The sequence below is a fragment of the Heloderma suspectum genome, chromosome 5, assembly GCF_057233095.1.
Source record: "Heloderma suspectum isolate Gila_16-S chromosome 5, 16-S_ref, whole genome shotgun sequence".
Classification (NCBI taxonomy): domain Eukaryota; kingdom Metazoa; phylum Chordata; class Lepidosauria; order Squamata; family Helodermatidae; genus Heloderma; species Heloderma suspectum.
Window position 1 is genome coordinate 191,120,860 of NC_139462.1, and position 72,089 is coordinate 191,192,948.

A 72,089-nucleotide genomic window follows, 5' to 3' on the forward strand; every position below is an offset into this window, starting at 1 on the left:
TGAGAGCAGGTTTCCTAGCTGCCTCAAGGAGAGACTGAAGCGAAGCAGGTAAGTTTAATGGATCTGCTGCCGGATCCTCCATGCCGTGAGATGTAAGGTAAATAGGTCTGGATTCCTCACTTTGCCCCTGTCCCTGGACAACAGCTGGTGTTGACAAGAGCTGAAAATATTCCCCTCTGGATCACCACAGGAGCTTGGTAAACCAAGTCTGCCTGGGCCACCATAGTGCAATCAGGATGCCCTCCGTTTCATCCTTCTACACCTTCGCTACCACCTGGTTGAGGAGAGGCCCAATCTCTCTGCAGCAAGGCTAGGATCGAAGCCAATGTGGTCATACTGAACTTTTTGGATGGAATGAACATATTGACCCCTCTAAGATCCAGAATTAGGTGAAGCCCATCATCCTTTTTGGGCACCGCAAAGTAGTGGGAATAGAAGCCCTTGTGCAACTCCATCGGAGGGACCGGTTTGATTGCACCCTTCGAAAGAAGCTTGTCTACCTCCTCCAGGAGTAGTTGAGATGAAGGTGCAGTTGTGATGCCCAAGAAGCAGGGGAGAGCATCAAACTCGATTCTGTAACCTCAACGAATAATAGCAAGGACCCAAGAGTTTGTAGTTATTCTCTGCTAAGCTGAGAAGGCTTAGCAAGATGGGAGCCAAAGAGAGGAGAGTGATCCGTGAGAAGAAGCGGCAGGAGGCAACAGTCAAAGACGTTGTTTCTTTCTATAATCTGGTCTCCTATGGGAAGACTGGAAGCATGATGTTGATGCCAATTGGTGATTTGTAGGGAGCCCTGTTGCTGTTGCACTGGCTGATCTGAATGAGATCAAGACTGGTACAAAGTCGACTGATGGTACCAATGGCATTGTCTAAAAGGTGGTTGAGTTGGCGAGAGGCCCATCTTCCTTGTTGTGGTCTTAGCCTTCTGAATAGTGTCCATAGCCTTGGTATTAAATAAACCCTCACTGTCAAATGGGAGGTCTTCAATTCGAGCATGCACTTCCTGTGCAAGACCCGCCGACCTCAACCAGGTATGTCTTCGAAGCGCAATGGCTCCCACCATGGCTTTGACATCACAATCAGCTTGATGCCTGGCAGTGTTAATTTGCTGCCTCGCTACCTTCATGGCCTCCGATTGAAAAACCCGTGCCAATTCACACTGATCATCTGGAAGGTAGTCACACAGGGAACCAATCTTCTCCCACAAAAAAAAGTTGGTAATGAGCCATAGTTGCCTGATACTTTGTAACCCATAGTCCAAGGAAGCAGAGGAGTAGATATGCCTGCCCATCAAATCCAGTATCCTGCCCCCCTTGTCTACCAGAGAGGAATGCACTCGATGGGATCTGCCCTGTGACGACTCCACAATTACTGAGTTGGGCAGAGGATGAGTGAATAAAAATCTCATATCCTTCTCCTGGATCCTATATATGGCCCCCAGCCTTTTGGAGGCTGGAGTCATGGAAGATGGTGCCTTCCAAGACAGTCTGCAATACCATCTGCAATGAAGTCGGAAGAAATGGAATGGCGACTGGAGTACTTGAATCAGTATGGAGAACGTCGAATACTGGATCCCTAACTCTCTCCACAGGTTGTTGAGTCTCAAGGCCAAGTGACTGGGCCATCCTAGAAACCTGTTCAGCAAAATGACCCATATCCTCCAAAGGTGAGGATAGGTCCTGAGAGCCCACAGCGACATAAGGTGACAAAAGCAACAATGCAACGACAAAACCAAAGCTGAGTCAGATTGGTAATCCTCCCTTGCGGAGCAGGAAGAACCCCACTGAGCATCTCGTTATCAGGATTAGAGGACTCGGCTTGTGGAAGCGGAGAGGGAGCTTTGCAGCCATCTAGTCTCTGCTTATCTGAAGACTCTGGAGCCAACTGCTGAAGAGGAAGTAAAGAACACCACAGAGCAGGCATCAGCAACACTGGAGGAGGTGCCCTCACAACTGGTGGAGGTGGTGGTGGTGGCATAAAGATCTCCACAACCAGTGGGCGAAAAAGGGAGACCGATGGGGAAACTTCTCAGTGGCGTCAGTAAGCACCTGGATAATGTCCACAAGGATACAGGTGAGGTCAATAGTAATTCCAGTCGTCCCAATCACAGCAACAACCTGGAGTGCAGGACCAGTCTGACCCTCTCTCCCAATCAGAGTGGGGAGATTGGGACCTCTCCCTGTACCATGACTGTGTAAAAACCAGTGCTCCTTCACCCCGTGAGAATAGGCAGAGTCTCCTGATTGTGGGGAGATTTCACCACGGTGGGTGTGCATGCAGTCCAACCCGGCATTCTCTTGATCCTGAGTCAGTGTCGAGTCTCTAACTTTCCCCTCCAACATAGATACTATCGGTGGCGATACCAAGGTCGATATGAAGGTATGGAAACCATTGGATCGACGAATGTAACATCGGAGGCAGCGTTGGCAGCCAGGCAGGTGTTCCTGCCAGAGAGGCAACCTTTTTTGACTTCTTCCTCTTATTTTTTTTTCTTCCATGCTTCAGAGGAATGAGAAGACCTTGCCTTTTTCAAAATTTCTTAGCAAGAGAAACTGCCAAGGAACAGCCTGGGGTTGGAGGATCAGAATGGCCCATGGCTAGAGCTAGAGCTGACTGGGAAGGCGAAATCACCGGCTTCTTCAAACCCTCTTTTCAAGGGAGCTTATCTGCACCCTTAGACCAACTTGCAGGCTGATCTGACCCCAGTGCCATAGACTTTTGGGGGGAGTCCCCCACCTTCAGAACCTTCTCCCAAAGAATCGCCTTAAACCTATCAGAGCGTTTTTTTTCTCATCTGCTTACTAAACAACATGCAGTGGTGGCAGGCCTCCACAATATGACCGTCATCCAGACAGAGAAGGCACAAGGAGTGACCATCCTTGGGAGGTAACTTCCCCCTGCAATGAATACACTTCCGAAAAGGGGCCTTAATGGCTATACGCCCAAAGGCACCACACGATCAAAGGATTGCAAAGACTGAACAAAAACTTAACCAAAAATGAAAAACTGTTAGAGAGAGAAGAACTAGAGAACAAGAAAGAGAAAGCCAGAAAAAAACAGGATACATTTCTCCTCAGCAAAAGCCTACGAGAAGTCTCTTCAATCAAGTGCTACGACAATGGCAGTTGACGAAGAACTGAGGGACTGAGTAGGAACCCACTGGAGTATGCACAGTGGATAGTGAGGGAAGGTTTCCCGCCAATTTTTCCTCAGCTATAGAAGTTTCCCGAATCAAGGCTCTGAGCAGGTGCAGGGCCCATATGTGTGATGCACAGAGACCACGAAGAAGTACCACAGTTTCAGGTAAGCAACATGTCGTCTTTCTTCATGGTCTCTATGACTCACAGATACAGGTGACTGAAAAGCAACGGACTTACCAAAGGAGGGAGATGTCACATAACAGTCCCAGAAATTGAAGGTAAGACACAGGAGGGGAAGAGACCTTGTCCCACCCTGCCTGTTCATATGGAAAATTACTGTGGTATTGTCCATTGCGGTTTACATGGATCAACCCATGACATGTGATTCATGTGCTCTTAGGGCTTTGGAAACAGCTCGAGCAAGGCGCTCAAGCTGATTGATGTGCAGGGTTCTCTGCTGCTGGGACCACCATCTCCTGATTGTGAGCAAGCCACAGTGGGCTCCCCAGCCAAGAAGAGATGCATCCATAGTAACTGTCAAGAGATGGACAGGGAGCCTGGAATCTGAGCCCCCATAGGAGGTGCTTCAGGACCATCTACCAGTCCAGACAGCATTGAACTGAACTGGGAAGAGGCGAGTCTGGGGGACCACTTCCAGGTTGAAGACCCAGAGGAACCATGCCTGGAGTGGACTCATTTGGGGGGGGGTGCTAACAGAGGTAATGCAGTGACAGAGTATAGGCTAATAAAGCAAGTCTGTGGATTAATGGTATCTCCCTGCTACAGTGGTACAATTTTTGAAGAAGGCCTTGGAGGCCATGTACCTCAAAGGGGGCAATAAAGGAAAGAGGAAAAAACTCAGAGAAAATAGTTAAGAAAGAGAGGAAAGGAGAACTCTTTTCAGTGTCTCAGGAGGGAACAATATAATTTTTTTGAGTTTTTTGCCATGAGATGAGAGAATATTCCAAATGCTGCTAGTTCTTGCAGCAGACAAAAAGGGACTGAAAGGCATGTGGGAACCATGTGGGGTGGGAAGGGCTCCTGCCTAGAACTCTGTTTAGCTCTAGAATTCCCAAGTGACTATTCTACACAGGCACATAACCCATATGTGTGAGTCATAGAGACCACAAAGAAGAACATGCAGTGTAGACTTAAGTGAGACATTATCCCAGTAATTTGCATTTCAAGGGCACAGAACATGGAGCTTTCTTGTACTGGATGAATAAGCTGAGGAAAAGATGTTTGTATCCCATCTACCCACCTGGTAAAGGCACTGAAATCCTTCCACAAATAACAATCTGGAAATGCTTTACTTAGGAAAGGCTATTATTAAGTTAACATACAAAGTTAAAATTAAATTCAAAATGGAATGAATTATCTTGACTAATTTTCAGAAACCTTGCACTTTTTGACATCTTAATGGAAATTAATTTTAAACCCAACTACTTTAGTCAGTGTCACTTATATATTAGTGCCTTAATGAAGTTATTTCCATACCAAATCACTTTTTAACTATGACTGCAATGTGAAAATATATCTTTTGAACAAGGTTGAGATAATATATTCAGGGCAGAGTGAGAAGAAAGAGACAAAGAATACTTTAAGGATGACTGGTTTCATTGAAAGCTCCAGTATCTTAGGCGGAAAATATGTATTCCTCATATACAAATGTTGAAAAGATTCAAACAGAAATTGGATGGCACGTAGGCTCAACTCAAATCGGGCATATGATATCTCATTTCTGTTTTTCCATGGTCTGTATCATGTCTCCTGAGAACATGCAGCAGCAGAACTGAATACCAAGCCAGATTCCAAGACAACAAGCACCAGCGGAAAGGTATTGTCTCCACATGACTCCCACCAATTCCTCCCACCAACAGAAACCAAACATTTCCTGGAACACCTGTGGGGAGATTTCAGGCTTGTAGGAGTAAAGGTAGATGCAAAATGGCGGCACATAGGGCACAGATAATTTATCTGCTGCACCCCATGAGCCATACATAAGGATGAGCTGCACATACAAGCACAAATCCACAGCTGAAGGCCAAACTACACATTACATTTATTGCATAGCACATAGCTATATTCTTTTTTTAAAAAATAACTTAATTACAGGCATGTGGGGGGATGGACTATCTTACTTTGAACACAGTGTGGGGAAGCTTATCTCACTCCCCAGTCATGTTCCAACCCCTATGGCAGGGGTTGTTGTTCAGTCGTTCAGTCGTGTCCGACTCTTCGTGACCCCATGGACCATAGCACGCCAGGCCTTCCTGTCCTCCGCTCTCTCCCGGAGTGTGCTCAAGTTCATATTCATTGCATCGGTGATGCTATCTAGCCATCTCATCCTCTGCCGTCCCCTTCTCCTTTTGCCTTCAGTCTTTCCCAGCATCAGGGTCTTTTCCAGAGAGTTTTCTCTTCGCATTAGGTGGCCAAAATATTTCAGCTTCAACTTCAGTATCTGTCCTTCCAATGAGCACTCAGGCTTGATTTCCTTTAGGATGGACTGATTTGACCTCCTTGCAGTCCAGGGGACTCGTAAGAGTCTTCTCCAGCACCACAGTTCAAAAGCATCAATTCTTCGGCGCTCAGCCTTCCTTATAGTCCAGCTCTCACAGCCATACATTACTACTGGGAAAACCATAGCTTTGATTAGACGGACCTTTGTTGGCAAGGTGATGTCTCTGCTTCTTACTATGCTGTCTAGGTTTGCCATAGCTTTCCTTCCAAGGAGCAAGCGTCTTTTAATTTCATGGCTACAATCACCATCTGTGGTGATCTTGGAGCCCAAGAAAGTAAAAGCTGTCACTGCTTCCATTTCTTCCCCTTCTATATGCCAGGAAGTGATAGGGCCAGATGCCACGATCTTAGTTTTTTTAATGTTGAGTTTCATGGCAGGGGTAGGGCAGCATTTTCCAGCCTGAGGGCCAAATTCTATTTCAGATACGTGCTTGAGGGCCACATTCCAGTACTTGGTGGGGCCGAAAGCAAATGGGGTGTGGCCAAAATACAAACGAACTTACAAAGAATACTAGGGTATTTTAGCTAAAAGTTCTTACTTCTAGTAACTAAGCCTTAGGAGAGTCCTACCTCAGCAACCTTATAAAATTATTTGAGAATGTCAACCAACGTGTATAGAGGGGTGATCTAACAGAACACTGGCTGCATTCAGATATAACACTAAGGCTGCAATCCTGTGCCCACTTAACTTGGATTAAATCCCACTGAACCCAATTGACAGGGGTGTTTCTGAGCGCAGGGAGTGGGATAGCAGTTCAGATTTTGAAGAGCTATCAGACATGGGGGAGGTGTTTTTCTAGGCTAGTCTAGATATGAGTAGGCTTGCTTCTCAGGTTACAAACATCTAGATGGCTGAGCATGAGGGTCTCTTTTCACCTTCTCCTGTGAGAGGTAGCAAACAGGAGGAGAAGGGGTTTGGGGATGATTAACTAATAGTTGCCAAATGCAGGTGCAGAGCAAAGAGAGAGAAGGCAGGGGCGAAACTTAGATTGTCTACCCGATTGGCTTTGCATGAAAAGCTGCACTTAGAGGCTTCATGACAAGAGAGGGACCTTTCTTCTTTAAGTTAGGCTAGCCAGACTGCTTCTCTCTTCAAATGGTGGGCAACTCTCATAAATTCTATTTGAATCCATTGAAGGCATTATTTTGTAGATGGACAGTCTCTGAGAATTTGCATCTGTATGACCCTGTGAAGTAATGGATTAAAAGCTGTAGACTGAAGCTTTTCGTCTGTGTATGTTTGGGCGTTGAAGTAAAGTGGGGCTAAGGGAATCCTGACAACAATGGGATTTACTTCTAAGTAAACATGTATAGCATTGCACTGTGAATCACACAAAGTTTAGCACTTTGGAAATTAACTTGGGTGAGGCTTAGCCTCACACGGTCTCCTCTGCTCTCTTTTCCTCTGGTACAGCTGTGACGAGATTGGAAGCTTCTACTTCCATTTTCAACTATGCACAGTTCTTAATTTCACCTGAAACAAGAGTGGTGGCTAGTGTTAACTATGGTTTAGGGAAACATGCTAGGATAATAAACCACAGTTTGAGGCTGGCTTGATTCCATAAACTATAGTTAACACTAACTGCAGTTCATTCACGCTTGGGCATGACAACTGTGGTTATTGTGGAATTCTATTTTCTATTGTGGAAAATAGAAGTGGGAGCAGAGGGGAAGGGGAGAGCACATGAACTAGAATATAGTGGTACATGTAAATCAGGCCATGGTGAACTTGGTCTTCCAAAGCACTTTTTGCATAGTCCATCATTCAAAACCAATGGCTTCTGAGTAAACTTAGCACATTTATTCTTTAGTGGATAGTTCCTCTTATAGAATGATAAATATTTAAATAAGAACCAGATGGTAGGAATTATATGGACAGTTTTCCATTAAAGAAGCAAGGAAGTAGTGGGCTCTCCCATAGGACCTGTATTGGGCCCAGTACTATTGAAAGACCTCCATAAATGGTATTGAGTTAGGAGTGGGCAGTGAATTAGCCAAATTTGCCACTGACACCAAAGTATTCAGGATGGTGAATACTCAAGCAGTCTGTGAAGAGATCCCAAATTGGGTAAATGGAAAACAGCATGGCAAATCAGATTCCCTGTAAGTACAAAGGGATGCACACTAGAGTAGAAAACCCTAGCTTCACATTTACAGTACTGGGATCTGAATTTGCTGTGACTATCCAGAAAAAAATCCAATCTTACCACAAAGAATTCCATTTTAATCCCTGCCACCTGCATGTGACAAATTGAACACAGGCAAAACTTTCAGAAATACCAAGTATTCCGTTATTCTAAGCACGAGCGTAGGCCATAATTAATATAAATGGGACTATATCTATTTCTAAATATTCATCATGCATATCCCTGGAGGTTGAAATAAAACAGAAAGAATGTACATCAGCTTAATTTATTCTTCAGAGTGAGTCTGTCTTCAAAAGTAAAGCAGGAAGAAGTACCATAAAATTACTTAAAGTGTACTCAAAGTAATACGTTAGTGTTTGTTTTCTGCATCATCCAAAACATTAAACTGTCTCTTGGGTTTGGTAGCTTCACACATTAGTTCCTGTAGCTGTCCAAGTTGCTCGTCTGCTAGGGCATTAAGTTTCTCCTCTGAGAGGTGGGCTCCAAAGCGAGGCTGACTAGTTGAGCTCTGTACGTTTTGGTTAGCTTGCTGCCACAGCACTGCTGCATAGTTCTAAGGAGGAGGAGGAGAGGAAAGAAAGACTTCAGTGAGTAATGTTTACGATTTGAAGCTATCCTGTTTTCCTGTGAGCCGCCCTAAACCTTCCACTGAACCAACATGCCCAGGCGTTTCCGGTATAATACTGAACACAGCCATTTGGGTGGCGACTAGTACCAGGAAAACAGAGCTTGTATGACAGAGATGCAGGCTTTGGCTGACACCACTGTCTGCGGCCTGATCCTCCAAGTCAAATTTAGCTTTTAGATTTGGCACTGGAAATTCGAGTCCATGTATCACTCTAATTTTTAATGACTGTGCATTGAACCGCCCTCAATTTAATACACACTCCACCAATAGCCCGCTAAGAAAATCCTTTACTGCATTTAGATGGTAACTATGCTAAAACCAGTTACGAATCTATTTATCTACTTTTAGGTCAGGGTAGTGGAAAATCTTTTGCATTATATGCTTACTTCTCTCCTTTTTATCTTAAAGCCAAAAACGATTTATCTGTTAGGCATTGGGATGTATGGATTTTGTTATATCTGTGTTTCACGGATTGTCAGGCATCTTTCCTTCTGTTGTCGACTCATTGACAGATTGGGATTTTTTTTTTAGGGACATACAAGAATTTTGTTCCTGTTTGTAAATGCTCATAGCACTAATAGGCACTTGCGCAAATGCACATTTCCACCCCACCCCACCCCAAGTAAACTCTGGTCTGAAAGTCTACGGAATAACGCAACATGGAAAAAGCCGGCCCACTGCAGAATCTGCAGAATATTAAAGCGAATATATAATGGTTGCATTGAATGGACATGATATTGTTGTCCATTCAGTGCAATTGTAGCATGACCAAGTTTTGTATTTATTCCTGTTCGTTGCTGTGGTAGCTAAGAAGCAATTAAGATAATGACTAAATGACTGTGATTAAAAATGCAGGATCTGCTGTTTTTTTTACAGCTAATTTGACCAAAGCTTATAGGGTTTCTGCTGTTGATGTTTCACATACTGAAAACGACTTGAGATTTCAGTAAATTAAATAGTCTGTCTGGCTGATCAGTATCAGTATTTGTGGATCCCTGCAGCAATCAGTTTGCCATCTGCTTCCAAATGCACTTCAGTATGTTCAGTTAATCTTGGAGGTATTCATGCCCAACTCCTTCTGGATCAGTGTTAAATTTTTAACCATGATCCTGTAACATGTACTTACTGATAACTTCCACTGATGGATAAATCCAATTGATAAATCCTACTTGCTTCAATGCAGCTGTACACACTTAAGTTCTATTGGTGTAAGACTTAATTTGTTTCCATAGTATGTAAGCATGCATAATTATGTCCTCAATTTTGGCTAATGAAACTAAGTGTGCTGTATGGAAAAAGAACAGATCCTTTCTAAAATGGGCTTTTCTAGACGAGGCTTTTAATCTGCCACTTTACCATGGTTTTTGCTTCTGGATTCTTTGTGGGATTAAGATAGGATCCTCTACACATGGGATTATTTGGGGGCTGCGGTGTCTTTTTCTGCCTTTCTATATGTTCTGCTAGATAACCTCTAGGTGATGCTGTGGTAGAAGAACATAAGAAGAGCCATGCTGGATCATACCAAGGGTCCATCTAGTCCAGCATTCTATTCACACAGTGGCCAACTCATGGTGTCTTGTGGTAGCAAATTCCATAGTTTGTCTATGCACTGTGTGAAGAAGTACTCCCTTTTATTTGTCCTGAAACCAGATGCCAATTAGCTTCATGGGATGATCCCAGGTTCTAGTATTATGAGAGAGAAGGAAAAATGTCTTCTTATCCATGTTCTCGACACGAGGCATAATTTCATACTCCTCTATCATGTCTCCCCTTACTCACCTTTTTCCCAAGCCAAACAATCCCAGCTGTTGTACTCTTCCCTCATAAGAGAGTTGCTCCAGCCCCTTGATCATTTTAGTTGCCCTTTTCTGCACGAAATTACGCAACTACACTAGCTTTTGATTCCACCATTCCCCCAAACTGCGGACTTTCCCCAATCAAAAAACCCCTTGCAAAAATGCTTGGAAAGCATGGGAGAGGCACTGGAGAATGCCAGTGTCATCTAAACCACATGTAAACTACCGTGAGTGAGGAATGGCATGCACACAATAAAAGCCTCATCTAGAAAAGCTGAGTAGTTTAATGGAACTAATTCCAAGTACTACAGTCAAAGGGCCAGCAATTTTAAGTATAAGTCCATTATGCCTTACATAAGCTCAGCCAGTGCCTTCTTTAAAATATATATCTGTTTAAGAAATTAGGGATTGATAATGTTATGAACTTCTTCATTTCATACAATGTTGTCTTTCTTCTTTAAACCTAATCATATAATCTGTAACAGTGATTTTTGAAACAGTTACTTTAAACAAAGTTATTACTCAGTAATCTTGAGAAGCATCATTGCTCTTCATTTTACCATTGCATTCTGAAAATCTAACAGTAAATAGCAGAAACATTAGCTACCCCACAATTTCACTTGCTGTCCTAAGGTTTGTTTTCACTTTGGCAACGGTTACAACTCCACAGCAACCTACATTCTGCAACCAAATTAAAAGAATGTATAAAAAGATCACATGAAACACTTAAGTAGATCAAATGACAGAATAAATTAAGAAAGGTAATTTGAATTGACAAGTTATTTTGCATTTTAATCTGAACTCATGTACCAAGTCATCAGCAATGATTTATCAGGTTATTTCAAGCTGCCTTTGTTAGTGCAATGAATCTGCTTAAACGTCATATCATTGGGGTGAGGTGTGGGATTTCTTTTACACAGGATGTCATGCTTTTTGGCGATGTTATTTTCCTTGATTTTCAGTGAATTCATTTCCCCTGGTATTGAATAAACAAACACTGCACTCCAAGCATTTATTGTTCTAGTGTTGAAATTTGCTGACCACTTTGTCTCATTGCATTTAGACAGAGTTATCAAACTGTCACAATAATGGTCATTATTGATCCGCTGGTCCTTTGCACCATCAGTCAATGCCATGTGGGAACTATGTAGAATGGCAGAGATACATTTTATATAGTTACTCACAGGGATGGATGATGAGGCACGATGGGAAGGGGGAAACTGCTGCATGCCATTTTCTGGTTCAGTCATGCTGTACTAAAAAAAATGGCATGAAAGTAATCAGACAAGAACCCATGTCTCCCCTTACCAATTGCTCATGTGCTTTTGGAGACACCTAATTCACACTTTGAGAAACATGGACTTAATAAGAACCAGTGAAAATGATAAGTGAGTTGCCCATCAGAAGAGACAACATGTGCTGCGGTATCACAAATTGCTGTTTGGTGCAGGAACCAAGAATATCACACCCAAGTAATAGTGCAGGGGTTATGACATGCAATAGTTCAGGGATGGGAGTGCAGAGGGGCGCACCCCGCATCTGACGTGTGCACGTATACAACACATGAACACTTGGTGTGGGGCAGAGGAAGGAAAAAGGATCTCCTTCTTCTCCATTTCGCTACCTTTGCCCTTCTCTTCCTGCCATGCCACACTGGTCATTCCTGCTACCACCCCCTTTGTAGGTCTGGCAAGCAGCAGAATTTCTTGGTTGTCCTTGCCAGGGGCAGCTCCAGGTTTGAGGGGCCCTGGGCAAAGTGCCCTCTGGTGGACCCACTCTTCAGTTGATAGGCCCCATTCAGGTTTACCTGGCACTAGCAACAGCACTTCAATGGTGGCTGGGATCTGCCATTTTAATTCTCCACAACTGCCACAGTGCCCAATGAAGTGTTACTCCACGGCACTGGGGAAATTACAATGGAGGTTCACAGACCCAGCTGCCTGATGTAGAGGGTTTGAGGCAGAGGTCAGTATCAGCGGGCCCTGCTGGAGCACTGGGGACTCAGCAGCTACCCAGAGATGCCAGGTGCGGGTGCTGGATGGGATCCTTCCTGCTGCTGCTAGGAGCTGTCCTGGCTGAGTCACAAAGATATCTACAATTAACCGTAGCAGTAAGACAACAGGCTTTCACTCTTTATGCCACTGTTGCAGCCTATTCCAGAAATCAATGTGGATATTTTCCTCTGTCCCAACACCTATGAGAGATTTGCAAACTGGACACTAAGAGCAAGAGAGCTGGAGGGGACAAAGCAGAGAGAAGCTGTGCAAAATTCATAAACGGTTTAGACACCCAGATCTACTAGTTAACTAACACATCAGGATGCATTAAACATTCTTGAGTCCTATTGGATCATTTCACATAAGGTAGATTCCCCCCAAATCTATCGTCGTTGTCATCATTAATTTTCAGAATAAACATTCCCTTCTGTAGCCACAAGTTGGTAAAAATGGAGCTATGACTTCACTTAGTGGTACCTAAGTATTCCATCACCTATTGAACTTTTTCAAACAACCTAACTTCACTTGATTCCTGCCCATAGGAAACTGCAAACTTCAGTACATACTGGGTAGGGGGAAAAGGTTGCCTGAATCCAACAGAGCCTCCAAAGAGAGTCAGGTAGAGAAACTGGTTGTCTAATCCACCCAGAGATCGAAGTGTCAAAACAACTTCTCATGCTCAGACAATTCCAGCTCCTTTCCAAACACCCAGTGATTATTTAAGGATTACTGGTGCCTAGAAAGGTTTTCCAACAGGCTTCTTGTTTTCCATTGTTGTGCCACTGAAGTCAATAACAAAAATCTTACATGTCTTCAAGGAAATTTAGTTCTTAGTTTTCTGCAGTCTTAAAGTAAACTAGGCATGTATGAAACTCCTAGCTTAAGGAGATAGAAGGGCATGCATGTTGAGTAGGATTTCCAAAGAAACCAAAGGGGAATCAGGGGCTCCAAGTCCATTGAAAAAAACATGAACCTAGTACCACACTAATTTGGAGATCCTTTTAAAAATGCCATTGATAGAAAGACCTGTGCAGTTCAAAGACATTTGGGTCTTTGAAAAACATCACCTTCCGCACTCCAGATATTTCAAAGTATTCCACATGCTAATGCTACCCTCCCCCCACCACACACACACATACACAGTAGCCAAGTTGATCTTGCAAGGTGCTAAACAAGTCAGACAGTAAACCCAGTCTGAGTGTCTGCCCAAAGAAATAAGCATATGTTCAAGTACTTTCCCAAATCAGGTTACAAATATTTGCACTGCACAAATCCACAACCATCACTAGGAAATAGAATGAGGGATCTTCCTCAAAAAATTTAACTCTGGACCTCTTGAAACTTATAATTTTACCTGTAGCTCATCCTTCTCCAACCTGGTGACCTCCAAATATTTTGGACTATATGTCCCATATGTCCCAGCCATGGTCAAAGCCTTAAATGGTTTGGGACCAAGTTACTTGAAGGACTGCCTTCACCCATATCAGCCTGCCCGCACATGACTGCTCTCTCGGGTGGGCAAATGAGAAGGGCCTCTCTTTCTGATCTTAAAGAGAGGCCCTTCTCATTTGCCCACCGAGAAAGCAGTCAGGTGTGTGACCACATGTGAGGCCTTCTCTGCAGTGGCCCCACACCTCTGGAACAAGCTGTCATCGGAGGTCTGCCATGCTCCATCATTGCAGACTTTTAAAAAGGCCTTGAAAACATATTATTTCACCTTGGCCTTCTCTTGATATGACTGCTACTGTCGCTGTTACTGCTGTTATCATTGTTGCTGGTTTTACTGTTGGCTTTTATTGTTGTTTTTATCACTTAATATTTTAACTGTTTTTATGAATTTTATTACCGTAAGCCACCTTGACAGTACTTCTGACCTGAAAGGTGGCCAAGAAATATTTTAAATAAATAATAAAATAATAAAATACTCACCAGGAATCCTGGAAGCAGTGAAGGCTGGTGGTTCCGATGTCAGTGGGGTGGTAAATCTGCTTCAGGATTCAGTCAGAACCAGCCAGGACTCTAAAGGAACTATTCAACGTGCAAATGTTCTGACTGAAACCTGAAGCGGGATTCACTGCCCCACTGACATCGGAGCCACCAGCCTTCACTGCCTGGAAGCTATAGTCTAAAAAACCCGGAGAATACCTGGTTGAGGAAGGCTGCTGCAGCCTCTCATCTTTCATGCAAACATGAGTCTTAGAGCCTTGACACAGGATCGTTGTTGTTTTAGGCAGCTTGATGAAGGGGGAATTTAGTACATTCCTCCACTCAAAGTGGCAGCTTCCTGTGGCCACTTTGCAATGCTTTTAAAACAAGTCAGGAGACTAATCTTGCATCTCCTATGCAATGTAACTTCTAGTTTGGTCCTATGTGAACAGGGCAGTTCTTACTCATTGGCCTGGTTCACACGTAATGCTAAGCGGGTTGTTGAATTCTGGGTTGTTGTGATGTGTGAACCTGACCATGCTAACAAACCACGGTTTGTTAACCATGAACAACCCAGAAAGAGAACCCATGGTTTGTTGTTGGATTATGAATTCTGGTTTGTTTAAAACATGGGTTGTCATTACATCTGAATCCAGAACAGCGTGCTGTTCATGGGTTGTTTCACCAGGCTACAGAGGCAGCAGGCAAGCATGGTAAGGAAAAAAACAGCCCCAGCCACTCTAGATGCCAGTACTACAGTGCCACAAAAGCATTTCGGATACAGGGAGGAAGCAGGTGAAGGAGGAAGGAAACAACCAACCAAGGGATTGAGAAAACAAACTACAGTTTTGTTTGATCATATGCCACACAAAGCCTGAGTAGGGCAACAAACCATAGGTTAAATAAATCATGGGTTAGCATTATGTGAGAACTAGGCCATTCAGAACCCAACATTATTTATTTATTTATTACATTTATATCCCACCTTTCCTCGAGGGAGCTCATGGCAGCCTAGAAGATTCTCTCCCCACACCCATTTTATCTTCACAACCACCTTGTGATGTAGGTTAGGCTGAGAGTTCGTGACTGGCCCAAGGCCACCCAGTGAGAAGTTCATGCCTGAAGGGGGGTAGGATTTGAACCTGGATCTCCCTAGGCCTAGCCTAATACTCTTAACAACTACAGTCCCACACCAATATCAACAGATTTCCACACAAGCACCAGAACTGTCTTTACTTACTGCTGAAAGGCCAATAAAATTGGCACATTGTGTGTGTGGGGGGGTTCTTGTAAAGGTGTTTTTAAATGGGGCACCACCACAGAAAAGGTCCTCTATCTCCAGTCACCACTGTCATGGCCCCAGATCAGGAGTCCTCGGAGACTGAAGCCTCCAATGACAGTGACTCTGAGGAGGCACCAGAACCAGTCACTCATTTATTACATTTCTACACCACCCAATAGCCGAAGAAGCTCCCTGAGTGGTTTACAAAGATTAAAACCTTAAAAATACATTACACATAGTATAAAAACTATTTACATACAAACATATAAACAGGTATCAGGAACATATCCATTCCAAAATGTTTTTTAAAGGTACGCAGAAAATACCAAGCCAACATCAGCAGCTTCCCAGCTGTGAGAGCCAAAAGATAAATATTATTAATTCCAGGCAACACTTTCAAGTCACATATTTCATGCATTTCTCTGACTCTGTATTCAGGGTCTCTCTTCGGGAACAAATCTTTATTTCCATGGAGGATTCAGTTCTGCTTTTACTGTCATAAAGATTCATTGCAGAGAGAGACCAAATACATGAGAAACCGTCACAGCAAAGGGTATCTAATCAAATTGCAACACTGACATCTTATTTTTAAAAGAAAAGATGAAAAAATAGAACTCGCTGCTAATGAAACTTGGCGTGTCTCATTTATTATCACATTACAGACAATCAGAAAATTGATCCTAAGCATTTTTTTTTCATTCTGGGTTAGTGAAAATGATAACTAATATTTTTAATGAAAAAATCAGATGCCTAATGATCTCATTCATACACACACACACACACACACACACATACTAATAGTGGTCTCAGTTCTCTAATTACAGATTGTCATGTAGCCCAAATGGCACTGCCCACATACAAGAGGGCAGTATTAGCGCGGCAGGCCTGGGGCAACCCCAAGGATTGTAGAAATACAAAAAAAAACTTTTAAAAAAACCCCTTAGGGTCCCCCACCCCCGATAGTCTAATAAAGAGCGAGTATGACCACTGGCCATGGCATGCTGGCTGACTACTGAGGGAGGGGGTAGAATAGAGTATTCTAGAAGAGGACTGGGTTCCAGCCAGCCAGCCATAAGTAGAAGCACTCCATGCTGCAACATTTTGTTGCAGATCCTACTTGTTTAACCTATGGGTTGCTATCTAGATAGCTTTAAGTCCCCTGATGCTGGAGAACATGAGGCTGCTGTAGCTCTTCCTAAATACTCCCTGTCCTGTTATTCACCCCTCTACCTAACCTAGGGGTGCACAACCCTTTTGGCCCCAACAGCCACATCAGGTGGGGCCAGGGGGTTACACAAACACACACACAAACACACACACAAACACACACACAAACACACACACAAGACTGAGATATTCCTTGCTTATTTCCAATCTCTCATCAGCTATTGGAGATAAGGGAAGGGATTTCCTTGCTAGTGCGTGCAAGGGAATCCCCCAGGCTTGGCTGTGTGCTTGTGGGTGTGTGCTGCCTTTGGGGGTGCACAGCGAATGAGGGCAATGGAGTGGCGAAAGGCCTGTCCCCTCTCGGCTGCAATGCCCTTATTAGCTGTGTGTCCCCAAAGCAGTGTCTGGTTCAGCTTGCAGCCACAGTCACACTTGGGAAAATGTTGTGATTTAAAATGGTGTGTGACTACAGCCTCGACTAGGGATGTATGGACTGTGTAAAATCCGTTCCGTCTGTGTTTCACGGTTTGTCAGGTGCCTTTTGTTCCGCCGTCCGCCCATTGATGGAATCGGGGGGGGGGGTGTTTCCGATTTTGTGCAAATTCACATTTATGCAAATGTGCAATCGCCCAATTTTACGCATGCAAAAAAGCACAAATTTGCTGAAATGCACATTTTCACACTTTAGCCTATGGGGGAAATGGACATTTTTGACCGTTTTTTTATTTTGCATATTTTTCTACAATGAAATTTGCGAAAAATTCGGGAAAGTTAGAAAATCGGTCTGCAAGCTCACAGAATCACCCAACAAGGGGAGAGCTGGTTCGCTGTGGAATCTGCGGGTCAGATTCATTCAAATCCAAACTCATTTGATTCTGTTGCAGATTTCTCTGACATCCCTATCCTGGGATGGCCAAGCAGGGCATGCATGCATGCATTTATTGCATTTATACCCCACCTTTTTTCCTCTTGCAAGGAACCCAAGGCGGCTTACATTATCCTCCTCCTCTCCATTTTATCCTCACAACAACAACCCTGTGAGGTGGGTTGGGCTGAGAGTCTGTGACTGGCCCAAAGTCACCCAGTGAGCTTCCATGGCCGAGTGGGGACTAGAACCCGGATCTCCCAGCTCCCAGTCCAACACTCTTGCCACTACACCACACTGCACACCAGCCTTGCCCTACTAGTACACCTGCCTGTCTGGAGGTCATTTGTGTCCCCCATCCCACCACTGCCCCGTGGAGGCTGGTAGCTCCAGTTTCAGGGGGCCGGGGTTTCCATTCTGGGTTTTAGTTAGAACTAGCCAGGACTCTAAATGTGCCATGCAAGGTGGTGAGCCTTATCCCCAAAATTGGTTCAGCACCTTGGATAGCACCTTTAGAGTTATGAATGGTTCTAACTAAAACCTGGAATGGAATCATCACCCCCCTCCCCAAAACTGGAGCCACCAGCCTCCACTGCCACTGTCATCACCAACTGTTCCTGCCACTGATAAGGAGGCAGAAGAGAAGTGATAGGGAGGGAGAAGACTGGGGATGAAGGGAACAAATGGGGTAGTATCTTACTGGACCTGTGCACTCACGGGAATGACCACTTGTGCAATTCAGCTTTCACACTTCTAAAACTAACCTGAAATGCGCAGAAAGAGTTATTTCTGGAACAGGTCAGGTCAGCAGAGCTCTCAGAAGGGAGCTCCGCTGACCTGCCCTGATCCAGAAACAAGCGTTTCTGCTCATTTCAGTGGTTGTTTTTAGACGTGGATGCTCCCGCAAGCCCAACAGATCCAGCGGAGGAGGAGCAGCCCTGCTGGATTCTGCCCACTGTTCCCTTTTCCTATCTTTCCCCAAAAACTTTGTACAGAGGGAGCTGGGTGCACTGGAACTTTGCTCTGACAACCTCTGTAAAACATTTTACTTAGAAAGGGAAAAGGCCATATTCAGTGGAGGCTGGTGGCTCCGATGTCAGTGGGGCAGTACATCCGCTCCAGGTTTTAGACAGAACCAGTCAGAATTCCAAAGGAGCTATTCAAAGCACCTTGGATAGGTCCTTTAGAGTTCTGACTGGTTCTGACTGAAACCTGGAGCAGATTTACTGCCCCACTGACACTGGAGCCACCAACCTCCACTGGCCATATTTGTTCCCCTTCTGCTGCTGCCTGATAAGAAGGGAGAAACAGCAAGGCAGCAAAGCAGCCCAAACCTGGCAGTGCCTCTGAATACTTCCAAGTTCAAATATACAGAAAATAAAGTTTACAAGTTTAATAAAGCCCCCATAATGATGGCTCTCATGAAGAAGGGCAGAAACAATTGAAGGGATAAAATGTTATGTAAATGTTAACTCATTTATATGCAGAATACCGTTTGCCACATCTAGACTTCAATACAAAGTTGTAGGGTTAAACTTTTGTTCCCCCCACCCCACCCCACCCTCCCCATGGTTGTTGGTTATTTTTGAGGAGGGGAGGAAAATCTTTCAAATCCTCTTTAAGCTCTTCACAGAGATCAAACAATATGCCAACCCTGCTTCCTTATAAACCATGTTGCTCTGGCAGTCAGAAATAAAGGAGTGTTTAAAAATGAGTAACCTTCTTAGAAATAAAACTGAAAACTCCACTTCTTTATTTTCTCCCTCTGCTGCCATAGCAACATTTTTCCTGGTAAAATAATGTATTCACTACCTTTGTGGCCCTGAATTAACAAAAATTAAGTGCAGCTAGTGGTACTAATGAGTTTTGATTTGCAGAGAACTGTGAATATTTTGGTGATTCCGTCTAGCCTGCCTCCACTTGGGTATATTTGCAGATGGCTATAGGACAGGTTCCAAAGGATTACGCATCTCGTTGTGAATGTTCAAAGTGTCTCTTCATTTGCATTTCTCCAGTCTCAGACATCCTCCTCCTAGGGATGTACGAAAGTCACTTACCTGTTCGCAGATTATGTTGATGGTGGGGGGGAGGCGTTCCATCCCTCCCCCCGGAATCCTGGCCAGCCGGCTCTGCTCCGCAGGGATTCTGTGGAGCCGCCGGCCGGCTCCGCCAGCAGCCAGACATCCGGCCACTGGCTAGCAGGGACGCAAATGGCGGTGGCCGTAGCTGCCGCCGTTTGCGTCCCTGCAGTCAGCCGTGAAAGGCTACGTAAATGTTTACGTAGCCTATCACGTCTGACTTAAAAAAAAACAACAACAATGCGCGTACGCAAATGGCGGCAGCCGTAGCTATTTGCGTTCCCCTTATTTTCGCCGTCTTAGTCTACATAAATCTTGACGTAGACTAAGACGTGCCAAAATAAGGAACTCAAATGGCGGCGGCCGCAGCCGCCGCCATTTGCGTACGAGCGGTTTAAAAAAAAAAAAGTCAGACGCGATAGGCTACGTAAACATTTAAGTAGCCTATCACGTTTTTTGTTTTTTTTTAACTGGAAATGGCGGTGGCGGCAGCCAGTCGGAAGACCAGCCGCCACCGCACTGCCGCCGGAGCCGCCACTGGAGCCGCCGCCGTCCGGAAGATCCGCCCCAGGTAAGTCTCGTCCCGGGGGGGGCAGGCCGTTCCACCACCGATTTCGGGGGGCCGAATGCACTGGCATTCGGCCTCTCCAAGATCCGTGGCGGAATTCTCTGACATCCCTACCTCCTCCATCCCTCCATGGTACATGGTAAACCGCTTTGGAAACTGAAAAGAGACTCAAAAGCAATTTCTGTTTGCTACAGGCCTGTGATGTTCACAGGAATACTAGAGAGAAGACAGCTTTTAAGGTGCTCTATTCATTGGTAAACACTCCTTTATTGTACCCAGTGTTGTTTGGAATACCTTTCAACAGTGGTGCAGCTAGGCAATTTTAGACCCTGGACATAATGGTCTTATGGGGAGGGGGGATGTTGTGGGGTGGGGGCCTTCAGTTGTGAAGCACTCAACTAACATGGCTCTTCTTCCCCATCGCCCCCACTTGCCATGCTTTACAACTGTTTTACATTCCTGATATGTTAGAGCAAACAGCAACTACTGAGCATGTACAATATTGCTTTTTAAATTCGCTTCAATCCTAGCACCATCACAAGTACAGTTATAAACTGAAGTTTTCTTCTGCTACCCTGGTGCTAAACAAATTTCCCTGAGAATAAGCACCATTTTGTTGGGTTGCATATTTTTAAAGTTAAAATAATAAAATGAACATCTGTAACCCTTTTTGGGCAAGGTGCTTGAGCGTGTGGTGGGTGGGCAGCTTCTGACGTTCTTGGAGGAAACTGATTATCTGGACCCATTTCAGTCTGGTTTCAGGCCACGGTACGGCCCAGAAACTGCCTTGGTTGCTCTGACTTGACAGCCTGCTCTGGGTGAAAAGACAGGGAGAGTGCTACCCTGTTGATCTTCCTGGACCTCTCAGCGGCTTTTGATACCATTGATCATGGTATCTTACTGGATCAGCTCTGTGGGATGGATTGGGGGCACTGTGCTACAGTGGTTCTGTTCCTACCTGCAGGGCCAATTCCAGAGAGTGGTATTGGGGGATTCCTGTTCTGCCCCATGGCTATGAACTGTGGGGTGCCACCAGGTTCTATTCTATCCTCCATGCTGTTCAACATCTATATGAGGCTGTTGGGTGAGGTCATTAGGAGTTTTGGGGTGGGGTGTCACCGGTATGGTAATGATGCTCAGCTCTATTTTTCCTTGTTGTCAGAGTCATCTGGGGCAGTGAAGGTGCTGGACCAGTGCTTGGAGGCTGTAATGGGCTGGACGTATTGTAATGGGCCAATAAAATGAAGCTGAATCCTGACAAGGTAGAAGCTTTGGGGATTGGCAGTTCCCGAGTCTGGGAATTGGGTAAGCAACCTGTCCTGGACCGAGCTGCACTCCTGCTGAAGGAGCAGGTGCATAGCTTGGGAGTACTCCTAGATCCATCCCTGTCACTGGAGCCCCAGGTGGACTCCATGGCCCAGAGTACTTGGGGCCAGCTTTGGCTGATCCACCAGCTATGGCCTTTCCTGGACAGGGATAACCTAGCCACAGTAGTACACACGTTGGTAACTTCCCGATTAGACTACTGCAATGCATTTTACGTGGGGCTGCCCTTGAAGATGACTCGGACATTGCAGCTAGTAAAAAATAGGTAGAATGTTGACCACAACATCTTGCAAAGACCACACAACACCAGTCTTAAAGGAATTGCACTTGCTACCGATATGCTTCTGGTTAGAATTCAAGGTGCTAGTAATGACATTTAAAGCCCTAAGCGGCTTGGGACCTCAATATTTGAGGGAGTGCCTCCACCTATATATGCCTGCTTGAGAACTGAGATCTGTTGAGGGAGCCCTCCTCTGCGTCCCACAAGTACGAGACATACACGATTGTGGGATGTGAGAGAAGGCTTTTTCTGTGGTGGCACTCAGGCTGTGGAATGCCCTCCTCTTGAAGGCCCAATTGGCGTAGACACTGGTGTCATTTTGGCGCCAAGTAAAAACATGGCTTTATATCAAAGCCTTTGAGGGCTAAATGCATTCCCCAAAGTAGCACACTGTTTTTATTGTTTTAGATTTTAAATTGGTATTAGCTTGCTTAATGGTTTAACATGTTTTTAGCTGTTTAAATTGTTTATTGTTTTATACTGTCTAAACTGATTTTATATGTATGCCGCCCTGAGATCCTAATGATATAGGACAGGGCAGAAATGTTTTAAATAAATAACCACATACATGCCCCACCAGCCACTGCCTGGCTATAAAATACTTTATGAAAAAAGAAGAAAGGATGCAGCAGTGGGCAGAGTCAGCCCAGGAGGGCCCAACATGCCCATGCCAGTCCAGCTGCTGAGATGCTCGGCAAGTTTACCACTGCCCCATCATTACCCCTCTCTGGCTGGCATTTGGGGCCCCATGGGTTGTAGGTAGGAATGCTGGAGAAATCTGCAATGGAGCCAAATGGGTTCAGATGTTCATGAATCCGACCTGCAATTTCTGCAGTGGACCGGCTTTTCTCCTTTTTGGCAGATTCTACGGACTTACAGACCAGTTTTCTAATTGTCTTGAATTCTGCACAAATTTCATCATGGAAAAATACACAAAATAAAAAACTCAGCCAAAAATGTGCATTTCTCCCATAGGCTAAAGCATGAAAATGCACATGGGGGGGGGGGGGAATTTGCACATTTTTGCATTTGTGAAATTGCGCAAATACGAATGTGCACAAATTCGGAAACACACACACCTGATTCCATCAATGGGTGGATGATGGAACAAAAGGCGCCTGAGAACCAACGAAACACAGACGGGATGGATTTTACACAATCCATATGTCCCTAGTGGCAGGGCCCTGAACCGTGGCCCCACAGTCCAGCCCTAGCTACAGCATTGCATTGGAGGCACTGGTAAAACAAAGCAACAGTCTTATTTACCATGGGCTCAAGAATTTTACCAGTGCTCCTGATGAAGAGCATTCAAACCCTGTTGCACTGAATAACTTGCATTTGTGCACGCCTTAGAGTCTCTCTTCTCTCCTTCTTACATTGGTTCCTTTCCTCCCTTTCCCTTTTCTTTTCTTTTTCTTTTCATTTTTTCTTTTCAAGAAAAAAATGGCAGAAATCCTACTGGGTGTGCACAAGCACTTGGGCTAGCCATAAGGATTTTTTTTAAAAAAAACAACCCCAGTCATATTTTATAATGTCATACTTGAATAAAACAACTAAGCTAAAGGAACATTTTTTTATGCCATCACTGAGATTTAATTATTTTTATTAAGGTCAAGGGTTAGGGGAAGAGCCCAGTGCCCCCTGTTAAGGCATCAAATCTACATTCAGCTGTCCTTTATTGGTAGTCTTCCTTTTCTCTTTGAAAATTTCACAGCCTAATCCACAATCCAGAGTTATTTTCACATAGCGTGGACACTTTTGTATCACCAAAAGAAGAGAAGTGCATGGCGAAAAAAGAAGACAAAAGAGGAGAGAGATTTGCATAAACTTTTCCTATGTTAACTGAGAAAGAGAGATGCAATTTAAAAATAATTAGTATAATTTAAATAGAAATACAATATATATTTCACCATAATGGGGAAGAGGGTAGGCAGGTGACCCGTGTGTCTGCTTGGACTGCTCTCTGGGTGCTAAGTGTTGATGGACAACTTCAAGGCCCCTGCTGTCCCTTCTTATGGTTCTTTACCTTTAAGCCATACTTGGAATAGACAGCCTTTCAAATAGACGATACCTTCAAACAGAGGACTGTCCTCTGCCAACTACAAGACATGGCCACCCTACTTTCACAGCAATGCAGGAATATAACTTCTGAAGGGGACAGAGGACGCAGAGAGAACCAACAAAATGGGAACTCTTCAGGGAGCTGAAAGCCATTTTCTCCCCTCAGTGGAGGCTGGTGGATCTGATGTCAGTGGGGTGGTGAATCCGCTCTGGGTCTCAGTCAGAACCAGTCAGAACTCTAAAGGAGCTATCCAAGGTGCTCCTTTAGAGTTCTGACCGGTTGTGATTGAAACCTAGAGCGGATTCACCAGAGCCACCAGCCTCCACAGTCTCCCCTAGATTCTGAAGGGCTATAAAAGCTATGCACTGTGCTGAGAGGAAAGCAGACCATAGTCTAGGGCTGGGCCAAAATTTTGTAGAAAATAATTTTCTCATACATTTTTGTGAAGTGTCTTTTTCAAGCTTCTCCTAAACTGTTGGAAAATGTCAGTCCTCCCCAGAGAATACTCTGTGAAATGGCCTCCCCAATTTTGCCGTCATTGAATAATAGGTTGGAGAATTTGGGGTACATTTGTGGATCCAGTTTTGATATTGTTTAATATTATTATAATATTATTGAAAGAAGTAATGGATTTCCTTCTGCTCCTCCTCTCTTAGCTCACTGCTTCCTTTGACCAGTATGAACTAACAAAGGTGAATCACAATAAAAGGTTCCACCACTACATGCCTCAAAATTCCACTGCTTATAAAAATGACACTTGTTGAGATAATAACTTGAAACTCTGTGTCCATGATCTACCTGATGAGGTCTACAATTGTTCAAACTATCAAACCGACCCGATAAAACATGCTTTAGGTACAGCAAGTTAAAAAGTACTGCAAACTGACAGAGCTGATTTTACTCCATGCAGCAGCTTGACATATCATATATTTCTTTCAAGTGTGGGTGAAAACTACTGATGTATATCATTCTGGCTTGTCAAATTGGTGTGCCTTTCATTAGTTCAGTGAAATTCTGAGCAACGGTTCAGAAGTTATTAAGGTTTTTCTGTCCCGTGAAAACCTATGGCAGCAACTGTTGGTAAAGTTATATCGGTCATGTTCAGTTTCACTCTGAAGCTAGAATTCTGCCAGGAGTCGAGAGGAATTCTACTGTATTCTATGGGCCAAGCCTATTCCTTTAGTTATGAAATGTGACCTCACAAGGTGAAACTACACATTAATACATGAAGCGAGACCCTAACAAGCAGAGTTTGGAGAGTTTAACCCTTCTCCCCGACTGTGGTCCCAGTCTGGGTCAGCCCTGCCTCCAGTTTACACTGCCAAAAAGACATCCAGTTGTAATGAAATTTGCAGGCATAGGGCAAAGGTTTAAAGCCCCCTGCCCACCATTCTAAGGTCCTGATCCATATGAGGGTCCCATGAGCTGATGTTTGAGTAAAAAAGGAACATGCAGCTTGAACCACAGAGAATTTGGGAGGGGTGGAGGTAGCATGCTCAGGTGGGAGAAGCAGAAGGACGCAGGGCCTCACACCACCGTTCTGAAAGCAGAAATGCAGCACAAGGGCCCCAATCCTTGCTCTTCCTCTCTGTGTGGTGGGAAAAGGACATGCAAGGATCGTGTCTCACACTAGAGGTATAGTCACACATCACACTGAACATGTGTCCATATTCTTATGCACACTCATTAAGATGGTTGTGAGCATCTAGCCCTATTCAGCCATTCTCATCATATATAAGCTCTGCACATGAGGAAGGGAAGTGGGGATGAGCTCGCTAGCTCCACCCCTTTCCCTCACCATTCTCATCACTTTCTTCATGTGGAGGGTAGGCATGTCAGTCGCTGGGAAATCTGGCCCTTTTGGGGCTCACTGGAGTTCTGTGGCGTGCCCAGATTGGCTAGCATTTGTGAGCTGAGATGCAGGTTTTCCCCAAACTTCAGGGACTTGTTGTGTATGTTTTTTGTGTGTCACCTATACACAAATAGAAATCTGCACAAATTATGGCTGCAATTTGCACACATTATGCAAATTTGTGCAAATTGTGGCCGTAATTTGCACAAATTAGGAAACACCGAAAATCCTCTAGCTGGCCTGACTCACTGGAGGCCAAGTCAGGCCAGCTAGCAGAAGACAAACCAAAGCCCAGGGGACCGGGCTGATGAAAGCTAGTTCAGCTCCACCCCACAACCGGATTCCTCCGACATCCCTAGTGGAGGGTGACTGTCTGCAGAGGACCATCTCCTCTATCCATGGAAGTTCTCCCCAAGGTTTTAGAAACCTGATTCTTGAAATGAAGTCATGATTACCACTAGTTAAGTATTTATAATGCCATATATCATACAGGTATACTTGCAAGAAAGCAGATTAAAGCACTTTGGGGAAATGTAGAATAGCCAACATTGCAATGATCAATTTCCTTTTCAAAAACCAGGAAAATTCAATGATCAGAAAACCTGTCAGTTTCAGACCAGAGTTAAGGCTATCTCATGTTGGCTCAAGCTCCACAAAGCCAGGAAACTGGAAGCTAAGGCTGATGCCTTAACAGACGTGCTCCACGATCACTGATGATGATGTGCAATGTCACAAATTGTGCTTGCTTAGAAGCAAAAAATAGGTGTGGGTCAACTCACAGGAAGGCTCCTCTAGTGATACAGTAAGGCTCAGTTGCTTGGGAAGGCAATACAGGATCAGGACAACGTTGAAAGTATAATCCATTGCAATCAATGGAGCTTGCTTCCAGGTAAATGTATTTGTTATAGAGGTGGGTTTTTTAAAGGTAAAAATAAAATAAAGTGTCTCAGAGTGCTTCAGGCATAGTCTGTTTGGTTACTTCTATTTGTGTGAATAACTTACTGTTTGTTTTTGTTTTCTGTGAAAAGAAAAAAAAAGAGGAAAGGAAGAAATAGAAAGATATACATATGCTAATTCAGAGAATATATTATAATGATGTACACATATGCCAACAGAAATGCGTAAAGCCATAAAAATATGACTACTGATTTTTCTAGAGCGCTACATGCGCAAAACGTTTTTGTCTAAGTGTTATCAATTGGGTATTTTACTATTTTCTATGGGAAATATTTGCCACTGCTGCTTTCAAAATTGCTTTCTTGATTTCAGTTTTTACAGAACCGTTCTCTACTTCAGCGCTGCCCAGACAGAAATACAAACAAGAAATATGTACATTATAATTTTGGTGAAGAGGAAGACCTTGTACATTTATGGATGTAGGCAGGCATAGAAATGCATACTACTCTCTTGATTCCTTTAATTAACAAATAGAAAATACTAATTAGGACAAGGTCATCAGCGGTCCAGCAACACAAGCAGGCTCTGAACGCATCCGTTGGTACAAAAGAAGAAAAGCACAAAGCAGACAACCAAACCATATTCTAAGCACCTATTTGCACCGCAATTAAACCCATTACATGCTATTATCTGCTTTCCATTGATTAAGCTCATGTACTTCTCTTTGGTTATTAATTGTGAGCTAAAGGATTTTATAAGCAACATCTACAGAAATTTGCCGACAATTGTGTGTCCGCATTTGAAGTGTCATACATGATGCAGCAGAACACATGAGGAAACCACCCAGGGCTCTAACACAGGGATGGTCAGTCTTTATGGCCCCAAGGGCTTTATGTGGTGTTGCGTGGTTGGCTTTAGGCTGTGCGCGCACACACGCACGTGCACACACACACACACACACTTCCTGCCCACACACATCCTGCTCCAGATCACTTCAGTGGGGGGAGGCGTCAACCTTGTCCCGATCCCCGGGATGATAAGTAGGAGTTCTGGGATGGAGGCAAGATTACAGCCTCTCCCCCCACCACCATCACAGCGATCCAACCTATGGTGGGGATGACTTTCCTTGTGCACCCTGTTTCCTAGCAAGATTGGTTCTGCTGGGAAACAGGGTGTCCAGGGATGACTCCCCTTGAATACCCTCTGTGGAAGTGGTGACAGCAGCAGGAGGGAACTAGGGGAGCGGGGAAAGGCACCCATTGCCACGGTTGCTCATCCCTAATCTATTATGCATACAAGAAAGACAGAACATACTGTAAGAGCCTTGCTGGATCAAATTAAAGGCCTATCTAATCCAGCATTCTATTCTCAGAGTGGCCAATCAGGTGCCTATGGGAAGCCCACAAGCAGGACATGAGTGCAATAGCACCTTCCTGTTCATGTTACCCAGCCACTCTGATATTGGAGGTAATATATAGCCATTATTACTAGACGCCATCGATAGCCTCATCCTCCCTGAACTGGTCTAATCCCCTTTCAAAGCCATCCACATTGGTGGTAGTGAATTCCACAGTCTGACTATTTACCATGTGAAGAAGTACTTCCTTTTGTCTGTCCCTAATCTCCCACCATTCAGCTGTACATACATGGGCTCTGCTCAGAAGATTAGATTAAGGGCAGAGGTTGGGAACAGGGACAAGAGGCATGATCCTGACCCTGGTAGTCTGAGCGGGGATCATGAACTCTTTGGGTGTCCTGGTGGTGTGGTTTAAAATCATGGAGATCTGAAAAACTGGTTATCCACCACAATTTTTCAAATCACCAAGGAAGGAAAAAAAGGCTGTTTGAAATCAGTGAGATGGACCTAGACGAAGTTAGTCACACTTGGGCTCCATTAAAATCAGTGCAAAAAGTTAGCCATTTAATTAGTTGATTTAAACGGAAATCACCAGGCTCCAGGGAATCATCAGGCTCCATAGAAACTTATCACAAAACCCATTATGTGGCCATGTTTCTGCAGTAATGCTACGTTTTGAAGACACTTCCTTAGGCAAGTTAAAATTGCCAAGCTTCGGTTCCTTATCACCTTTCAGCTCTCCGTGCGGTACAAAAGATATAATCAACAGAAAATATGCCTATGATTATCACAAAACACACCAAATACATCTTTTATCAGATTATCCCAAGTGATGAACAGTCAGAACAAATTGGACTGAGCTGCTATAATCAGGACTGTGTGTATTCTGCAGTTGTGCTCAGAAATTAGTACTGGGAGCAAAGGCCAGAATGCTGAACATACAAAGCTGTTTTATACCAAGTCAGACCGGTGCATCTTAGCACAATATTGTCTACTCTGCTTAGCAGCAATCTTCCAAGATCTCAAAGTGAGATCTTTCCCAGCACCACTATCCTAATAAACATGCTAAGGATTGAATCTAGGATGTTCTGCATTCAGAAGCCTATTTTGTTTTGTTTTGCTTTGTTTCACTACTGAGCTGCCTGGGAATGTCGGGGCATGGTCTGAAGGCATATGATGCAGCCACCTTACTGAGCCTAACACATGTTTGGATCTGCTCTGTGCCTGGCAGGGAGATGGCCCAGGAATCATACATACACTGCCTTGGGTTACATGATGGGAGACAGGCAGGATACAAATGTAATTACTTTTTAAAAATATTGCTAGCTCTTATGGGTGTAAAGATAATCTTGAAAGTATGGGGACTTTGGGTAGTATCCAATGTTAGTCCTACATAGAGAAGACCCACTGAAATAAATTAGTCCCATTTATTTCAATGGGTCTACTCTGTGTAGGACTAAAACTGGCTACTACCCAAAACGTCAGAAGCAAACAGGGAAATTTAAGCAAGGGTCCTTGTGATCAAGGGGCAGACCCTCAATGTTGTAGATAGCTTTTTGACCATGTCCATGTTCAGCACAGACTGAATAAATTATGCAGAGTAAACAAATATATGAAAATGTGTATGATTTGCATTATTTATACAGGCTGCTAACAGTGTAATCCTAGGCATTAGTTCAATGGGACTTACTCCCAGGTAACTGGAGCTTAAATTTCAGCTTTAAGTTGCAGCTTAAAACCTGCTTTTCTTGGCACAAAATTAAGCATAGATTTTTATTTCTTTTTTTAATTGCAGGGCACTCACAGCCCGTCTTCTACTCCAGGTCTAGTAAGCTCAAGACCAATGTAAGTTGGTTAGCAGAAAATGGTGGATTCAGATGACCAGTTAACAACACATTCATATAAGTTGCATGAATGGAGTTGCTGGGGCAAGGAGGAGGTTTTAGCCTCTCCCTCCCCAGTGACCCTGAAGCAGCCCAGATCACCAATAGATGGACCATTGTTCTGATTCAGCATATGTGTTTCTTACATTCATCTATAATAATAAAAAATAGGATGTGTATCTGTCTGTCTGCCTATCCATCAGCACCATACCGCCAAGACCATGAAACCTAGCTACAGCTACCTGAAACTTGGCATGCACACTAAGGGGACCCTAGGGGTATGCACCTCAGGGTTGGCTGGTTTTTAAAACACATTAATTAACTGTAATGTGTCCATGTGGTTGAAGCCTGCATTAACTCCTTCAGTCACTAGACTTAGAATCATAGAATCATAGAATAGTAGGGTTGGAAGGGGCCTACAAGGCCATCGAGTCCAACCCCCTGCTCAATGCAGGAATCCAAGTCAGAGCATCCCTGACAAATGGCTGTCCAGCCTCGTCTTGAAGGCCTCCAGTGTGGGAGAGCCCACCACCTCCCCAGGTAATTGGTTCCATTGCCGTATTGCTCTGACACTCAGGAAGTTTTTCCTGATGTTCAGTCGGAATCTGGCTTCCTGTAACTTGAGCCCATTATTCCGTGTCCTGCACTCTGGGATGATCAAGAAGAGATCCTGGCCTTCTTCTCTGTGACAACCTTTCAAGTACTTGAAGAGCGCTATCATATCTCCCCTCAGTCTTCTCTTCTCAAGGCTAAACATGCCCAGTTCTTTCAGTCTCTCTTCATAGGGCTTTGTTTCCAGTCCCCTGATCATCTTTGTTGCCCTCCTTTGAACCCTCTCCAGCTTGTCTGCATCCTTCTTAAAGTGTGGTGCCCAGAACTGGACACAGTACTCCAGATGAGGCCTAACCAGTGCTGAGTACAGGGGAACTAGTACTTCCCGGGATTTGGAAGCGATGCTTCTATGAATGCAGCCCAAAATAGCATTTGCCTTTTTTGCAGCCACATCACATTGTTGGCTCATATTCAGCTTGTGATCGACGACAATTCCAAGATCCTTCTCGCTCGTAGTGTGGTTGAGCCACGTATCCCCCATCTTGTAACTGTGCATTTGGTTTCTTTTTCCTAGGTGCAGAACTTGGCATTTGTCCCTATTAAATGCCATTCTGTTGTTTTCTGCCCAGCACTCCAGTCTATCCAGATCACTTTGAATTTTGTTTCTGTCTTCCAAAGTATTAGCTATCCCTCCCAATTTTGTGTCATCTGCAAATTTGATCAGCATTCCCTGCACCTCCTCCTCCAAGTCATTAATAAAAATGTTGAAGAGCACTGGGCCCAGGACTGAGCCCTGCGGTACCCCACTCGTTACCTCTCCCCAGTTTGAGAAGGTCCCATTGAGAAGCACTCTTTGAGTCCGATTCTGTAGCCAACTGTGGATCCACCGGATGGTTGTTTCATCTAGCCCACTTCGAGATAGTTTGCTCATCAGGATATCATGGGGCACTTTGTCGAAAGCTTTGCTGAAGTTGAGGTATATGATGTCTACAGCATTCCCACGGTCTACAAGGGAGGTGACTTGATCAAAAAATGAGATCAGATTTGTCTGGCAGGACTTGTTTTTGACAAATCCATGTTGGCTTCGAGTAATCACGGCATTGATGTCAAGGTGCTTCCAGATGGATTGCTTTATGATCTGCTCCAGAATTTTCCCAGGGATTGATGTCAGACTGACTGGTCTGTAGTTCCCAGGTTCCTCCTTTTTACCCTTTTTGAAGATAGGGACAACGTTAGCCCTCCTCCAGTCATCTGGCACTTCCCCGGTCCTCCATGATTTCTCAAAGAGAATAGACAGCGGTTCTGAGAGTTCTTCTGCCAGTTCCTTTATGACTCTAGGATGCAGTTCATCTGGCCCTGGAGATTTGAACTCATTCAAAGTAATGAGGTGTTCCTTGACCATATGCCTGTCGATCTCAAGCTGCAATCCTGCCCCTTCAGCCTGTACTTCGCCTTTGCCAGGGGGGTCATAGACCTTCTTTTGGGAGAAGACTGAGCCAAAGTAGGAATTGAGCACCTCTGCCTTTTCTTTGTCCTCTGTTATCATTTTGCCATCCTTATTTAATAGCTGAACAACCATTTCTTTCCTCTGCCTTTTACTATGCACGTAGCTGAAGAAAGCCTTTTTGTTGTTTTTAGCATCCCTCGCTAACCTCACCTCGTTCTCCGCTTTAGCCTTCCTGACGCCATCCCTGCAATTCTGTGCTACCTGCCTGTACTCTTCCTTTGTTACTTGGCCTTCTTTCCACTTCCTATATGTGTCCTTTTTTGTTTTCAGGTCATCCCTAAGCTTTTTGTGAAGCCACATTGGCTTCTTCTGTTGTCTTCCACCTTTTCTTCTTGTTGGAATTGTTTGTGATTGTGCCTTGAGAATTTCCTTTTTTAAAAGTTCCCACCCATCTTGGACTCCTTTTCTCGCTAGCATTGCTTGCCATGGGACCTTACTGATCATTGTTCTGAGTTTATTAAAATCAGCTTTCCTAAAATCCAGGGTACGCGTTTGACTACACTCGGCTTTTGCTTCCCTTAGAACCAAGAACTCAAGTACAACATGGTCGCTTTCCCCCAGAGTTCCTGTAACTGCTACTTTATCCACTAAGTCATCTCTGTTGGTTAGGATCAAGTCAAGGATAGCCGATCCTCTAGTTCCTTCCTCTACTTTCTGTAGGAGGAAGTTATCCGCCACACAAGTCAGGAATTTCCTGGAGGGGCCATGTTTTGCAGAATTTGTCTCCCAACAAATATCGGGGAAATTGAAGTCCCCCATTACTACTACATCATGCTTCCTTAAAACATTGGCTATTTGCTTTTCAAAAGTTTCATCCTTGTCTTCTCCTTGATTGGGTGGCCGGTAGTAGACTCCGACCACCAGGTTCCTTTTATTCTTTGCTCCATTTATTTCAACCCAGATGCTCTCGATGGGGCTACCAAGCTCCTCCTCCTGTATTTCTGTGCAGAGATATGTATTTTTCACATACAGTGCAACCCCGCCTCCCTTTCTGTTCCTCCTGTTCTTTTTGAACAAGTTATATCCTTCAACTGCTGTATTCCAGTCATGAGAGTCATCCCACCAAGTCTCAGTTATACCTATCAAGTCATAATTTCCCTCCTGTATTAAGAGTTCAAGTTCGTTCTGTTTGTTTCCCATACTCTGGGCATTAGTATATAGACATCGAAGACCATGTGCTTCATAGTCTGGCTTTCTTCCTACATGTGTCTGAAGACTATTATTGGGCGCTATCAGAGCTGTTCTCTCCATTGCAGTGCATGCGCCTACGTCCATTGTTACCCCCAACATTACATCTCCCTTCCCCGTAGGATTCAGTTTAAAGCCCTCCTGATGAAGTTCTTCATGCTGTGGCCAAACACATTCTTCCCAGCCTTTGTGAGGTGCAACCCATCCCTAGCCAACAGCCCATCTTCCAGGAAGTATAGCCCGTGGTCCCAGAATCCAAATCTCTCTCGTCGGCACCACCTTCGTAGCCAGTCATTCACCCGGAGTATTTTTCGTTCCCTTTCTATCCCTCTTCTAACTACTGGAAGGATGGATGAGAAACTATCTGGGCCCCAAAGTTCTTGAGTTTCCTTCCCAAAGCTTCAAAGTCTGACGTGATCTCTTCGTAGCTCCGCTTGGCGGTATCATTTGTTCCCACATGGATGAGAAGAAAGGGATACCTGTCAGTGGGCTTTATGAGTGCAGGCAACCCTTCAGTCACGTCTCTAATCTGTCCTCCCGGGAGACAACATACCTGGCGAGTCCACGGGTCTTCGCGACATACTTGGGTCTCGATCCCACGCAGCAAGGAGTCTCCCACTACTACCACACTTCTCTTCTTCTTCTTGTAGGCCTGGGTTTCATCGCCTCTGTTTGACTGACCTTTAGCCTCTTGCTCACTCTCATGCAGGTTCCCCTGTGATTCTTCCTCTGCAGGCTGTCCTCCAGTCTCATCTGCAAGTACCTGGAATCGGTTCCACAGCTCCACCGCTTCCACTGGTGCAGAGTGGCGTCTAGTTCTTCTTCTCCTAACTGTCACCGTTTTCCAAGGAGTATCCTCTACTCCATTTTTCTTCACCTCAGCATTTCCCACTGCCTCATCTTGCTGTTGCTCTTCAAGCTTCTGGTCTGCCCTTTGCTGCTGTAGTTCCCCCATTCTGTCCATTCTGTACTTCTCTAACCAGTACACAGCTTTGCAATCGATACACAGCCTTTGCAGATTAGTAGGCTGAGAGATAAGAGTTATATGGCTTTTCCCTTCCCACTACTGTGGGACAGCCCCACCCCCTCAGGGGAATGGAGTGGAAGACCCCTCCTGTAAAGGGCTACAGGGGTACACCATGGCAGGGGCTGTGCCAGCAGGTATTGCTTCAGTCAGATGGGGCAGGCACAGCATGTGCAACTCTGACAGCCGTGTAAGTTTGCTTGAAGGCTTTGACATATCAGTGTAATGGCTACTCCAACCCGTGTGAAGCCAGACCTGTTCACTAGCATAAAATATAATTTCGTGCCATGTTCACTTGCCTCCCATCAAGCTCCCTGCCACAAGTGGTACCATGTGGGGGTTGGGTGGTGATAGACTGGAATATAATGACACTAAATGAAACCCTATAGTTCACACTTAAAAATGCCATAGCATTACATTTACTTCTCACTGACACTGATTGGGAAAATTTCTGATGCTGTTCGGAAGGCCTGAATTGTCTTGAAAACTGAAATTGTCACAGTTCTTAATATGTGTTTTTTGTCTCTATGTTACAGACAAGAGTTATTCTCTCTGTAATAGCTAGACTACCCTGCTCAGAGATCTCCTTTTGCTAAGGTAATGGCTCTGAGGGCTACTGGTCTAATAGATAGGAAACAGCCTGACACCAGAGAAGGAAGTTCAGAAAAGGTATCTATTACAGCTTTTAGAACTGCACTCAGATTCCACGGAAAGCACTCCATAACATGAAGATGGCTACATAAGAGTGACGGCTCCTGAGAACTTGATAGCACAAGGCAGGAAAAGAATAGATTGGAGCATCTGACAAAAGGGCATATAGAACCGACAACTAAACTTTTACGTCATCACTGAAACCCAGTTGTGCTACAGACTACAGAAACTCTACTTTTAGTATAATGGTTGCCTTTGAATCAGAAGTCTCTTTTTCCATAAGCACTTGCACATACTAGAAATCTATTATAGACACAAGAGCTACAGCATTCTCGTAAACATGTCAGAGGTGAACGATTTCAGCAATATTCTTCTTTTAACATTCATGCAAAGAAATCTTTGAATATCATAAATTCCACATTGTCAAGCCCGCCACACAAAAACGTACGTATTAGCTGGGTTATTTCTTTTCTTCTAAAGCAGTCTTCCCTACCCTGGTTTCCTCCAAATGTGTCCAAATACAGCTGCATTCCTCTCCAGCTAGCATGGCCGTTGGGGAGCACCAGGTTGGGGAAGGCTGTTCTAGAGAATGGGTCTTCCCAATTTCCACATTCGTTCCCCTTATTTCCTTTACCTGGACCACAGAAAAGGTTTTCTTAGGGCACAACGCTATGCATGTTTAGACAGAAACAGCTCCAGCAACTCCCAGCATTCCCCAGCCAGCCATGCTAGCTGGAGAGTGCTGGGAGTTGCTGGAGTTGTTTCTGTCTAAACATGCATAGGGTTGCACTCTTAAGCACTCATTTCAAACATAATCACCAATTTTCACATACATGTTCTCTTTTCAGAAAATATATATGCAGGATTGAGTTTACCAGGCCTTTCACACATCCTCTTTTTAGAATCAACACATAGTAGAAATGGAAACTATTTCCCAAGGAAGTTTTTTATTATTATTAAAATTAATCAGAGGCCCTGTTGTATGTCCCACCATCAAGAGAGATTCGCTTGGTATATACAGGAGGTGAGGCTTTTTCTGTAGCAACACCTGAACTATGGAACTCCCTGCTAAGGGAGGTCAGGCTGGCTCCATCCCTATTGAGTTTTAGACAGTCAGTAAAAACTGTACTGGTTGCAGAACTGAATCCCTCAGAAGTAGTCTACTGTCCTTTTAATATTCATGGGAGGGGACAATGCAGACAGCAATATAGCTAAAGATAGATCTAGTTGTTGTTTTTGGTCCCAGGAAACCACCTCTATAGAAAATGAAAACTTTGTAAATTAAAACTGCCATATAAATAATTATTAAGCATGTGCATTTGTTATTTTCCTCTGACTCTATGAATTATCTACAACACAGGCCTGCCTGATCCAAAGTCAATTTAAATCAAATAAGAGGTTTTCCTCCATACATTGTAATAACACAGGCCTGACCGAAAATCAATTTAAAATTAAACAAAACTCATTTTAGAGAGACTAGCTTGGCTCATTACTTTAACAATGGCAACCCGGGGGGGGGGGGGATGGACAAAGGCAGTGAATATCATCCCAAGAAATAGGAGCCAAAAATTAATATATGGCCTTCATGTGTGCTAAATGGACACTATCAGCATGGTGTTTTAAGACACATGATACTAGGAGGTGCAACCACATCTTCCACCACCGTGACAATAAAACCAGAAGAGACTTTTCCATGATGCCTTACAGTATTTTATACTAGAAAGCTTTTAAAAACATTAGAGTTAAAAATTTCTTAACAATCATTAGCAAGGGCTATGGCTTTGATTATTTAGTCCCCCAAGTGCCTACTAAAAACAGCATATTGAAATCCTAGATTCTAATCTCCTACCTAATTCCTATTCTAACAATTGTAGTCGAAAGATAAGGGGCTGCAAGGAAAGCACTGTAGCTCAGTGGCAAAAGACAAGTGTTGCATGCCAGATTGTTTTCAACTGTTGTAAGCTGCCCTGAGCACTGAGACTTCAGTGGAAGGCGAGATATAAATCTTCTTCATAAACAGAATAGATAAGATCCCAGGTATCTGCAGTTAAGAAGAATCTCAGGTAGCATAGGAAGTCTGTCCTCAGACCACAGAGAACCGCTGCCAGTTGGATAGACCATACTGAGCTAGAATGCCTGACTCAGTGGACCAGTTCCAGTGTCACGCTATACCAGCTTTCCCCAACCCGGTGCCCTCCAGATGTGTTGGACTACAACTCCTGAGCATTCCCTAGTGAGTCTGTTTAGACAATGGCTTGTTTGGATGAGTCATAATTTAAACTAACCACAGTTTGTTCCAGCGTTGATGAAACAACAAACTGTGGTTAGGTGAAAACGGAAGAGGATGCTTCTAATTGCCTTACAGCCGCACCAGAGGAAAGGGAAGGGAGGAACACAGGAGCCTGAGTCTCATTCACATAGCATGAAACTATGACTTAATACAGGGGTGGGAAACGTGGGGGGGCTGTGGGCCCCACACCTGTACTCCAGCTGCTGTTGCACCACCAAAATTGGCAGCATGGCAGCAGGAAGAGCATGAGGGGATGGGGATGCATGTGGCCCATGGGCCATGTATTATACACCACTGGTTTAGTATTATATTGGAATATGGCCAGTATACTGCCAGTATATGGCATTTTCTTATGATCAATGGTGTGTTACTATTACATCAGAATGTGGCCGACATACGGCATGTTCATGTGGACAATTAAATTGAATATGATCCACCAAACATAACTTGCCTCTTGGAACAGGCTATAACACATGGACCAACTACAGTATGTTCACCAGAGCCTTTGAGAATCTCATACACAAGGAGGAGGAGAGTACGAATCAAAGCCAACATCTTATTACTTGTGTACGTCTACATACAGGGAGAGAAGGAGCCATGTATGCCACCTATGTACTTGCGGAAAACCCACAGTCTTCTCAACAGGTTTCAAAGTCCAAAGGTATGTGTTCTCTGCCATATACATTTTTATTTATGTAAAACGCTATGTAAGATGTTCCAGGAGGGGACCCTAGCCCAGTAGTGAAGCACCTGCTGAGCATGCAGAAGACGCCAGGATCAAAAGCTGGCATCCTCAGTGGAAAGGATCATGGAACAGGTCATGGAAAAGACTAACTTCCTGCAACCCTGGAGAGCTGCTGCCAATTAGAGCAGACAACATTGGGATGGTCTGACCTGGAATGAGGCAGCTTCCTGTGTTTCTAAGATTAAAGAAACAAGAAGGAAGTTTCCAGGCCAATCCCACTGCATGCTCGCTCTCTCCCCATTTCTGGGGAAGCCTTTGTGTGATGCATGCATCACAGTGACGCACACCGTGCCTACTTCTCCTATCCGAGCAGCACTAATCAACACTGCTGTGCCACAGATTGCAGTGACAGGCCAGTGCAGCTACTGCCATGACCCTCTGGGACCACTTCTGTATGGGTGCAGCAACTCATAAAGTGCGCGATAGACACTTGACAAAGGTATTTGGTGCCATCGTGTGGGAAGCCCCAGAAACTGCAACTCGATATAAACAGACAATAACAACAGCGGTCGTCGTCACGAAATGCCCATTGCTTCATCTCGCCAATGAAACAGAGCCAACATTAACAGACTGGCAAGTTCGCTGTAGTGACACGGCAACCATTTCGCAAGGGGGGTAAAGCCTCCTCTCCTATTGTTCTAGAGCTGTGTTTTCATTTCCTGGGCCCTGTCTTCTAAGTCATAAGGGCTGATATAAGGCCTTGGCTGATATAAGGCCCTTTGTTTAGTCTCTGGGGCCCTCAGAACATCCACCCCCCCTCCGGAAACAGGAAGAAGCCACAGCAGGGTTACCAGACAAACTGCTCCCAGCAGAAAGACAAATCTTTCCAGCATTTTGCTTCCCTGCTTTGACCAGCTGTGGCATCTAAAGTACCAGTTTTCAAGTGTTTGGCCGGGACTCATTACTGGATCCAAACAGCATCACTACTGCCATATAAATATATGGTAAAAAAGAAGTACAGTTTTCAAGGTGGATCCTGGGGTTGAAGAGGTTGGAGACTACCACTCTAAAGCATGATGGCTGTTAGCCTCTGCAGGTATAATTCTTTTCCCTTGTCAGATACTCCACCTGCTGATTAAATGCATCCTTTTTAGCAGCTTTAGGAGTCTCTCTTGACATACCTATAATCCTGCAACAGATGAAATATCCTCATTCTCAGTTCCACATTCTCAGTAATTCATTCTGAGAAGGTAGCCTAGATGTCTAGATATCAGCATGACTTATGGTCATACCATGCAACATATAAATATAGCCTCCTCCAACACAAGGGAGCTGTGTCATGACCCCAGACCAGGAACCTTTGGGTGCAGAGATCTCATACAACAATAAGCCCAGGGAGGAGATAGACCCATGCCCTGGTCCTTCCCATGTGAATCCTCTTGCAACAAAGCCTGTATCTTGTCCCCTGAACTGCAAGGACCTGAAGACCATAGACTCCTTGGATGATCAAGAAAGACCCTAGGTGTTTTACCCTAAAATGTCCCTTGAAATGTAGAAGTCAATAGGTGCATTAAACAGCATTGGCCCTTTAACTGGGGATGTGGCTTTAATTCTGACTATCTAGCCCAGACTATAAAGGTCTGACAGTTGCTCCAGGCAGTGCTCTATCAACTTGCTGCTTTGCCTTGGCTGTAGGATTGCTAACCATGGTCCTGAACCTACTGAACTATGAATTGGCACCTTGGTCCTTGTCCAGGGTCCTGACCCTGCCTTAGTTCCCAGTCAACGCTGGAGCCCTGAGCCTACTGGTCTCCATCTTCAATGGACCATCACCTCCTATCTCAGTGGTGGAAATCACAATGGATCAGGGCAATCTGAGCCTTTTTTCCAAAATCCAAGTTTCTAGCAGTCATAGGCTTGTATCCAATGTGAGCCCTACTTAGAGTAGAGCCACTGAAATGAACTGGACTTAAGTTAGTCATGACTAACTTAAGCCCCATTCAATTCAATGGGTCAATGTGGATTGTTCCTAGAAAATTCTTAGAAATAAGAACAATACTTCTGCTAATTAGAGGGGTGGTATTTCTTCGCTCAGCACAGGAACTGGACTTTATATATGATCACCAGGTTCCTTTGCGTCAACATATATACAACCTGGCCTCCACCAGATAGTCTGCAAGGCTCATCTTACCTTTCTAATCTCCAACAAAATATGGAATAAAAAGATGCTTAGGGAGCAATCCTATGGCCACTAATCAGCCAAAATGAGGCGTTCCGGGGCTGTTCCGGGGCCGTGAAGGCACAAATGCCAGTATGACACATCCTATGTGTCATCCAGCAGCCTCCTCCCCCACTCTGCCTTCCTACAGCTAGACAGCCAAAATCTGCTGTCTAGCCGCAAATGCAGGGCAGGAGAAGCGCGGAGGGAACAATCCCCTCTGTCCTTCTCCTGCCCTGCATTGGATAGGTGGCCGCCTCCGAGTTTGGAGGTGGCCGCCTATCCCCATAGGATTGCACCCTTAATTCTGAAAGAAAACACAAAATGTCTCCAAACCAAATAAGACATGCAACATATAGGGAACTACATGTAGAAATGTGCATAATTTTATTAATTACAGAATTTGGGAGTCTGCTTACAGAATTCCTGGCCCTATACTCTCTTCCACATCATACCCATTTCATCCAACTACCTCTTTTCCTGAACTTTTTTTTTTTTTTTTTGCATCCTATGAAGGATTGTTTCCTTAAAATGAAAGAATTTTCAGTTTGTGTGGAAAGTAAATAAACTACAGGGAAGTAAAACAACGTGTTTTTATACTCTGGGCCTCTCAGCTTCAATCTATTATAATTGTGTTTTAGTTTTAATAGGTTTTTATTGTTTTATCTGTATTTTAATGCTTTGTGGGCCACCCAAAGAACATGTGTTAAGGAGCAGCTATACAAATAAAGTAAATAAAAAATCTCTTTTCTTATCACGGGAAATCCTGCACAGACAAAGAATGGTTGACTTAATAGAATTCAAGCAGGCACAGATCACTATAGCAACAACAGTTAAGTTTCCACTTTGAACTTTGAAATGGTAATGCACACACTTTTCTCTTGGCCTGCAATCCTAAGCACACTTACCAGAGAGTAAATCTCACTGATTTCACATGGGATTTGCTCCTGAGTAAACATGTTCAAGATGGTACTTTTCCCTTTTCATCAAGAAACAACTGGCAGAGCAGGCAGAGGAGCCATTTAATTTACTTATAACCGCAAAAAAAGGTGGTTAACTAAATTTTTTCACCATTACCATGTAGTAAGAAAAATTTACAGAACTGGTGATTTCAGGAGTAGCCAGACTAACATCAAAGAGAACAGCCCAGTCCTCCAAAAGTTCCTTTCCTATAAAGTTGTGCCCAACATGCAAACAGCGGCTATTAATTATCAGTATTAATATGCTATGCCAAATTTTGACAAGCCAAATGATCAACATGCAGCAAGGATTTTGGAGTACATGCGATTGGCCATCACATTCATTTATGCATTATTAGCGTAATTTTAGTTGCTTCATTCGCTGGAACTGAAATATTACGGCATTAAATCTGAAGCAAACCGCCAGGTAAACAAACGTTGAATCCAGCTGGTAGCATAAGGTGTGTGTGGGGTGGCGGGGGTGGCGCAGGGGCAGGGGGGAGACAGAAGGGTCCAAACAGCTGCAACTCTGTGAAAACTCTGTTACTTCAAGCAGGCAGGACTGGAACTGGGTGAGGCTCTGGCCACTGAAGGGACCAAGCATAAAGTCATTTGCATAATCCTCCCTCTGAAGCAAGGGCCGTGTTTCTATGACAACGGAAGGAAAAGCTAATGGAGGAGTACTGGACTTTTTAAAAAAGGAATCAACTTTGCTGCAAACAGGGCTCCATGAGCAGGTTCTCCGGACCACAAAAAATTGCTTCACAGAACATACTTCCTGGTGGGGGTGGGGATTAGAGTGAACATCATCTGACCGGCAGGGACAGCTCAACCAATAAGAGAGGCTTCCCGCTCCCCCCCTTCCCTCTCAAAGTCCAGATGCACCTGCATTTCAGGAGCAAGCCTCATTGAGCACAATGGGAGTTACTTCCGAGTAGACACACATATCCTTGTGCTGGGACAGAGGGGTGAGGGAGAACACAATGATGGAAACCAGCCCTCATTTTAACGCACATGATCTCTATAACGAAGGGTGGAGCCTCGAGATCACGCTGTGACATGTCAATTGAGAGGGATCTCTGTAAATTCTGAGGGCATTCAGAGGGCAAGCCTCATTGACCACAATGGGAGTTACTTCTGAGGAGACACTAATGGGTTTGTTGTGGGAAAGAGAGCAGTAAACACAAAGACAGAAACCAGCCCCCATTTTAACCCACAGGATCCTCTATAACGAAGGGTCAAAGTAGTTTCTTCCTAAGGCAATAAACCAAACAAAGGGGAATTGGAGCCTCGAGATCACGCTTGCCATGTCAATTGAGAACTTACAGAACTCTATAAGTTCCATGGGCATTCAGAGGGCAAGCCTCATTCAGCACAATGGGAGGAAACACCCTTTGCCCTGGGTCACAGTGAAATGCACACCCTTGAGCAGAGCTAGTATACTCAAGCTAAATGCAGGGGTTGGGGCATCAATAACTATATCAAGGAGAAGCTGACTTAAGAAAAAGAATCGGACTTTAAGAAGTCTCAGGAAATTTTTTCCCTGATAAGTTCCAGGGTGGCTGCTAGATGGCCACAACGTCATCTATCCCTTCCGACCTCAAGATGAAGCCAGCTCGGAGAAAATCGCTGGTGGAAACATGCCAAGGAGGAGTAATCCACTCCTGATTAACCTCTACCACTGAAGGACAACTGAAATATTACAGTACTGAATGTGAAGCGTCAAAGATAACCCAGCAATAAATTCATGTAAAGTATTTGTCCTCTGCTCCCAAGATACTCATATGCAAAAAGACAATTAGGTGCCCCTAGTATCTCACCGAAGGGTTAACAAAGTGGTAGCCATCAGATGCACACAGCATGCCTGTCTCCAACGAGAAATGGATCAGAAGGCACATCCTTAGCTGTACAGTCCAACCACATTGCACGGATCATGTTAGCACACTGATGCCCAAGAATATGAACACATGATAGGATTCATCTCTCAGACATGAGTCGCTTGGTTTGCTTATACAAAGCAGCATTCGGCACTCATGTGTATGCACAGAGGGCAATCCCCTACACTTGTCTGAAATCCTTACATGGTAGGATACTGAGCATATTTACTGAAATGGAGCAGCTCTTCCTCCAGCATGTAGTGAGGGCCCTATCACCCACAAAGAGTAAATGCTGGATAAAGGAGGTTCACTTCTCTCTTCTTTGTCTCAGGAACCAACATGAAGCACTCTGAGAGGCACAATATCAGATTTCAGCCCATTGGCTGAGCAGCAGTGGCTTTAGCATGTACTTTGCATGCATGGGATCCTAGGTTCAGTCCCTGGTATCTCCAGGTAAAGGATAAGAACATAGGAAAAGCCATGCTGGATCAGACTAAGGGTCCATCTAGTCCAACAGTCTGTTCACAATGTCCAATCAGTTGCTCACACGAAACCCACAAGCAGGTTATGAGTGCAACAGCACCATCCTGCCGATGTTCCCCAGCAACTGGTATGCATGCTGCCTCTGATACTGGAGGTAGCACATTGGAGGATCTCAGTGATGGGAAAGCTGTCTGCCAGAGGAGACAGCATTGGGCTAGATCAGGGATGGGGAATGTGCGGCCCTCCGGATGTTGCTGGACTGCAAATCCAATCATCCACAACCAATAGCCATGCTGGCTAGGGCTGATGGGAGTTGTAGTCCAGCAACATCTGGAGAGCCACATGCTCCCCACCCCAGGGCTACATAAATAAATTGTCTGACTCAATTCATGGCAGATTCAGATGTTTATATGGGTAGCTTTTGGAAAGGCTGGGTAAAAAGCCATCTCAAATGTACAGATCAGGGCAGGCAACTTGTAGCCCTCCAGCTGTTTTGGCCTACAGCTCCCATCATCCCTCACCATTGGCTACACTGGCTAGGGCTGATGGGAGTTGTAGGCCAAAACATCTGAAGGGTCACAAGTTGCCCACCCTTGGCATATATAATTTTACTGCCCTGCAAAAATGCCCAGCTCTTCAGCCACCATCCTCAACCACTTCCACTGTGCTTCCAACCACTACTGGTTTGGATGGGAGTCAGAAATTACAGCCCCACCCCACCCCAAAGAGACTTGTGACCTCCACATAAGGAACAGAAGAAGGAAGAGTGGTATAATGGCAGATACCTCATGCTACTGCAAGAGGTGGGTTGAATATTCTGATACAGAGTATTACAGGACATCCATGGCTAGATAAGCTTACACATTATTCTCATGACGATTCTCTACACAGTAGAACACAGTGAAACTACTATACTCTTGAACCTGAAGCTACATAAATATCAGAACGTGCTCCTGCAGAAGGTGAGCAAAGGGCTGGATGTGCCTGATCTCGTCTGATCTCAGAAGCTAAGCAGGGTCAGCCCTGGTTAGTACTTGGATGGGAGACTGCCTGGGACTCAGGCTTCCTGCAGTGAGCAGGGGGTTGGACTCGATGGTCTTGTAGGCCCCTTCCAACCCTATGATTCTATGATATCTGTCCTGAACCTGGTGCCTGAGGACTGACAGGTGGGAATTCAGGCTGTAGGCCAACATTCAATTCTGACCAAAGGAGGCAACTGCTAGGAGATCCACCAGACCAACAATGGAAGCTCTTAACACAACAGCCAGGTTTGGACAATCATATCTTGGCTTTAAAAAGCCTTTTAGTTACACCTGTAGCTCCTGCGCTTGACCCACGAAGCCAGGAAACCTCTAATTGACCGTAATTTCCCATTTCATCCAGAGAAACTATTGTTACCTGCTTTGGAACAAGCCATGATATTTAACCCACTTCAAACCATGATTTAATAGACTATCTTGTTCCAAAGCTGGTAATCATAGTTGTTTGGTTCAGATAAAACAGGAAACTATCTTTAATTGAAGACTTCGTAGTCTATAATCACCAAGGGTGGAGCGAAGGGGTTGAGTACAGAAGCAAAAGATTCATGCATATCGCAGGTTAATAAACCAAGGTATGACCATCTGAATGCCGCCAGTAGGTCAGATAACGCCCTCTGACCCCCATAAAGGTTTCCAGATCAGGCTCACTGACTAATCCGAGAAATTCATTTTTTTCGCAAACTGCTCCTGTACAACATCTAGGAAAGCACAAGCTTACCTGCCTGTAGAAATGGTTCTTGCAATATGAAGGCCTATAATTGTTAACTAAACAGTTTAGATTTTAACGCTGCAATCCGATGCGTACTTACATGGGACAAAGTCCCACTGAATACAATTGGATGTACTTCCAAGTAAACATGCATGTGGTCCAGTTTTGGCAAAAGTAAAAGTCTGCTCTATTTTGTGCTGTTGCTATACGCGCATGCCGTTCATTCAACAGATACAGAGAATTAAGTCTTACATTCACTGCCGGCTCCAGGTTTCTGAGGGCCTTTGGGCAAAACACCCACAATGGGCCCCTTCCCTCAGTAAGTCTATCTTCTCCCTGCCATTGTCACCAGCTGCTGTTGCTTTTCATCCTCCATCTCACCATTGCCAACACCTGCTTGCTTGACAGGCAGAGAGCCAGTGAGCAAGTAGGCAGTGGCATCTCCTGCTCTGACTTCCCGCCACCAGCAGCATTGTTTGGGTCAGAGTGAGAGGCGGGCGAACAAGCAGGTCACAATGGCGAAGAGGAGGAGCCACTCCAGGGGGCTCTTGCCGGTGAGTCCCTGCTGGGGTCCTTGGCCCTTGGCAGGTGCCCCACCCTGCCTACTTTTGACGCTGGCCCTGATGATGTTTAATTATCATTATTAGTTTCTCAACAATGCCCAGTCATTACTAGATATAGAAAATGTTTATGTTTAATCATTATTATTAGTTTCTAAACAATGTACAGCCATTACTGCACAGAGGCTTTTTTAAATGGTTGGATTAAATGACTTACGACCATTAACTCAATAATGCTCCTCAGTAACAACCTCGATCAAGCCATTCATACCAACTGCCTCTTCTTAAGGAGTACCAATTATTTTAATTAAAAGAGTAAACATATATTATATTGGAAAAAGCATGTGTTAATAATTGATACAGCTGATTAGATCTACCTGAAGAGCAGCATTTCCTCATAAACAAAGCTTTGTTTATAAACCTCCCTCCAGCACAAACACTTCCCTGTAGCTTTCAAGATAGGAACATTAATTTGAGAGCAATATATAGGGGACAAAAGCAGGCAAAGCAAGACACTCTACTGTTTATTACTTTTAGAATATAGTATACACATGACTGTTTCTATCGATCTTATCCCCGGGTGCCTATTTCAGAAGCAAAAAGCGAAACAAACAAACAAAGGGAATGAAACACAAATTTGTGTTCTCCATTGAAATGTTCTGCTCATGCCTTCTATATGCGCGCGCGCACACACACACACACACGCACACACACACAAAGCCCCGTTTCAATATAGTCTTCTACATCCAGATGGAAATACTGCATAGCAGACATGGTGTTTGTTCCTTCTGGATGGGGCCTATTGTATTTGTTTTCAAATCTTTCCTTCTCCTTATATGTTCTCTTTGGTTTGCAACAGTGGTCCCCAAACATTTTGGGCCAGCAGGCATATTTGGAATTTTGACAAAGAGTAGTGGGCACTCTCACAAAATGGCTGCCATGGGGGCTGATTTGCGCATTCATAAAATGGCTGCTATGGTGGACATGGCCAGTCACAAATCACTCATTTCTCAGAAAACAAACTGGGGAGACTAAAAACCAATAACCTTGCCCAAGAATCCAAGTACAAGGCAGAGGTGGTGTCTGAGCTCCAAAATACAAAACCACTCCTTCAAACCCAAATAAAGACGGCACCAGAAGGCAGCACTTCGCTTTGCAGGATGCCAGCCTCCCATTAAAAAAAAAAAGTTTTTTTAATTTTAAAAAAATATATCTTAAGAAATAAAATAAAAATCATCAGGTGGGCAGGGAACCTATTGGGTGCTGGGAAAAGTCTCTGCAGGCACATCGGTGCCCACAAGCACCATTTTGGAAATCCCGGGTTTACAGTGTATACGGGCTTTGTTATTTTATACAGTTCCATATACAACATTCTAGAACAACAGTGGGGAACCTGCAGCTTTCCTGATGTTGTTGGACTCAAACTCCCATCAGCCCAGCCACTGTGGCCTGTGGTCAGGGATGATGGGAGCTGTTATCCATTAACCTCTGGAGGGCCAGAGGTTTCCCACCTCTTCAGGAGAGGATCCATGCTCCCATAACAGGAGAAAAACACTAATATTTCTCTCCATGTTCATGTGCCAGATATACAATTGTGCTGGCCAGCAGCACGAGGCGGGGGGGAGGAATGTGGCACTTGCTTTCATGAACCAGCCCTTTGTTCAGTGGTGCAGCCAGGGCTGGACCTTGGAGCAAAAGTCCAGGGTCCTGCAGCCCAGCAGGGCCCAGAGAGTGGCAGGTAATAGCAGGAAAGGGCTAATAGGCCTGATACCGGCACCTGGGCCAATATGGGCATACCAGGGCCCGCTGGGCTGACGCTAGTCTCCACAGCATCCTTTCTTTCTCATTTCCGATTATATGACACCAATTCGGGCCCGCTTGCACTGGCTACCTTTATGAATATGGTCTGAGCCCAATTCAAGGTGCTGGTTTTGACCTATAAAACCATACATGGCTTGGGAACACAATACCATATAGTGCACCTCTCCCAGCATAAACCCGTACACTACACTCATTGTCTAAGGCCCTCCTTCAGATGCTATGCTTCACCACACAGAGGCTGTTTGTCCTGCGATTTTACTGGGGCTTCAGCTTTTGAATTCTTTCTGGGATTAAGATTGCCCTTTACATCCGCTTTCCTCCCCCAGCCCCCTTTCTCCCTTTATCCACAAGTTCTGTATGTTTCATTTAATCAGCCACCAGATGGCACTGTGGTCTAGCTCCTCTTACTGCAGGAGTTCCTCTTTTCATGGAGAAATGAAAACACATCTTTTTGTTACTACAATATTTCTATTTCAAATTAAGCCACGGAAATGCTTGGAAAGTACGAGAGAGGCACTGGAGGTTGATGACATCATATAAAGCAGCGGTCCCCAACCTTTTTAGCACCAGGGACCGGTTTCATGGAAGACAATTTTTCCACGGACCAGGGGGGATGGTTTCAGGATGATTCAAGCGCATTACATTTATTACTTTGGAGTAATAGGCTACGTAAAGATTACGCCATTTGCATCCCAGCGGCCGGAAGTCTGCCAGCGGCCGGAGCTGGCCGGCAGCTCCACAGACTTGCCGCGGAGTGGAGCTGGCCAGGGCCGGCGAGGATTCTGGGGGGGAAGGACGGACCGCCTCCCCCCCATGGACCACCTCCCCCTCGCAGACCCCCACGGGCCCAAGGTAAGGGGGTTTCGCACACCCCTACGCTCACCTCCTGCTGTACAGCCTGGTTCCTAACAGGCCATGGACCGGTACCGGTCCACGGCCCGGGGGTTGGGGACCCCTGATGTAAAGGACCCACAAACTTCCATGAGTGAGCAGTCCCAACCGTAGGATAAAAGCCCCTGGGGAGAAACCCAACTTTCTCCCAGGGAGGCTTGGAGGTGGCAACAAGGGGGAGGGCCCCACAATTATGGAATGAATTCCCCAGTGAGGCCCGCCTGGTGCCAACATGGTTGTCTTTTCAGCACCAGGTTAAGATCTTCCTCTATTCCCAGGCTTTTGGCAGCACATGACAGGTTTTTAATCAGGTCATGGGATTGGGGGGGAGGTGTCCTCTCTGTTTATATGTTTGTAGCTAAAGTGTTTTTATATTATGCATGATACTGTATTTTTAATCTTTGTAAACTGCCCAGAGAGCTTGGGCTATTGGGCAATACAGAAATGTAATAAATGAAATGAAATGAATTTCTAAATATTATTATTTTCTACAGCAGAATGCTGTCTGTTCCCAGGTAAATATGTAGCACATCAGGGCAGCAGAAGCAAAGTCCAGTTTATTCCTGTTGTCATGATGGTGCTACGATTTCATTGAGTTTAGAAGGTGAAACTGCACATGCTCAGAGTATTGTTTTTTTTCTCTTTTCTATTTTTAAAATCAGGGCTGACAAACAGGCCTTTTGCTGTTCTTCTCACATATCAGGAATGTAGAACCAATTATAAAGCTTAGAATGGTGGAGCGGGGGCGGGGGAGAAGAGAAATTTATTAAAAGCAGCCAGAGTCATAAGGCCCGTGAATGTACAATTTTTGTAAGAGGCTTTTAAAAAAGAAAAGAGAGATCACGAAAGGGGGAGGAGGAGGAGCATGTCTATCAAACAACACCCATGCATATCAAGAGTTATCCACGTTGCTTCAAACTAAAGACTGGGCTTGGAGATCATGGTCCAAATCTCACTAGACCCGCAAACTCCCTAGCAAGCCCTCAATATGTTAAACAGGACTTGCAGTGGCCTCTTTACATAAAGGTAAAGGTGTCCCCAACCAGTCGTGTCTGACTCTAGGGTGCGGTGCTCATCCCCGTTTCTAAGCCGAAGAGCCAGCGCTGTCCGAAGACGCTTCCGTGGTCATGTGGCCGGCATGTCTGAACACCGAGGTGCACGGAATGCTGTTACCTTTCCCGCCGAGGCGGTACCTATTTATCTACTTGCAATTTCTTGCTTTCGAACTGCTAGGTTGGCAGAAGCTGGGACTGAAGACGGGAGCTCACTCCGTCACGCAGCACTCGGGTCTCGAACTGCTGACCTGCCGACCTTCCGGTCTGCAATTCAGCGTCTTAACCACTAAGCCACCACGGCCCCTATCTTTACATAGGGTTGTCAACAAAATGAATAAGGACTGTGAAGCCCCCTGGACCCTTAAAAGTGCTAGAGGGCTTAATTATTATTAATACAACCAACAATGCCAACAGACACAGAATGCGCTTCCAATACCGCAGTACCAGAAAGACTAGCAGACAATACGACATAGATGCACGTTAAGTAATGCAGACCCAACCACCCAAAACCAAAGCAAGGTAACTGGCCATGTAGCAGAAGACGGAGCAATGCTTCTAAGACACTTGCCTCCCATTCCTGCAGGAAGCGCTGGGCCTCTTCTGGGCCAACCGATTTGTGTCTCCTGAATTCATCCTTCACATACTGATCTCCCAGGGCCTTCAGTTCCAGTGGCAATTCTTGATGCAATTGCAGGATCTTCCTGTACAAAGTCCTTACCAGAGACACATGATGGCTTACGTGACCCGGCATAACCCTCAAGATATGCCACAGGGTTATATACGCCTATGGGAACGTTGTCTTCTCTGTCAAGATTTGCACTGAGGAAACATTTTCAAGGACAAATGAGTTGAATGGGAGAAGCAAGGTAGCTGCCACTGTGCTTGGATGCATGGAATAGGTACAGGTGGGCGCATATGAATGGAGCTTTCAGAGTGCCCTAAACCAGCATATCCAATCTCTGAAATCTATACAGGAGGACAGGGTGCAAGATTGATCGGCTAGGATGCCTGACTTCCAATTGTTTAATGGTAGGAGTCCACGCACACAACTTAGTCAAATTAGGTGAGCAGAACCGGAGAAAGCTGGTGGGTGAGTGTGTGACAGGAATGGGTCTGTGTGTGAAAGGACTGTAAGCACAGTTCTAGTACTGAAAATGAAGTCCGAGGCTCAGCATGTGCTCAGAGGCACCCTGTTCTTTAATGCTAAGCATTCGCCTGTGCCCCTGAGCCACCATTTTGGCTGGCTCACATTGCAGCAAAGCTGCAGAAAGGATGGCCGCAAATTGGCTGGGAATGGTGGTGAAGCCTCAGCGTGTCAATATACACATGGCCAAGCAGTGTCTTCTTGTGATGCTTCCTTTGACAAGAATGCGGAGTGCAAATTTCCCAGATGTTACTATGGTATTTGGGGGAGGGGATTCTAGAACTAGCATTGTAGAGCTATAACAGAAGCATGAGAAACAATAGGGGTTGGGCGGGGTGGGGGGAAGCAAAAAGCACAAAATACAGCCAGGTGCTTGCATCTGTGGTGGTCCTCCAGAAAAACTGGAGGTATTTGCCGCATCAACTCATCCCTGTCCCCACACAGGTATAACACAGTTGTGCAGAGGGTTGAATGTGCCTCTGACAGCTCAGTCCTATGCTTGTTTACTTAGAAGTAAATCCTCTCATGTTCCAGAGGGTTTATTCTCAGGTAAGTGCATATAGGGCTGCAGCCTCAACCTTAAATCACTTGTAAATGTAACTGAGGTGCTGTCCCAATGTGGCCTATTGCCACAATGTGGAACAGTGCCAGCCCTACCAGTGGGGCGTACTTGCAGGCAGCTGATTTTGGGTGTCATGAAAAGGCAGCATTGTTTCATGTCTTAGTTATTAATTATTTTACTGCCAAGGATGGGGAGAGGTGCCTGTTGGGGGTTTTTTTCACCCTCAGATACCAAAATAGCTTGGCTTGCCTTGGGTACTGTGCACCTTGCAGGTGGGGGGGCAGCAGCAGCACCACCGTTTGCTGCTCCACTTCATGCAGCAAAATGTCTTGGGGTAGATCCTATGGAAAAAGGCTAACTGTAACAGTTCCCACTATGTCAGTGACACTTTGGAGTAGTACTTATGAAGAGGAATGAGGTGAAAACCTGTGTATGAAAACACGGAGAGGATGGAAGCTCAGATGATTCAATGCTCCTCTTCACACAAAAAATAAAATTAAAATCCCTATGCACAGAAAATGAGCATATCAAGAAGAAGCCTGGCATGCTAGCTTTCTGTGTATGGGGGTGGGAGATGTTTGGTTTCTTTTCCCAGGAGGGAGCATTCCACCCACAGCCTGAGGTAGCAGCCAATGTTAATCCTATATAGCGTAAGCCCATTTAAAGGAATGGTACTTAGTTTAGTTGTGACTAACAGCCAGGTCTTATTCATTTTAATGGGACTAACGTTGGATACTCTTCAGCAAAGGAGATCGTTACCTTGTCGTGGTGCTGAAGCTTGAGCACCTCAATGATATCATGAGCTAAACCGTGAAGGGACACCCAAGATGGGAAGGTCATGGCAGAGAGGTCAGACTAAATACGATCCCTGGGGAAGGAAACGGCAACCCACCCCAGTATTCTTGCCATGAAAACTAAATGGATCAGTACAACCAGAGATATGTCAGCATACCATCGGAAGATGGGACTCCCAGGTCGGAAGATGGTCAAAATGTTACTGGGGAGGAACAGCGGATAAGTTCAACTAGCCCCAGATGTGATGACGCAGCTAGCTCAAAGCCGAAAGGACGGCTAGCAGCCGATGGTGCTGGTGGTGAACGACGAATCCGATGTTCTAAAGATCAACACACCATAGGAACCTGGAATGTAAGATCTATGAACCAGGGCAAATTGGATGTGGTTATTGGGGAGATGTCAAGATTAAATATAGACATTGTGGGTGTCAGTGAACTGAAATGGACTGGAATGGGCCACTTCACATCAAATGACCACCAGATCTACTACTGTGGACAAGAGGACCACAGAAGAAATGGAGTAGCCTTCATAATTAATAATAAAATGGCTAAAGCAGTGCTTGGATACAATCCAAAAAATGACAGAATGATCTCAATTCGAATTCAGGGTAAGCCATTTAACATCACAGTGATCCAAATATACGCCCCAACCACAGGTACTGAAGAAGCAGAAGTAGATCAGTTCTATGAGGATCTGCAGCACCTACTGGATAGTACGCCAAACAAAGATGTTATTTTCATTACAGGAGACTGAAATGCTACGGTGGGTAGTCAAACGACACCTGGAATTACAGGCAAGCATGGTCTGGGAGAACAAAATGAAGCAGGACATAGGCTGATAGAATTTTGCCAAGACAACTCACTGTGCATAACCAACACTCTCTTTCAACAACTGAAGAGATGACTTTATACATGGACTTCACCAGACGGTCGACACTGAAATCAGATTGACTACATCCTTTGTAGCCAAAGGTGGCGGACATCTATGCAGTTGGTAAAAACAAGACCTGGAGCTGATTGTAGTTCAGATCACGAACTTCTTATTGCACAATTCAGAAGCAGACTAAAGAGAATAGGGAAGACCCACAGATCAGTTAGATATGAGCTCACTAATATTCCTCATGAATATGCAGTGGAGGTGAAGAATAGATTTAAGGGGCTAGATTTAATAGATAGGGTCCCGGAAGAACTATGGACAGAAGTTCGCAACATTGTTCAGGAGGCGGCAACAAAAAACGTCCCAAAGAAAAAGAAAACCAAGAAGGCAAGATGGCTGTCTGCTGAAACACTGGAAGCAGCCCAAGAAAGAAGGAAAGCAAAAGGCAACAGTGATAGGGGGAGATATGCCCAATTAAATGCAAAATTCCAGAGGTTAGCCAGAAGAGATAAGGAATTATTTTTAAACAAGCAATGCGCAGAAGCGGAAGAAGACAACAGAATAGGAAGGACAAGAGACCTCTTCCAGAAAATTAGAAACATCGGAGGTAAATTCTAGGCAAAAATGGGTATGATCAAAAACAAAGATGGCAAGGACCTAACAGAAGCAGAAGAGATCAAGAAAAGATGGCAAGAATATACAGAAGATCTGTATAGGAAGGATAATAATATCGGGGATAGATTTGACGGTGTGGTCAGTGAGCTAGAGCCAGACATCCTGAAGAGTGAGGTTGAATGGGCCTTAAGAAGCAGTGCTAATAACAAGGGAGCAGGAGATGACGGCATCCCAGCTGAACGGTTTAAAATCTTGCAAGATTATATTGTCAAGGTGATGCATGCCATATGCCAGCACATTTGGAAAACACAAGAATGGCCAACAGATTGGAAAAGATCAACTTATATCCCCATACCAAAAAAGGGAAGCACCAAAGAATATTCAAACTGTCAAACAGTGGCACTTATTTCACATGCCAGTAAGGTTATGCTCAAGATCTTGCAAGGTAGACTCCAGCAATTCATAGAACGAGAATTGCCAGATGTACAAGCTGGGTTTCGAAAAGGCAGAGGAACTAGAGACCAAATTGCCAATATCCACTGGATAATGGAGAAAGCCAGGGAGTTTCAGAAAAACATCTATTTCTGTTTTATTGACTATTCTAAAGCCTTTGACTGTGTGGATCATAACAAATTGTGGCAAGTTCTTGGTGGTATGGAGATACCAAGTCATCTTGTCTGCTCCTGAGGAATCTGTATAACAACCAAGTAGCAACAGTAAGAACAGACCACAGAACAACGGACTGGTTTAAGATTGGGAAAGGAGTATGGCAGGGTTGTATACTCTCACCCTACCTATTCAACCTGTATGCAGAACACATCATGCGATGTGCTGGGCTTGATGAAGCCAAGGCTGGAGTTAAAATCGCTGGAAGAAACATTAACAATCTCAGATATGCAGATGATACCACTCTGATGGCTGAAAGCGAGGAGGAGCTGAGGAACCCCATGACGAAGGTGAAAGAAGAAAGTGCAAAAGCTGGGTTGCAGTTAAACGTCAAAAAAACCAAGATTATGGCAACCAGCTTGATTGATAAATGGCAAACAGAGGGAGAAAACGTGGAGGCAGTGACAGACCTCTTTCTAGGCGCAAAGATTACTGCAGACGCTGACTGCAGCCAGGAAATCAGAAGATGTTTACTTCTTGGGAGGACAGCAATGACAAATCTTGATAAAATAGCGGAGAGCAGAGACATCACACTGACAACAGAGGTCCGCATAGTTCAAGCAATGGTATTCCCCGTAGTAACCTATGGCTGCAAGAGCTGGACCATAAGGAAGGCTGAGCGAAGGAAGATAGATGCTTTTGAACTGTGGTGTTGGAGGAAAATTCTGAGAGTGCCTTGGACTGCAAGAAGATCAAACCAGTCCATACTCCAGGAAATCAAGCCAGACTGCTCACTTGAGGGAAGGATATTAAAGGCAAAACTGAAGTACTTTGGCCACATCATGAGAAGACAGGATACCCTGGAGAAGATGCTGATGCTAGGGAAAGTGGAAGGCAAAGAAAGAGGGGCCGACCAAGGGCAAGATGGATGGATGATATTCTGGAGGTGACAGACTCGACCTTGGGGGAGCTGGGGGTGGCGACGGCCGACAGGAAGCTCTGGCATGGACTGGTCCATGAAGTCACGAAGAGTCGGAAGCGACTGACCGAATAAACAACAACAACGTTGGACACTACCCTGAAACTGGAGTCCATCAACGTCTGCGGGGCCATCCCTGGTTTACCTGATGCAACACTCAGACTCGCCTGGGGGTTAAACCCCACTGAATTCAGTGGGACTTACTTCTGAGTAGACGTGCAGACGACTGCTGCGCAAAGCTGCAATTCTACCGAGGAATAAGTCCCACCGCGCGCAACAGGGCTTGCTTCCAAGTAACCATGCAGAGGAGCGGCCTTGAACAGGAGACACCACCACAGAGGCAAACTGGGGCGTTGCGGTCATTCCGGATTAATCCCTGTCATTTGCACGCAAAACACAAACGAATCCGGAACTGCCGGGGGCGTCCCGCACGGGAAGGTGGGGATAGCACGGCGGTGCTGGAACTTGGGCATGTTTGCGTTGGGGCTGGCTAGGAAGAAAGCAGCCTGGAAGCGGCGCGGGGTCCCGGGGGCTGCTAGTTAGTTACCGGACGGACGGACGGACGGAGAAGGCGACTTCCCAACGGCGGCTCAGAGAAGCACCAGTCGCGCCAGGCGACACATTGTCCGGGCAGGGAGGAGGTCGCCGCCGGAGCATTGAGCCGGGAGCACCGCAGGGCGGTATCCCTGGGCTTTGCTCCGCCCTAGGCTGGGCGTGACGCCGACGCCGCCGGCCCTCTGTTGCGTCCTGGGCGTTGCGGCTCTAGCGGGGAGAGCCAAGAAAGGAGGCTCGGCGAAACGATCTGGATGGTCTATGATTAATGCCTTTAGGGCCCAATCCTAGGCATGCTTAGACAGAACAACGTCCTTCAAGTCCCAGCGTGAAAAAAAGTCCTACAGCTCCCAGCATTCCCCAGCCAGCAGTGCTAGCCGGGGAATGCTGGGAGTTGTAGGACTTTTTTTTTTTCCTGTCTAAACAGGCGTAGGATTGAGCCCTGAATTTTACAATATGTAGTACGATACTCCTGTGTCCTCTGCCCCCATCATTTCCTTTCCTTCTTTCCTTTACAAAAATTAATTTTTCATTATTTTAATTACATGTTTACTTGTCTGAATTCTGTGTGTTCCCTTCACCCCAGCACTGCAGGGCATAACTTCCCTGAATATGCCCGGAGGTGGTGGTGGTGGGGGGGTATTGGTTTGGTTCCAGATTTAGTCATATTTCGAGTGAACCCATCAGAATCAATGGGACATACGTTAGTTATGACTAATTTCAGTCCCAGTGATTTCAGTGGATTTGTTCTGAAGTATTACTAAATCTGGAACCAACCCCATGTCCATTTCTCTTCCCATCTTTTGACAGCACAAGAGAAATTGCCAACAATCTGCAGACTTCAAGGAAGGGTTTCTCCCCACCCTGTAGTACCCCAGGCCTGGCATGTGGGACTGGATATGGTGCTAAACCTAATGAGGGATGCCAAAATGTTCGCACAAAGTGAAAGGAGGAGATTGCAGCCACCCGGGTACACTTTGTAGGCTTAAAAGTATCAAAGTCAGGTATTTGGTCCTTTATGGCGCTTGTGTTTTTGCTTGTACCATCCATTTTCCATTTTAATGTGCATTTTTAAATTAGGTAATCTTTGACATGAACATACATATAAGAACATAAGAAGAGCCATGCCGGATCAGACCAAGGGTCCATCTAGTCCAGCATTCTGTTCACACAGTGGCCAACCAGCTGTCAACCAAGAACCCGCAAGCAAGACATGAGCACAACAGCACCCTCCCACCCATGTTCCCCAGCAACTTGTGTATATAGGCTCAGTACCTCTGGTACTGAGGGTAGCACATAGCCATCAAGACTAGTAGCCATATAAGTGTGTGAAAAAGCTTAGGTAGATGTGAGTTGTATGTGAATGCGCACATGCAGTGATGTGCAGCCCCTACCACACTGGCAGGCACCCAATGTGGCCCTTGGAGCCAAAAGGTTGTGCACCCCTAATACAAGTGCTGTATGCTTAGTGCAAACTTCTTATTATTACCATTTATATCTTGTCTTTCTTCCAAGGAGCTCAAAGCAGCTCACACGATTTCTCCCCATTTTTATCCTCACAGCAAGCCACTGGGCCTGTTTGCACGATCACAGAGGCTTTTTTTCCCACCACGCATGCCGGTCGCATGCCTGGCAGATTTGCAGAATTACCCTCACAAGCACGGCTTGCCGTGTTGTGCAAACCCAGGGAGGGCGGCTTGTTGCCATGGTTAACAAGCCACCCCAGAACCCTAGAGCCAATGTGGTGTAGTGGCTAGAGTGTTGGACTGGGAGTCAAGAGATCCGGGTTCTAGTCCCCACTCGGCCATGGAAGCTCACTGGGTAACTTTGGGCCAGCCAGCCACAGACTCTCAGCCCAACCCACCTTACAGGGTTGTTGTTGTGAGGATAAAATGGAGGAGGATTATGTATGCTGCCCTGGGTTCCATAAGAAGGGGAAAAGGTGGGACACGATAAATGTGATTGATAAATAAATAAATAAAACAGCTCCTGGGTTATTTCCCCCTCCATGATTGTGCAAACCCTGCCACTGAGATAGGTTAGGCTGAAGTTGGTGCCTGGCCCAAAGTCACCCAAAGAGCTTCATGGCCAATAGGATTTGAACCTGAGTTTCCCCAGGTTAGAGTGTTGGGCTCCCCCGGTACAACACTTTAACCATCAAAGGGACACATATTATTTACTGATTTGATTTGTACCCCACCTTTCTATCAAGAAAATGGCACTCAAGGCAACTTAAAATTATAGGAACTATAAACAAGTATAAAATCAAAACTTATTTTAAGTGTTTAACGTATTGCTAGGAACATAGGAAGCTGCCTTGTACCGAGTCCGACCCTTGGTCCATCTAGCCCAGTAATGTCAACACTGACTGGCAGCAGCGGCTCTCCAGGGTTTCAAGCAGGGTTCTTTCCTAGCCCCACCTGCAGATTGCCGGGGATTGAACCCGGGACCTTCTGCATGCAAAGCAGGGGCTCTAGCCACTGAGCTGCATTTCCACCCCATCCTGAATTTGCATTTTCAATAGGGCAAATGCCTCTGCTGAAGTCCTTTGTATAGCTCAGAATATCGCTGTTGGGTGCACAGAATAAGGTGTGAAGTACATTACATGAGATCTTGCGATACATGAGATGGTGCGCTGCCGCCATGTGGGGGCAGCAGAATGTTTTGGCTCAGCCTTTCCTAAGCCTAATAAAGAACGTGTCATTTGAAAGCCCACTTCTGGTGCTTCCACACAATGGAGGCTGGTGGCTCCAGTTTCCAATTTTTCAGTCTGGCTGGTTCTGGCTGAAACCCAGAGTGGATTTACAGCCCCACTGAAATTGGAGCCACCAGCCTCCACTGCTTTCAAAATTAGTTGGTCCTATAGCACTATTATCTCATTCCCCCTCTCTTTCCTCCTTAGATCTTTACATCCAACAGCCATACAAAATCTATAATGTATAGTAAAATATCAGAAGTATGGTATGGTTTTAAACCTTTTAAGTACCAGTTACAAGAACACTGTTTGAACTGTGACATTAGGGAACAATATAGAATGCTGGCATTGAACTTCCACACAGCTGACACTTCTATATTTACATTTCATTTATTTACCTTTGGGGGTCAGTGGAAAGCTGGACCTTGGCTATTTTTGGCCACCACATTGCTGCTACAGAGCCCTTGCTTTCTGCTGACCTCCCACAGACAGCCCTGGCATGAACTCTGTTGCTTCAAAGACATTTTGATTCTGCGATTTCACATCGTATCCAGCCAGCATACATTTTCAAGAGTCCACGGCCATGGATAGAAAATTGAAAATCGCACCGTACCAGTTGCAATGAGGGCCATACCTAGTGTTTGCCTATTCTCGGGCCACGTGTTGCTGTTGAACTGAAAGTGAGTCTGGTGTTTGTGCAACAATTTGCCACCCCAGGCCAAAAATTATGCCCTTCAACCTTGCCCCTCTGTTTTTCTTCTCCCTCTTTATCAGCGGAAGTTTTGCTCATCCCCAGCCTTGTAGGACCAGGTCACTACAAAACATCTGTCATGTGGGATCACTTCAAAATGGTCCCCACAGCAGCTCAGCTGTCTTCATGCGGATTTTCTCCATGATCCATGTAGCAACCCAGTGCAAGCAGATGGATTGTTCATGGAGACAACCACCACAGGAAACAAGAGAATGCAATCTCCACATGGCAGCTCTGTTGAGCTTTTTAAAATGAGTTTATAATAAGTTTACAGAACGTTTCATTCTATATTCATGACGTGGTTGGCACACCACCCTTCTTCAGGAGTGATGTCAAGGCTGGCCCTATCATTAGGCAGAGCGAGACAGCTGCCTGAGGCAGCAGATGCTGGGGGGCAGCAAACAGAACCCCTAAAATACAAAACAGCCACTGCAGTGTTGCATCCCCATACTCATGGGGCTGCACAAAAAAGAAAGGAAAGGTTCCTCCTGTGCAAGCACCGGGTCATTACTGACCCCTAGAGGGACGCCGCTTGCGCTGGCGTTTTCATGGCAGACTATAGCGGGGTGGTTTGCCATTGCCTTCCCCAGTCATGACCACCTTTCCCCCAGCAAGCTGGGTGCTCATTTTACCGACCTCAGAAGGATGGAAGGCTGAGTCGACCTGAGCCAGCTACCCGAGACCGGGCTTCCGCTGGGATCGAACTCAGGTCGTGGGGAGAGTTTCAGTTGCATTAAAGTATAATGGCAAAAAAGGGCACAGCGGAGTCTGTTAGGGAAGCGCACACTAAATCACGAGTGTATACCATCCGAAGCTAACTCAAAACTGCAATGCTGCGCAGTTGCGACGGGGAGGTGAAAGCGGTACCATGTAGATGGGGCCCCACATAGAGTATACCCATTGAAATGAACGAGACTTAAGTTAGTTGTGACTAATTTAGGTCTCATGCATTTCAATGGGTCTGCTCTATGTAGGACCAACATTGGATACCAGCTATAGTCACTTCCTGTACAAAAACGGTATTGACAAATGTATCAGGGGAAAGAGTATAATGGAAGGAGTGAGGACTCGACAGCCATCCCTACACATGACCAGGTATATGGGATGAAGAAGAAGAAGAAGAAGAAGAAGAAGAAGAAGAAGAAGAAGAAGAAGAAGAAGAAGACTTTGCTCTCCTATTTATTGCATTGTCTTAAATAGAGCATCTCTCTCTCTTTCTCCAGTGCAACATGATACGAGCTATACCAACACAGTTTCGGGCGGTGCCTATGCCAATGTTCTGTAGAGTTGCTGAAGATAAGATTGATCTATTAAGGCATTGGCTTTAGTGCATCTGGTGAAGTGGACTGATGAAGTCCACAAAAGGTTATGCCATATCAAACTGTTAGTCTTGAAGTTTCCACAAGGCTCTTCACTGATCTTTTGAAGATCAGCTGTGAGAGAAATCAAAGGTCAATTTTGCAATATCTTATCAGGGTAAGTTACATATGTAGTATGGACAAGTCCTCAAGTTTAAACAACACAAACTCGGGAGAATATTGGGAGAATATTTCCAGCATAGGAAAGAAGGAAGGGAGGGACGGTCGGGCCACACATTCTTTCTCTACAATGTACAATTATGCCCCCTAGTGGACATTCTTTATTACATTAAACAACACAAACAAACTTGGGAGAATATTGGGAGAATATTTCCAGTGGAGGGAGGGAGGGAGGGAGGGAGGAAGGAAAGGGCCACATTCTTTCTCTACACTGTACATTTATGCCCCTAGTGGACATTTTTTATTACATTAGCATGAGGGAGCATTTTTTATGTTAATCTGCAACCAGTAAGAAGCCCTGCATAATGGTGTGTGTGGAAGAGCAACCTTACAGCAAAGCAGCCTTACCCCACCTGGTGCCCTCCAGTTGTTTTGACTACAGCTCCCAGCATTCTTGACCATTGGCTATGATGGTTAGGGATGATGCGATATGCGATCCAAAACAATTGGAGGACACCTGGTTGGGGTAAGCTGCACTAAAGAGACCCTTGGAGGAAATGCAGCATGTTTCTTTCAATACTGGATGGGCTCCACCTCGGGCAGAAAAATGTCTTGATTGGCACTGCTATATACGAATAGTGATCTCAATTCTCTTGAGTGCTGGTCCTCATGCAGCCAAAACAACATCACCCATGAACAAGAGAGTAGCACCGGACTCGAGGGAAACCCAGAGATTTGCAAAAGAAAAAAAATAATCTTAGGGGTGGTGAAGACTTGAGGGGTGAGGGATCCCCCCAAACAGCCCCATGGACACTGAGGGTGCTCAGTGGGGATAGAAGGCTGGCTGACGAGCTTAACTGCAATCCATGATCGAAGGCCGAAACATCCATATCTACAAACTTTATTGGACACATATTCTGTTTAGAAAAAGTTAGAATTTAACATCTGGGAAGATTGGTGGAGGTTAGGTTTTTGGAAGAGATTCTTGAGACAATTTCTATTGTGAACAGTAGGGAGAAAATGTGTTACTTAGTGGGTGATAGAGATATATATATATTACACAGAAAGTTTCTGAGTTTTCCCTAGCAGCCCAACAGATTAGATATAAATTTCTTACACAAAATGAGGCTCCTTTGGCCATGCTGGCTGGGGATTATGGGAGTTCTAGTCCAACACATCTGGAGGGCACCAGGTTGGGAAAGGCTGCCATGTGCAGTTTTTTAAAATTCAGAAGTAAAGCCCACTATGTTCAGTGGGACTTACTCCCAGGTAAGTGTTTATAGGACTGTTGCTGCTATGCTTGTTTATACTTCCAGCCCTAATTTAAAGATGCAAGATCAACTTTGTGTTATTGCAAAAGGAAATTAGACCAAACAGTAATGTGCATTTAAGCGAAATTAAAAGGACGCTTATTGCCTAGGCTCTTGTTCTAATTAAACACTGTTCTGTGAGACATGCGCAAGTGCAAGTTCTGTGGTTTCCTTGGCAGGGTAGCTGCACTGAATAAATACACTATAATATTATTTTGTTTACTTTTTCCCCCTTCCTAGATTTTTATATTTTCCTTACCACTCTGTGTGGCTGCTTCAGTTCTGGCAACCAGACGTATGGCACAGGGGGTTGAAAAAGTTCAAACTCTCTCTCTCTCTCTTCTTTTCTTTAAAGTCATCTAATCAGAGATAAGTCGTAATCTTTTATTTCAGCAACATAAATGAGAAAGCCACCGAAATGATGATGCTCAAAGCTTATTAAACGGTTGTGGAGGCCTTCCCTGGTGTATCCTTCTAGCCACTGTGGAATAGGGTAGCCACTTATGTACGCATCACTGAAAAAGAGGAAATTCATCACACACAAAACAGAAGATACAGATTTGCATAGAATTTGCATGTGCTAATTTGTGTGCATATATGCAAATACATAAATAATTACTATCTTTTAAATAGAAATACAATTCCTTCCATCATGGGGGGCAAGATGGTGACCAAGTGACCTGTGTGTGCTTGCTCAGTCTGCTTCCTCGGTGCTGTTGATGGGCAGTTTCAAGGGCCCTGTTACCCTCCCTTCTTATGGCTCGTGATCTTTAAACCAGACTTCAACCAGATAGCCCTTCGAACAGAAGATGCCTTCAAATAGAGGACTGTCCTCTCTAAAGTAGGGCTCATGGCCACCCTGATTCAGAAATAAAAAGAAATGCTATGCTTCAGAGAAAAAACAACAGACATCAGATCTGGACAATACAAGCCAAATACCCAGTCTGAACAGTGCCATACTTATTTCAAACTGAGGAGAGTTTGTCAGTGAATTCTGATTCTCCAAACTTTTCTTCTGACCAATTTCTCTTGGATGGTCTCTCAGTCTGAGAGTCTCAGATGCTCTGCTAAAATTTAGGACATCACAATGAACGGGAGAGGGGAAACTTGGTCATGTCTGGAAACAGCAGCCCTGTTCTGATGCCCTCCTTTGCTCTTTCCCCTGATGCATTTGTCTATGCTTTTTTTGTACAGAAAGTGACACGGTGCCGCCACCATTACCAAGGGAGCCTGTTTTTCATTTGGCTCATGGAGAGCTTGGGTGGTTTTTGTTTTGCTTTTCTGTTCCTTGCACAAAGCTGCCAATTAAGAGCAGCGCCTCAATGCTCTTGCCCTGTGTGGTTTAGCAGATGGATACGGATGAGGGAAACCCATCCTCTCAGCCATGACGCTCACTGGGTGACTTTGGGCAAGCCACAGCCTCTCAGTCTAACCTCCCTCAGAAGACTTTTTCTCTTGGAGAAACCTATTGAAATGATTGGACTAGAATAAGTCACAGAGGGATGAAAAGGACTTAGACATTCCCAGATACCATTAAGCTCTTTTGAGTGCCCAACAATGACATCACTGGTTACGTGATGGGCCTAGAAGCCTCTCTCTCTGCTGTGCCCCTTGCAATAGGGTTGTTGCCTGAGGAGAAGAACAAGATGGTGCCCTCTCCCATTCCATGTAGAAAAGCTGACTGGATTGGCACTTCAAGGCTGGTAATGGGAAAGCATCCTCCTCCACACCTGAAAGCAGCAGGCTAGCTTAGGGGGTGCAGGGCAGGCCACTTGGCCCACAGCTCTCTCCTCCAGCACCTTGCTGCTGCCTCCCAGCATCTGCTGCCTGAAGCAACTGCCTCACTCTGCCTAATGGTAGGGCCAGTCCTGCCCTGGCAGGAAGGGCTGGCAAAGACTCCTGTCTAAAACCCTGGAGAGTTGTTGCCAGTCAGTGCGTAGACAATACTGAGCTACATGGACCAATGGCCTGACTCCGTACAAGGTAGCCTCCTATGTTTCCACACCCCCACTATGGCACGTCTTGGTGACAGTGAGCTTATTTTCCTCCTCCTTCCATTTCTCATTGGTTATTAAGAAACTAGAAAGGATATGTGCTAGCAACGGAACTGGCACACTGCAATGTAAGAACATGAGAAGAGCGCTGCTGAATCAGCCCAAAGGACTATCTAGTCCAGCATTCTGTTCCCATCATGGCCAAGCAGCTGTGACAACAAGTAGGACACAAGTGCAACTGCACCACCCTGCTCTTGCTCCCCAGCAACTGGTATACAGGGGCGTACTGGGAGCCAGTGTGGTATAATCAGTGGGGCAGCGAGGGCTGGACTTTGGGGCCAAGGGCTCCATAGCCCAGCCACCACCACCCCAAATGGCCACCTAGAGAGCAGCAGGTGATGAGGGCATGTGTTGCCCTGGCCGTGGGCATTGAACTCTTAGGTTAGAGGTGCAAGGTAGTGAGGAATCAAGACTCAAAGGTTTGCTTACAAGGAGTACTTTGCTGGGAAACTTACAGCACACAGGCATACCCAATGGTTGGATCAGACAGCTTCTCTGAACCCAGAGCCATGGGGTCAAATGGGTTTTATACAATACATGTTAGCCATGAGGCAGCATGACACTAGCACGCGCCCCTAGTGTAAGGATGGATGAAAGTCCCTTACCTGGTCCCGCAGCTGTTTTCGGTGGGTGGGGAGGCGCTCCGGTTCTCCCCCCAAAATTCTTGGCGGGTGGGGAGGCGCCCTGCCCCTCCCGGATGAAATTCTGGCCAGGGGGGAGGCGCCCCATCCCTCCCCGCTGAAGTTCTGGCTGGGGGGGAGTGCCCCGCCTCTCCGGCCGCGAAAGAAAAAAGTTATGTAAAAAAAAAAAGTGATAGGCTACGTAACGATTTACGTAGCCTATCACGGCTAGATTTTCAAAGTCAGCCATGATAGGCTACATAAATCTTTACGTAGCCTATCACAGCTGACTTTGGAAAAAAAAAAAAAAGCGCATACACAAATGGCGGCGCCCATGGGCGCCGCCATTTGGGTTCCTTATTTGGGCACGGGTAGTCTACGTAAAGATTTACATAGACTATGGCGAAAATAAGGGCAACGCTATTTGCATTGCCCTTATTTTCGCCGTAGTCTATGTAAATCTTTATGTAGATTACCCGTGCCCAAATAAGGAACGCAAATGGTGGCACCCATGGGCGCCGCCATTTGCATACGCGCTTTTTTTTTTTTTCAAAGTCAGCCGTGATAGGCTACGTAAAGATTTACGTAGCCTATCACGGCTGACTTTGAAAATCTAGCCGTGATAGGCTACGTAAATCGTTACGTAGCCTATCACATTTTTTTTTTTTTACTTTACTGGGAAATGGCTGCGGCGGCAGCCAGTCGGAAGACCGGCCGCCGCCGCAACGCCGCCAAACCGCCGCCGGGACCCGCCGCCGAGAGGGACATTTGCACGAGGTAAGTCCCATCCCGGGGGGGGCAGGGGGTGTCGGAGAATTTCCCCACCAATTTCGGGGGGCCGAATGCGTTGGCATTCGGCCTCCCGGAGATTCGTGGAGAAATTCTCCGACATCCCTACTGTTCGTTCCCAGCATAGGCTAGAAGTATTTGGTTCTCAAGCACAGCCACCTGTAGCTTTAAGGTAAACAAACTCTGCTTCTCAGGCACATCAGTGATAAGACATTCTCCTTATTAGCAAGGAATGTTCTGAGAAGGCTGCTATCGGCCTTTCATCTGCACATGCTCAGAGGCTTACTAGCACAGGAATTGCACCAATAATGAACTTAAGCAAGCATTATGGATCTCTAGGCCCCTCTAACACTACAAATGACTTGGCTACGCTCCTGGGGCCAATACAGGGCAGCAGAAGAAAACTCCATTTCATTCCAGTGATCATGATGGTATTTAAGTGAGCTTAAAATGCAAATCTGCACATGCTCAGAGGATTATCATTTTTTAATCAGGGTTGACAAGCGGTGTCATTCTAACAAATCAGTGTGATTCTAACCTATCAATGTAGAAGCAGTTGTAAAGCATGGAAAGGTGGGGGTGGGGGGAGAAGGGTTTACTGAGTGCTTCACAACTGAAATAGTACACATGACCACCTAAAGAGGGCCCCCATTAGACCATTATGTCCAGGCACTAAACTTACCTCACTGCACCACTGCATGTAGTGGGCAGAGGGTTGCACTGGGAATCAGGAGACCTAGGTTCTAGTCCTCACTCAGGCCATGAAGCTCACTGGGTGACTTTGGCCAGCCATTGACTCTCAGCCCAAGCTACCTCACAGGGTTGTTGTGAGGATAAAATGGAGAGGAAGAGAACCATGTAAGCTGCCTTAGGTTCCTTGCAAGGGGGAAAAGGCAGGAAACAACAACAACAACAACAACAACAACGCCTCTGATACTGGAGGTAAGATATAGCCATCATGACTAGTAGCCATTGATAGCCTTATCCTCCATGAAACTGTCTAATCCCCTTTGAAGTTGGGGCCATCACTGTGTCTTGTGGTAATGAATTCCATAGTTTATGTACTGGGTGAAGAAGGGCTGCCTTTTATCTGTCCTGAATCTCTCACCATTCAACTTCATGGGATGGCCCCAGGTTTTAGTATTATGGGCGAGGGAGAAAAACCTCTCCCAGTCCACTTTCTACACACCATGCATAACTTTTTACACCTCTGTCATGCCTCCCCTTACTCGCCATTTTTTCTAGCTAAACAGTCCCGGATGTTGCAACCTCTCCTCATAGGAGAGTTGCTCCAGCCCCTTGATCATTCTGGTGGCCAGTGTCTTTAACCTGATCATGGGTTCCCTTGCCCTAAGCATGTGAAGGGCAGTTGCCCTCCTGCCATTCCATGAGAAATGAAGTGTTCGTGTTTGGGGTGTTAAAATGGAGGAGGGCACTATGTATATGGGGCACCTCTGCTTGTCATTTGGCTCTGCGTATCGCATGTGATAACGGCAGGATGAAAATAGTCATTGGAAATAATTACATTTGACTGTGATTTGCCCCTTACTTTTTAGTAATTAGAAAAAAGTATTCTGTCCCTTTAATTCAAAGTTTGCATAGGGTCTGTATTGAGTCACCGAGTCTCTCAACAACCTTGCTGAAGCCTCTTTATTGGCATTTACTAACATGCCACCCACCTTGAACTCCAAATGTGGATCCAAAGATTGCTGAGCTGTGAACACGGTATTTGTGTAACTCTGCCAGTATTGTAACCGCCCATATAACCTCAAGAGAATCAAAGCAAAACCATGCTGAAATGGTCAAAAATAGCTTGAACGCCATCATTGAATAAGAGGATGTTCACTGGCTTCTGAATCCAGTCCTTTAGAAACACATTTCCTAGAAGCCAAGAACTTTTTCCGTGCCTGGACTCTGGATGGAAGGTTCAGCAGGGCTTTGGGAGTATACATAACAAAAGGAGGAAACGTTGACAATTCATCGCAGAAAACCAGCTTTTGTCCTTCACGTTTCTCTGCATGTATTAGAGCATGAAGATGAACCCCTGCCCTGTGGCAAAGGAACATGTGGGGCAATTACTATGATTCTGCGCAAAAAGCAAATTAGACCCTAACAGGCACAGATAATGGAGAATTTCATTTGGTCCACATTTTTAAGTGAACTGATTTTAAATTAACTAACTTCCTTGTCTAATACACATAGTGGAGCACAGTTATCCTTGGCATCAGGGGCTCAGACCCTCAGTTCCATGGGCCAAACCTGGCCTTCCAGGGGGTTCCAATCCAGGCCCCTGGAGTTGCCCCCTTTCTCTGGCCCCACTACCAACCACTGACCATTTGATGGCTTCCTGCCTTTTGTGTGTTTTTACTCCCATTCTAAGAGCTCTTCTACACAAGCCTTTTAATAAGCTGTTAATGCTATGTATCTACTTTTGGTTTTGTCGCAGAATTCAGATCCAAGCACTACACGAGGAGCATTTCCTTTCCTGCTTTTCTGCTACATAACCTCTAGGTGGCACTGTGGCATAGTGGAATAGCACAAACACACAAGACGAAATTGCACTTACTTTCTCTTTCACAATTAAATGCCACATTTCCCATGCTCTACAAAAACTCACCGAAAGTACTGGTTAGGCACAGAAGTGAAACTGGAGGGTCACAATGTCATGTGTTGCAGTGGTTCTACTCCTACCTGCAAGGCCGATTCCAGAGAGTGGCATTGGGGGACCCTGGTTCTACCCCATGGCTATTAAGCTGTGGGGTGCCACAGCGTTCTATTCTATCCCCGATGCTGTTCAACATCTATATGAAGCCGTTGGGTGAAGTCATTAGGAGTTTGGGGGTGAGGTGTCACCAGTACACTGATGATACTCAGCTCTATTCCTCCTTGTCATCGGAGTTGGCTGAGGTGGTGAAGGCGCTGGACCAGTGCCTGAAGGTTATAATGGGTTGGATGAGGGCCAATAAACTGAAGCTAAATCCTGACAAGATGGAAGATCTGTGGATTCTTGGTTCCCAAGTCCAGGAATTGGGTAAGCAACCTGTCCTGGACTGAGTTGCACTGCCCCTGAAGGAGCAGGTGCGTAGCTTGGGAGTACTCCTAGATCCATTCCTGTCACTGGAGCCCCAGGTGGACTCTGCGGCCCGGAGTACTTGAGGCCAGCTTTGGCTGATCCGCCAGCTACAGCCTTTCCTGGACAGGGATAACCTAGCCACAGTAGTACATGCACTGGTAACTTCCCAATTAGACTACTGCAATGCACTTTACATGGGGCTGCCCTTGAAGACGACTTGGAAGTTGCAGCTAGTGCACTGGCTGCCAATATGCTTCCAGTCAGAATTCAAGGTTCTGGTGATGACATTTAAAGCCCTAAGTGGCTTGGGACCTCAGTATCTGAGGGAGCACCTCTCCCTATATATGCCTGCCAGAGGACTGAGATCTGTTGGAGAGATCCTCCTCTGTGTTCCACCAATGTGAGACATACACTATGGTGAGACGTGGGAAGAGGGCCTTCTCTGCTGTGGCACCCCAGTTGTGAAATGCCCTCCCCTTGGAGGCCTGATTGGTGCAGACATTGGTTTCACTGTGGCGCCAAGTAAAAACATGGCTTTTTACCAAAGCCTTTGAGGGTTAATTGAATTTGCTAAAGTTGCACACTGTTTTAACTGTTTTATTATTTTAGATGTTTTAATTGGTATTAGCCTGTTTAATGGTTTAGTATGTTTTTAACTATTTAAATTATTTATTGTTTTATACTGTCTAAATTGATTTTATCTGTACGCTGCCCTGAGATCTTAATGATATAAAGTGGGATACAAATGTTTTAAATAAATAAATAAATCTAAAGAACCCATAAACAATCATGAATAGGGAATGATGAGCACATGATAAATGCCGCATGTAGAAAAGCTCTAAAAGGGCTGAAATGTCTCTCTGAGGCTTAGTTACTGTCAATATGAGCTTTACACTACAATATGCTGGCATTTTGGGGATGTTGGCCCCGCCCCTTTGCCTTGAGTCCCAGCCTGTTTTGCCTCCAGACCTGCCCACCACTAGAATGTGGTCTTCAGAAGCTTCTCCAAAACTGAATTTGGCCCTTTGGCTGAAAGAGGTTCAACACCCCTGCTTTGGATTCTGCAGTCCTGTGAATTTTGCAATACAATTCTCGGCACAAAACTATGTGTTTTAGGGGAAGATCTGTACAAAAATGCTTATATTAGGGAAAGAGCTGTATAAAAAGTGTGTGTGTGTTCTGTGTGTGTGTGTGTGTGTGTTTAAACCACAGAATGATGCAAAAATTGGACAGAACAGACTTACGATTGAATACGTGCAAAACTGACACAAACCAGATATAACAGATCCATACATCCCTACTGCTAGGCGCTTTGATGGTTTCAGTTTGCCCCCAGGACTGTCCCTAGGACTGCTGGGATGAAGAAACAAGCGAACAATGGTTGATTTTAGAAAATATGAAATCCAGCTGTTATTTGGAATTGTCTCCATCCTTTGGCAAAACACATGGATTCCTCCATGTGGAAAACAGAAGTGTAGGTGGAAAGCAGAAGTAGAGAGAAACTAGACAGCTTTTATATTAACAAAGCTGGAGATAATTTTGGATGGTGTAGTAGGTATTTTAAAAAAAAAGTAAATTTACCTAGTAGTTGGAGGGGTTGTAGTAACAATTCAGATGTTGTTTATGTGTTGCTGTGTGATCGGTCAGACTGAGAACAATTGATATTCCCAAGGCCACCCAATGAGTTTCATTGCTGAAGTAAAAATTACTCCTGAGCCTTCCACATTCCACTGGGTAGGTGATATACACAATTAGCATTGGTTGGTACACGTCCTGCTATGGTATATCGAGGAAGATGCAGGATGTCATTGTCCTCAGAATTTCCCCACTCCTGCCCTACTTCATTGGCTGCCACTTGCAGGTGGTGGGGAGACGTTTGCGTGTGATGGCATCATGCATCTTGCTTGAGCAGCAGCAGCCACCCACCCTTCATGATACCGATTTGGGCCCTCGTCCTTGGAGCTGCTGAAAAACCCATAGAAATGTAGCCCCAACTTTATGTATACCTCTCTGTGCTTTCAGGACTGAAGGTATGAGCAGCTGCCTCTGGGGGAAGCAAAACCATGTGTACTTTTGGCTGACTGAGGTGACTTGCCCATACCTCACTGTTTACTGCTTAATAAGGACCAGAATGATGCTGTCTATACAAGCAGGTAAGTGCTGATGCTTATCTTTAAATCTCCTACGGGACTTGGGATCTGGAGTGGCTGAAGAATCGCCTCTTCCCACACGTGCGTGCCCTTGCATTGATAACCTTATTGGAGGCCCTTCTGCAGGCAGCCCAGCCATGAGAAGTAAGGCGGGTGGTGAGTAGGGATAGGTGACCTCCGGCCTGGCCTCAGGGTTAAGTGTCATCTAATAGAGTCTTCCTACATCAGCCCCCACCCACCCCCTTCCCACCATGGGCTTCTTTGACGACAGACGCACGCAGCTTGGATGCTGCCATTTACAATTTCCCACAATGCCCCAGAGCTCCTGACTCATTGCTCCAGGGCTCTGTGGGAAATTCTAACGGCACCTTCCCAGAATAACCATTTAGTGCAAGGGGTGAGGAGAGACAGCGGTCACCTCACACTTGCTCAAGGGTGCTGGCACTAGGCCTCGGGCGGCCTTTTCAGCTGTGGCACCCTCTCATTGGAATGGTGCTGTGCCAAAAATTTCTCCCACATTCTTTTTGACCATTGTCATTCAATTTGATAGACGAGAAATTGCTTTCAAAAATAAATTCAATGGTGAAGAAATTTCAGAGAAATTCTCATGGGTTGGGGTTGGGTTTCTTGGGCTTACCTTACTTAGGAGATGGCCAAGGAATGAGCACAAGTGTCCTGTTTTTCATGGTACAATCATCTCTCTGGCAGCCTGTAGCCTCCTCAGCTTCCTACACTTCAGCTTAAGGCACCCTGAGGTAATTCCTCCCATGGGGCTTTTTCAGATCAGGATGTGCAGGCAGCCTGAGAGGCTAGCTGTGATTAGGTAAGCTCAAAAACACCACAAAAATAAATTATAAAACATCCTGAATGAGGCAGAACAATGGAAGCTTCTTTCATGGGAGGAGAAAAATTCAGGAGATTAGAGGACAGATTTTGGCAGAGCACTAGCTCTACCTCATCCCTTGAGCGGGACACACCACTGCCCCCTCCTGCATTCCAGTGGATGCAAACTGGGGGCCAGCCTGCCAAGACAGTTAGTGCTGTTGCAGCACAAAAAGCCCCAAACCCCTTACCAAAAAAGAAAGAACCTGAGCTACAAGCCCTGCCAATGGGGAGCCCTACCTGTGAGAAACTCTTGAGAATTTCTCCTCCTCCTGGAGAAATTCGGTGAAATTGTCTCAAGTTTCTCTGCCCACAAGTCAGGTGGAGAATTTCAAGAGGCCATTTGCGTGCAGGTCTACGTTGGAATATGTTCTCTGGGAAGGCTGGCCTGGTGCCCATGTCGTTGTCATTTGGGAGGCAGGCAAAGCCCTTTTGTGTTTTCCTAGGCCTTTTGAAACATCAGCATATGTTGTTTTAACTCTTTGTCCTGCTGCCATGCTGTTTTATTGAATCATCATCATCTCTGCATTTTTAATTTTGTTGTTGTTAGCCAACCTGAAAGTAGTGCTGATGCTAAAAGGCAGGGACAGAAGTGTGTTAAATAAAAAAGCTCTATTGAGAGCTCCAGAGCTAACCCTTGGCACCTGAGGGCCTCTGTGTCATTGCACCATGTGGAGAGCTGCTATAGCGACAGGTTGGGTTGTTCTCTGGGCTGCAAGGTGTTGCCAGACTGAGTGGCCCTCCCCCTCCCCCCCCCTGTTGGCTCACCCTGGCCTGGAGGGACTCTAAAGTCTTCCAGGTCAGCCTGTGCAATGATGGCATTTGCAGCAGGGTCTGGCCCTTGGCTCTCAGCTAAGGCTCAGCACTGACACCATTG

The 72,089-nt window shown here is 45.3% G+C and overlaps 1 protein-coding gene across 1 annotated transcript; it reads right to left on the reverse strand.

The window, feature by feature from the left end:
- Window positions 1-8,059: 8,059 nt before the first annotated feature.
- SDHAF3 (succinate dehydrogenase complex assembly factor 3) lies at window positions 8,060-55,513 on the reverse strand. Its single transcript, XM_084858755.1, has 3 exons — window positions 55,406-55,513; window positions 49,850-50,100; window positions 8,060-8,360 (listed from the first exon to the last, which is right to left on the reverse strand). Exons 2-3 carry the CDS (start codon window positions 50,030-50,032, stop codon window positions 8,157-8,159), a joined length of 387 nt encoding a protein of 128 aa, XP_084714881.1. The 5' UTR covers window positions 50,033-50,100; window positions 55,406-55,513; the 3' UTR covers window positions 8,060-8,156.
- Window positions 55,514-72,089: the final 16,576 nt, after the last annotated feature.

Bases quoted from the DNA above. Each gene is read 5' to 3' on its own strand.
- SDHAF3 (XM_084858755.1), bottom strand. From the start codon at position 50,032: ATGCCGGGTCACGTAAGCCATCATGTGTCTCTGGTAAGGACTTTGTAC. The intron at 8,361-49,849 runs GCAAGTGTCTTA...CCTCCTCCTTAG, and splicing joins GCTTCCTGCAGGAATGGGAG to AACTATGCAGCAGTGCTGTG.